This window comes from Anoplolepis gracilipes, chromosome 14 (assembly GCF_047496725.1).
Source record: "Anoplolepis gracilipes chromosome 14, ASM4749672v1, whole genome shotgun sequence".
Taxonomy (NCBI): domain Eukaryota; kingdom Metazoa; phylum Arthropoda; class Insecta; order Hymenoptera; family Formicidae; genus Anoplolepis; species Anoplolepis gracilipes.
In genome coordinates this window covers 2,905,390-2,977,478 of record NC_132983.1, presented here as the reverse complement: position 1 = coordinate 2,977,478, position 72,089 = coordinate 2,905,390, and the positions used below count along the sequence as shown (strand labels likewise).

The 72,089-nt window shown below is 27.5% G+C and overlaps 6 protein-coding genes and 1 pseudogene across 8 annotated transcripts in view; 2 read left to right on the top strand and 5 right to left on the bottom strand.

The window, feature by feature from the left end:
- Nucleotides 1–11,450, bottom strand: part of LOC140673466 (uncharacterized) — a 15,013-nt gene extending 3,563 nt beyond the window's left edge. The window contains exons 1-11 of the mRNA XM_072906448.1: nt 10,983–11,450; nt 9,506–9,686; nt 9,019–9,133; nt 7,757–7,997; nt 6,745–6,894; nt 6,363–6,590; nt 6,054–6,210; nt 3,494–3,567; nt 1,747–1,762; nt 943–1,151; nt 21–201 (exon numbers count right to left, since the gene is read on the bottom strand). Of these exons, the coding sequence (XP_072762549.1) occupies nt 21–201; nt 943–1,151; nt 1,747–1,762; nt 3,494–3,567; nt 6,054–6,210; nt 6,363–6,590; nt 6,745–6,894; nt 7,757–7,997; nt 9,019–9,133; nt 9,506–9,686; nt 10,983–11,285 (1,855 nt within the window). The 5' untranslated portion in view covers nt 11,286–11,450. The remainder of the gene's footprint in view (nt 1–20; nt 202–942; nt 1,152–1,746; nt 1,763–3,493; nt 3,568–6,053; nt 6,211–6,362; nt 6,591–6,744; nt 6,895–7,756; nt 7,998–9,018; nt 9,134–9,505; nt 9,687–10,982) is intronic.
- Nucleotides 11,451–15,301: 3,851 nt separating this feature from the next.
- On the bottom strand, nt 15,302–25,046 carry LOC140672957 (lipase 3-like). Its single transcript, XM_072905443.1, has 12 exons — nt 24,773–25,046; nt 23,537–23,717; nt 23,246–23,360; nt 22,522–22,765; nt 21,549–21,698; nt 21,335–21,406; nt 18,158–18,338; nt 17,599–17,713; nt 17,147–17,387; nt 16,180–16,329; nt 15,793–16,020; nt 15,302–15,695 (listed from the first exon to the last, which is right to left on the bottom strand). Exons 1-12 carry the CDS (start codon nt 24,941–24,943, stop codon nt 15,450–15,452), a joined length of 2,094 nt encoding a protein of 697 aa, XP_072761544.1. The 5' UTR covers nt 24,944–25,046; the 3' UTR covers nt 15,302–15,449.
- Nucleotides 25,047–27,309: 2,263 nt separating this feature from the next.
- LOC140672955 (uncharacterized) lies at nt 27,310–35,391 on the bottom strand (annotated as a pseudogene).
- A 968-nt stretch (nt 35,392–36,359) lies between these two features.
- On the bottom strand, nt 36,360–45,303 carry LOC140672956 (uncharacterized). The gene is made up of 12 exons (XM_072905442.1): nt 45,012–45,303; nt 43,986–44,166; nt 43,084–43,198; nt 42,358–42,601; nt 41,818–41,973; nt 41,479–41,706; nt 39,452–39,632; nt 39,160–39,274; nt 38,412–38,655; nt 37,464–37,613; nt 37,094–37,321; nt 36,360–36,955 (listed from the first exon to the last, which is right to left on the bottom strand). The coding sequence occupies exons 1-12, from the start codon at nt 45,171–45,173 to the stop codon at nt 36,782–36,784; spliced, it is 2,178 nt and encodes a 725-aa protein (XP_072761543.1). The 5' UTR covers nt 45,174–45,303; the 3' UTR covers nt 36,360–36,781.
- Nucleotides 45,304–47,076: 1,773 nt separating this feature from the next.
- Nucleotides 47,077–52,243, top strand: LOC140672954 (lipase 3-like). Its single transcript, XM_072905440.1, has 7 exons — nt 47,077–47,307; nt 48,666–48,846; nt 49,050–49,164; nt 49,566–49,809; nt 50,442–50,600; nt 50,739–50,966; nt 52,049–52,243. The coding sequence occupies exons 1-7, from the start codon at nt 47,155–47,157 to the stop codon at nt 52,220–52,222; spliced, it is 1,254 nt and encodes a 417-aa protein (XP_072761541.1). The 5' UTR covers nt 47,077–47,154; the 3' UTR covers nt 52,223–52,243.
- Nucleotides 52,244–53,363: 1,120 nt separating this feature from the next.
- On the top strand, nt 53,364–64,258 carry LOC140673158 (C2 domain-containing protein 5). Of its 2 annotated transcripts, XR_012048015.1 has the most exons (16): nt 53,364–53,775; nt 54,202–54,596; nt 54,681–54,821; nt 55,032–55,248; nt 55,397–55,522; nt 56,194–58,478; nt 58,720–58,872; nt 58,987–59,155; nt 59,223–60,033; nt 60,114–60,437; nt 60,594–60,792; nt 60,990–61,168; nt 61,318–61,443; nt 61,530–61,676; nt 61,913–62,097; nt 62,922–64,258. XR_012048015.1 is itself a non-coding variant. In XM_072905862.1 (15 exons), the coding sequence occupies exons 2-15, from the start codon at nt 54,230–54,232 to the stop codon at nt 61,997–61,999; spliced, it is 5,331 nt and encodes a 1,776-aa protein (XP_072761963.1). In that variant the 5' UTR covers nt 53,364–53,775; nt 54,202–54,229; the 3' UTR covers nt 62,000–62,221. The 2 variants fall into 2 exon arrangements, 1 of the variants encoding a protein (XP_072761963.1); XM_072905862.1 differs by lacking the exon at nt 62,922–64,258 and having other exon boundaries at nt 61,913–62,221.
- A 3,344-nt stretch (nt 64,259–67,602) lies between these two features.
- Nucleotides 67,603–72,089, bottom strand: part of Ms (neuropeptide receptor myosuppressin) — a 12,012-nt gene continuing 7,525 nt past the window's right edge. Inside the window, exons 1-2 of one of the 2 annotated variants that reach the window (XM_072906425.1) lie at nt 68,588–68,796; nt 67,603–68,226 (exon numbers count right to left, since the gene is read on the bottom strand). In XM_072906425.1, the coding sequence (XP_072762526.1) occupies nt 68,138–68,226; nt 68,588–68,792 (294 nt within the window). In that variant the 5' untranslated portion in view covers nt 68,793–68,796 and the 3' untranslated portion in view covers nt 67,603–68,137. Of the gene's footprint in view, nt 68,227–68,587; nt 68,800–72,089 lie in introns of those variants that run through there. The other variant, XM_072906424.1, reaches the window with a different exon arrangement.

Below are 72,089 nucleotides of genomic sequence, written 5' to 3'. Positions count from 1 at the left end.
AATTGATTCAAAGATCTTACGAAGTGCTTTGCCTTTGCCAAGAACAATCCAGTCAACAGAGCTGGATGCAAAACCATGCATTAGTAATACAGGTAGAGAGTCATTGCCACCAGGGATACGATATAATGTCAAGAAATAACCATCTTCTGTCGTTATAATGTGCACCTCTGCAGGATAACCTGCTTTCCTTATCATTTGTGCCTGAAAGAAACATAAGTAAAAAAGAAAAGGATGTAAATACTTTTTTACTGATAAAACTCATTTAAAATTGAAATAAATTTGTGTGGACAAATTTATATGCATATTCATTTTCTAAATAATGGAAGGTTTTTATATTAAATTTGAAACGTTAATATTTCATTAATATAAAGAGTAATTATAAAACAATAAATAATTATGTAAGACAAATAGATATTAGTAATTGATCTAATTGAAAGTGCATTTTTAATTTTCAGAAATTGCAGAATACGATCTTCTTGCATGATAAAATATTAAAATCAAAATTATTTTAAAGGATAATTTTGTAAGGAATTGCATACATTATTCATTTCTTTTGTATTATCACAATTTGAAGTAATTTTTAATAATAACTATTTTATAATTATCATATAATTATGTATCTATTTTTAAACACTTTAAACATACAATACAATAAATGTCATTAAAGCGACGATAGTAGCATATATATATATATATATATATATTTTATTATATGCTAATATTCTTTTCATATTTCACATATTATTGCATTTTAAAATTTGAGGTAAAGAAAATAATTATAATAGCAATTAAATGATACTAACAATTAACAATTGAATATTAAAACAATCCATGCAAAAAATGAAAAAGATATTAATATTATTGTGTTGTAATTAACGATCTTTAATTTTATAAAATACAGATTTAAACAAAAAACATTTAATCACGCATAAGTTTTTTTACAATAAGAATGATATCAGAGTTGAATTCAGTATTATTCGACTGATTCTGGCTGGCCCACAATATTTTTTCCTCTAAATCACTTGGCTCGGATGTTACATCTGCCGCATCAAAATAACTGCAAAACGACAGCAGATACACGATCACAATCAATCTCATTGCAACGATGAACGATTCAATAAACGGTAAAAAAAGGGGTGACACAAATTCTCCTAAGTATCAAAATATAAATTATTAAAAAAATAAAAAAAATAACGAAAGCGAAATGAATATATGACTGTGTGCAACTGCTTTTTACATGCTATATAATGTTGCAATAAATCATTTCAATTTTAGCATTATTAATAATGTGACATTACGAAAAATATGTGTAAGTATGAGATACATAGATTGTTAAAATTACAATATAAAATAAAGTATAATAGTTGCATGTACAACTAGTACATATGTGATAGTTCTATTATATATCTGAATTAAACTCATGTTTGATGTCCTATAAATTTGCCACTAGTCCCTCATCATGCAGAAAAATAAATAACAATTTTTATTTTCTTTCAACATTTTGCTTTTTATCTGTATTATCTTAATTTTAAAAAATTTCTGTAAATACTAAAAAGTAAATATTAATCCAACCAGACCTTGTACATATATTTATAATGAAATTTATTTTGGTTTACTTTAATTTATTATATCACTCTGATAAATCTTGCATAAACTCTGTCATCAATCAAGGTATAACCCTCATTCTCAATAATTAAAAAAATAATTTGAATATGTTACATTTTAATTATTTATTAATGCTAATACTTTGAATTATTTGCATCTGTTTACAGAATTCTCATTTAAAAAAAAACTGTATCATATTCTATCTTTTTTATCTCTTAATGGTAGTTAACAAATTTATTATCATATATTCAAAAGTCAATGAATGAATACAGTGTACCAAAATTTCAATAATGGAAAAAAAAAGAATTTATACAGATTTATACAATAGTTTCATAGAAACTTTTAAAGTTGACAAATAAGATTCGTATTGAAAACTAAAATCAAATATGTTTGAGTAATTTACACTTTTTATATCAAATGTTTTTGGAGTCAAATACTCACCTGTAGCAGAGTTCATCACATTAACTTTTCTTTTTCTTTACAGAAGTTCCTTTCTTTTGAGAGACTAACATTTTAATCATCTCTTATTATTTTATATATATCTTTTCATGATATCTTTATCATAAGCCTCATCCTTATGATAGTTCTGTAAGACTAGTTGGAACTTGCCGAGAAACATGTAAGCGGCAACTCTGTGATTGATCTTTTACATAATTTCTAATTCAATCTAATAATTTCGTTCCATCAATGCATATCGAAATTTTTTCTGTCCTCAGGTAAACAGTTCTACAGCTGATACATAATTCAACGGCTTTATTATACACATGTTCTGAAAGACAAGTTATAGTGATTAATATAGAATAAGCAGTGATTACATCATTATCTGTTCAAAATATGCATAATATATTTTATATTATTCGCAAAACTGCTACAATATTCGTTAAGAAACAAAAGCTTTAACATTTCACAATAGAATGCAGTAAAATTACGTCGAGTTTCCCGATTTCAAACAAAAATATCGAAAATCAAGTCAAGATGAAATTAAGCTTTATTATATACATATGTCAAACGTCATGCAATCGAGACAATAATTATTATAATCAACAATCTTTTACTTTCGCAGAAATTTATTCACGCGAGTTCGTTGGAGTCGTAGTTATAGGTTAGTTTGAGATACACGTGCTCGTTTAATTAAATATATTGCGGGGGATATATACTGATCCTACGTCGACGTACTCTTGAAATACAAATTCATCTTTTTGAAAAATTCCACATTGGTTGCGATTTTCGTCTTCAATGCTTCCATTTCCTCGTTATTATTCATCCTCACATCCACACGATGTATATATTTGACAGCGACAGGTCAACACAAAGTCACACACTCGAAATGTCAATTTGACATTTGTCAAACTTATGCGGTTATGTAACGAAATTCATGCATCAAAGTGCGTACAAGGTGTCCGGTAATTCCTGAAAAACCTGCTGATTCCCGGCATATTCTTTCGAGATCATTTCGACACAATTTTTCCGAAAATGTCGAGGTATCAATAATTTCCGAGTTATAATAAGTGATTGAAAAAAAGGCTCTTTTCGCAAACTAAACTTTTTAAAAAATCACCAAAACTATTATACATTCTTCAGTTAATTTCAGATAGAGTTTACTGTAATAGAATTTTAATTTAAGGTTTAATTACAAAGATATATAATGATAAAAATTGGAAATTTGCAAAAAATGATGACGTTTCTCGATATTTTCGCTGAGGAAAAATCGATTCCGAATGATCTCAAGAATCTGCCATTAACAGGTTTTTCACCAATTACCGGACCCTGTATATACCTTTGATCATTGACCGATGACGTTCGATTACTCGAATCGCAAATCAATTATTCTTTGTATATGTATGTACGCGCGTAATCAGCGACGAATAAAAGATACTTTATTTTATACGTAAATTTTTGCCCTTTGATGGTCGAGTTTGACAGTTGGTCCTTTTAAATCTTTATTACATATATCTGTACATCCTGTTTTAATTTTTTTATTATATATTAAAAATATCTAGAACATTTTGTATTTCTTTATCGTTACAATCGTAAGACATATATGTGACATATCTAAAAAAATGTTAATACGCGATAAAAATGCAGAAAAATGACAATTAAAAATATAAAATTAATGATAATATATATTTCAATATAAATGTTAACTATATATTTTGTATTGTCCTTTATGAATTTTTAATATGATACATTAATTTAAGAGTCAAATTCGTTTTTATTATGTAAAAGGTTACAAGAATTATATGATCTGTTTGAAATAAAAGTGTCATTAATTATTAAAATATATATATATATATATATATATATATATATATATATATATAAAGATTTAAAATTATAAAAATTATTACATATATTTTATATTTATATTGATAGTGATATTAACACTTACGGTACATACCTCATACGTTCCACGATACACAGCAGGAGGTCATTTGTGACCTTGATCAGTTTTTTTTGCTATAACTTAGAATTAATTTTTTTGACATTAATCATACATGAATCGAAAGTTTAGACTTTAACGAGTGTGCTCATAAAAAGTTCATTGGTGTGGGAATTGTAATTTTCATGTGAAGAAGCCTAGAAGTAAACATTCAGACTAAATGTCGCAAAAATGTCATTTTTCTCATTAAGAGTTTTATATCCTATATATAATCTTAAAGTAGAAGTTCGTACTACATGAAAACAATTATTATAACTTCGTGCATTGCAAAAAGTTGAATTATTCAGAAGAATCAAAGTGACATATTTTTGTTACTTTCTTTCTTGCGAATTACTTGGCTCTGCATATGTTTTGAAGCAAATAAATGAACAATAATTTCAGATAATAAAAATTTTTCTTTTTATTATAAAATGTGCACATTTTTATAAAAAAAAAGCGACGAATTTTTGGAAAAACTTTTTATGAACCTAAAAAAAAATTCTTAAACTTTTAGGAAAAACTTTAAAAACTTTTCAAATTTTATAAAAAAAAATTAAAAATTTTAAAAAATCTATAAACATTTAGAAAAAACTTAAAAAAATCTATAAACTATTTATATTTTGAAACAGTTAATACACATGGGGTATATGCTAAAACACACGTTTAAACACCTTTTATTCGGTAGCTAGCGACAGACTATAACTATGGGACCTGCAGACTCTTGTAGGCGCGTCTTAAGTATATTTCTGTTAGATAACGCGAAGTCTAAACTCATTTTTTTAAAATGTACAACATTAAAAAGAAAAAAATGGATCGGAATCTGTACCGTAAGTGTTAATATTGACATTATATTGCTTTTGTTATATTTTAATATAACAAAATTGTAATCACAGAAAAAAGTAAGTGTGAAATTAAAACTTATATACTCATATAAACGCGTTCATTGTTTCATATATACGCAACAATTTATAATCTTCTTAGAAAAATTTAAAAATCTTAAGTTTCAACAATATTATAATTTTATTTTAACACTCCAATTGTCATTTCAAGAATAAAATAATTATTTTAACTCTAAAAAAATTATAATCTTCGATTAGAACATGTGTTATTTTCTATCTAACATTTTTTCCTCTCCATTCAAGAAAATTGTTCTTAAGTAACAAGAATATATTTTTTTTAGATTGAACTATATAAAGTGTCTTCATTCAAGCAAATTTTCTTTATTTAACGCAATATAATATCATTTCAAGATTTACATTTTGGAATTAAAAATATTGTCAAAGTAAGAATATTCTTTTTTTCTGTGACATAAAAAAATATTGAAATAAACATACGCTTTATGTATGTACGTTTATGACTTTATATATATACATATAATTTTCGAGCTATATAATTATTTTAAAGAAAAATAATACAAATTGTTAGACTTGTATTATTGGTATTGTTATTTTTTTAAGAACTAATTACAAATAATGATAAAAAGTACTATAAGTTTCATTGAAATTAATGATTAATTACAGTTGCTATTAATCATATTTAATACAAAAAGTTTAATATACATTGTTTATATTTTGTTTTGTAATGGTCAATGTATATTATTCTAATGAGGTAAGATTTCCAGATAACAAAGGCCGGTATTTATAGTCCGTTCTTATATATAAGATCATCTTAAGACATGTTTTTAGTCGACATAAGACTACGTTCAGCCAATCAGATGGCCGAATAAAATTTTAAGACTTTACTTAAGACGAGCTTGAATATAAGAACGGACTATGAATACCGGCCAAAGTATCTATTTGACGGTTTTTTAATCATTTTTATGACAAAGCAGATGTCGTAGATGACATTTAAATGTCATAAAATTAATATACTTTCGTCTCATCTTAACGACATATATAACATCACTTTTACAATATTTTGACGTCATCTATGAATAAAACAAAATGGTAGAATGTCTTAAACGACGTCTAAATGTCGTAAAATTGACGTATTGCATATCTACTAGATTTTCCATAAAACGGTTACCTACTATTTGTCATCTTCCTTCTCAAAAGCTGGAAAATTCTTTCATATACAAGTCTTGGCGCATCCTTGGCCCAGATAAAGTCCGCATGACTAAAATTGGACCACGGCACTTCGTACATGTCCATTACATTGGGCAATGTGTGGTAGAGCCTCTTAACATTCTTAAAGAAATATTTTCATAAATTATCGCGCGAAATTTTTTTTAAACTAACTTCCCGATTACATACGATTCTACGTACAAAACTTGTACAACTACGTAATTAGCGTGATCTTTATTATGTATTTTTATGTACATCTATTTTTCGTTATTTACCACATTGTCGTCCAGCCAGTCGCCAGGGCCAAAAAATAACGCAATCGGGACCATTACATTCGCCAGATCGTAGTCCGGAGGTTCCACTGAGTTATAAATAAGTAGATTTTTCCTACGACCATAATCATATTGACGAAACTTGCCCGATTGAAAAACCTGAGTGTAATGCAGTATCGTATTAAACGAACTTCCGGCTGGGAAATGACTGAAAATGACGGGTAGCAGAGTCTAACAATAAAAAGAAAACAATCAAGAATATATATAAAATAATAAAGACATATATATAAAATTCAATCTGAAACGTGATCTTGTAAATCGAAATATGATGATCAAAGCTTCGATTTTGTACTTCGAATGTGACATTTGCGGAATTATTACTTACGTAGTTTAACTGCTCGTGATCATAACCGAACATCACAAACAATACGTTAATGCAGATCTCTCTGATGATGTACTGGTCGCAACCGTATATTAAAAAAGATCTCAGAAAATTGATTTGCAGTAATTTGTAAAAAACAAATTGCATTAATATCTGAAATTGAAGAGCTATTAATGATAATGTATTTGTAATTATTAGTTTTTAACTTTTAGCAGTAATATTATAATGAAAAAGTAAATTCTTGAGCATTTTCTTATCAAATTGAAAATAATTTATACAAGTTATAAAAGAATTTCTTTGATTTTAATTTTCTCTTCAAAAAACTTCTCGTTAAAATTGAAATCGAAAATTGAATGTGTATAGATAAAATAAATAAATAGGATATAAAACAGAAAAAAGATATTTATGTCTTTATAGATTCATTTTTTTGTAAATTTTGTAAAAAAATTTTCAGTATTTCTCATTTATATTTGAGAGATAAATTGTTTTATATTGTATAAAGTCTAACGATCTTACAATTAAACGTCTTTAAGTTGTTTTTAGACATTTTATAAGAACATGAGCTGTCTAAATTGTAACATTATTATTTAGTACACAGTTATGCAAATTTTATCTATGTATACTCTGAAAAAATAGGGAAAGGTATTTTATTTTTTGCTAACAAAGAACAAATTTAAATAGTTAGTTTTATCAATACTTTTCAATCTTATGCGTTACGATATAACAATATCAATATCAAAATTATATTAATTACACTTGAAGAATTATTCCCATTTACTTCAAAGTATATCATTTAACAATAATATTTTAAAAATATTACACTAATCTATTTATATATATATATATATATATATATATATATATATATATATATATATATATATAGTTTTATATATTGTAAAAAAATAATTGTTTTTTTCATGTTTTGCCAAAAAGATACTCGTATTTTAAATAGCCATTATACGTGATAAATTATTTTTTAATAATTATTTTTTATTCGCACATCTTACTTTACCTCATATTCTGTTAAAAAGGCCAAGTATTGTAACCAACTTTTTATATCGTTGAAAAAGACCGTTGGCGCTAGGCTGATCTTCATTTGCACCATTTGAGCAATTTTCGGACGTTCTGTTGCCATTACGTAAAAAACAGTTGAGCCCATAGAATGACCAATATATGCGTGTAATGGTTGCGATGTCATATTTGTAATAAATGTAATCATCGCAGGTAAATCATAGATTCCCAGTTCGTTGAAACTAGTAAAAAATCGATATATATCGTCATAAAAATATGTGTATATATCGCCTTATATATATATATATATATATATATATATACAATATCGGCCAAAAATATATCACCTTTAGTATTTTTGAGTATAATTTTATTTAAAGTGCATGGATATTTATAATATCATAATATATGTTTTGATAGTAAATACAACTTACCAAATAAAATATTTTTCATAAAATAATATAAAAATTTAATTTTAATAATATAAAAAATTAATTTTATAAGTAAGTAAATTAAATTAAATTTATGCTCAAAAATCCTAAAGGTGATATATTTTTGGCCGGTACTATAAATATATATATATATATATATATATATATATATATATATATATATATATAAGGCGATATATATTGTATAATGTGTAATGTGTTTGATATAAACAGAATGCAAACTAATATATACTTATTAGAAAATAAACATCTTTTTATCTTTCGCAAAATGTTTGTAACTGTAACGTTTCTGAGATATCTGTTTTATATATACAATGCATTCTGCTGTTTATTGATTCTTTATTTAAATCATTTTATGCAAAAAGTATAATAATTCTAATAGAATTCAGTAAAATTTATATACTTAATTATAAAAGAATTATAAAAAATGATCAACAAACAATCAAGACATAGCAAATACTATATTATCGAAATATTAAAAAATGAGATATCTTGAAAACGATCCATTTCCTATTATTTTGCCAAGAAGAGATATACATATATCTTATTGGCAAACAATACAATAATACTCCTAATCCTACCCATATAAATACTCTGTACATTTATATCATAGAAACAAAGAATTTCTAGATAAATATATTATAATTTGAAATAAATGTTGTGTATATATATATATATAAATAAAATATATAAGTAAACATATATAAGTCTATTAGAAAAAGTTCTTGCTTGTCTTTGATACCAAATTAAATCAATTATATTATTATGTTATTTTTCAAGAACCATTATTATTTTTATTTTATGCTAATACCTAAAATTCCAAAATTTTAATTCCGACGGCAACAAGGAAATATGTGATGTCGAGTAGGTACTGCCACGAAAATTGCCTAACCAAACATCATACCCTTGATCCGCTAATAGATAAGCTAAAGTGCAAAAAAGCAACATTTATTAATTTGTATTTTCTCATATAATATTCCCATGCATATTTCATAATATCTTTATGTGTTAATATTTTTAGTAATAGATTAAGATCGCGAGCTGATGTATAATTCACTATTATCCAATAAGTTAAATAAACAATTTTAAATGTAAAATATTGATGTATAATTATAACATATATGTGTACACACACGTGCATATTATCTGATAAAAAACTTTTCTAAAAATAAACTGTATTAGAAGTTATATTACAATTAAAAGTGCATTAGCAAATTTTTATTAACATTTAAATTCGGGAGTTTTTTTAAAACATTTTCCGATAAAAATAATCAACGAGATATATCACAAAATCGTACGTAGTGCTTTGCCTTTGCCAAGAATAGTCCAAATAACAGAGTTGCACAAAAGACCGTGTTGCAACATTACAGGTAGAGAACCATTGCTACCTGGAATACGAAATAACGTCAAAAAATATCCGTCCTCTGTCATTACAATGTGAGTTTCCACGGAATAACCCGCTCTTGTTATTATCTCCGACTGAAACAAGAATTAATAAAAATAAAGATACTCTCGAAATTGATTTGATATTATAATAAATAGGATAAAATAAATATGATATATGGTTTCGAAATAATGAAGCATTTCTATAATAATAATAATAATATAAATAACGGGTTAATTAAAACGACCTGACTAGCCAAAATCATTCAATTTATTCACACGACATTTCGACCATATGGTTGTGGTCCTTTTCAAGTGTAAACGTAAATTAAGAAAGAGAAGAAAGAATCCAATTGGACATGTTTAAAAGTAGAACTTAATTATGGAACAATTAAATATGTCACTTAGTTAAAATCAACGGTTATTAAATTTGAGATAAACACAAACAACGAGACACGTCATGTCAGCATGAGTTTTGAAACTAGTTTCGTTAATATATTCGTTAATAATATAAATGTAGAATTGTAAATTATGTAAATTTTGTAAAATAGGTAAAGATAACTTGGAACATTAAAAATATTAAAAAAGTTATGGAAGGAAAGAGAAAAAGAGGAGAGGAAAAAAAATAAAAATATAAATGACTATAATTTAATGGCTGTATGGGAAAGGTTTTAAGTAGGTATTATGAATGTGCAAGAATATTATATAAAATTATTATAATATTATAATTTTATTATATTATATTTATTATTATAGAAATTAGAATACTAAATATAACTGTAAAAATTTAAAATTTGTAAGTTGAGATTTTATTGATTATTATAGTTAGTAGAGCTAGATAAGATATAAATTATATAGAAATGAATGTAAAAATGTATGAATTTGTATAGATGGATGAGAGGATAACAAAATTTATAAGCATCAATCAAGTCCCTTCTTGGCAGAAGCTAGAGAAATTATACTAATATATAAATATAAAATATCAAAATATGTAATTAATATAAGCCATATTAATATAAATATGTTATTAATGTGAAATAATTATATATAATAATAAAGAAAGTAAATATTTATGAAGTCCAAAACAAAGTGCGTGTATTTTTAAAACAAAAGTAATTTTAATAATAATTTAATATACTAACGAGAATTTAATACTACGATACTAACAATTAAAATAATCTGTAAAAAAATATAAATCTTATTGTAGACGTAATTAACAATGATAATTTTAATTAATAATTATAATTTTGTTATAGTTTTGATTATAGTTTTGAAATTTAGATTTCAATATTAAACAAAGGAGCTGAAAGTGTGTCATAAGATTATTTTCAATCATTTTTTGACAGCATTAAGGAAAGCTAATCGAAATAATGAAAAATAAGGCACACTTACCAGGTTGAGATTTACATCGGGATTGACTTGAGTATTGTTCGGCCAAATCCAAGATATTCTCTTCACAAATGCATTTGATTTGAACATTAAATCAAAATGACTATAAACCGACACTAAATACACGATTCCGATCAATTTCACAACAATGAGTAATTTAATAAACAATGAAAAAAAACGGACAATATGAAGTTTTTCCGTATGTGGATACATATTATCGAACAAATACAACAGAACACGCGAAAGTGAAATGAACGAATCTAAGAAATGACAGGTCGGAAAGGCAGCTGTTAGATGTATAGACATCTATAAATAACATATTTCATAAGATACTAAACTCTATATCCTGTGTCAAGGTTGCTCAATCTATTATATGTAAATATATACAAATAATATGCGATCGACTTGTACGACCGGCAATTATTGGCTAGTTGTTTCTTTTGCTTTTGTTTTAAAGGAAAAACAGGAAAATTTATAAAGATGAGGAAACTTTGAAAGGATTGAGAATTACATTCGGAATTTAAGTATTGTTTGGCCAAATCCAGTTAATCCAAGATATTGTCTTCATGAATGCACTTGGCTCGAGTGTCACATTTACTGTCCCCAAATCAAGATGACTACAAAACGACACTAAATACACGATTCCGATCCATTTCACAATGAGTAATTTAATAAACAATGAAAAAGGACGGACAATGAGAGGTTTTTCCATATGTGGATATATATTATCGAACAAATACAACAGAAGACGCGAAAGTGGAAAGAACGAATCTAAGAAATGACAGGTCGGAAAGGCGGCTGTTAGATGTATATAAATTTATGGACAAAATTACTTTCATAGTTTACACAAAATTGGTAACTTGGAAATAAATAATTCCTAGTTATTTTTTATACGTCTTGATAATTACATGTCGTGGCTTCTGTTAGACGTTCAATGTTATGTTTATTCTGGTATTTCCATTTTTATTACTTTAGTTTTGTACAACGTATAATTATACTTTTTTGCATTATGCAATATGATTATGCATAATATGTCAGCAATTTTTTTCTATATACTTTTTATCTATTTGTATAATAAAAATAATTTTTTTGTTTTTTAAAGTTTGTGATTAAACAATACAATATTCTACATATTGTATATGTACATTAGTTCTATTATTTTACGCATGCTATAATTTTTTTCCAGCAATTTATCCTCTGCATATATATTTTTCAAAATTAAAATTTTATTTTGTCATATAATTGTATCCATACTTGTTTCTCTTTCGTCTTTATAATTAATGAAAGTAATCGTAAATAAAATGATAATGCATTCTAATAAGTGTATAGCAATAGTGCGCAGTTGTATTCTTGTAAAAAATACAGGTTGAAAAAAACGTATATTACAGAGCTCCAACCGATCAATTACAGATCCTTTCTAATTGTGAAGTGGTTCTTATTATTTAATTCGCGATACCACGTGCGTGCACGATTTTGAGTCGACAATCTTTTACTTTTGAGCAGAGTTATAATTTTAAACTTTTAAAGTTTTAAAGTTTCCTCATCTTTATAAATTCACCTGTTTTTCCTTTAAGAAAAAAAAGCAAAAGAAAAACTAGCCAATGATTGCTGGTCTACCGGTCGTACGAGTCAATTGTATATTAATATATATTTATAACAGATTGAGCAATCTTGATACAGGATATAGAGCTTGGTATCTTATAAAATATGTTTATTAGTTATTTGTAGATGTTTATACATCTAACAGCCGCCTTTCCGAACTGTCATTTTTTACTGACATTCGTTCATTTTATTTTCGCGTGTTCTGTTATATTTGTTCGATAATATGTATCCACATACGGAACAGTCTCACATTGTTTGTTATTTTTATCGTTTATTAAATTACTCATTATTATGAAATTGATCAGAATCATGTATTTAGTGTCGTTTTGCAGTCATTTTGATTTGGCGCTAGTAAATGTAATATACAAGCCAAATGCATTCGTGAAGAGAATATCTTAAATTTGGCCGAACAATACTCAAGTCAATCCCAATGTAAATCTCAACCTGGTAAGTGTGCCTTATTTTTCATTATTTCGATTAGCTTTCTTAATGCTGTCAAAAAATGATTGAAAATGATCTTATGCCACGCTTTCAGCTCCTTTGTTTAAAATTGAAATCTAAATTTCAAAACTATAATCAAAACTATAACAAAATTATAATTATCAATTAAAATTATCATTGTTAATTAGGTCTACAATAAGATTTGTATCTTTTTTTACAAATTATTTTAATATTTAATTGTTAATGTCGTAGTATTAAATTCTCGTTAGTACATAAAATTATTATTAAAATTACATTTTTTTTTAAATACATGCACTTTGTTTTGGACTTCATAAATATTTATTTTTTTTATTATTATATAATTATTTTATATTAATAATATATTCATATTAATAGGCTTTATATTAATTACATATTTTGATATTTTATATTTATATTATTATTATTATAGAAATGCTTTATTAATTCGAAACTATATATATTCATATTTATTTTATCGCATTTATTGTAATATTAAATCAATTTCGAAAGTATCTTCATTTTTATTGATTCTCGTTTTAGTCGGAGATAATAACAAGAATGGGTTATTTCGTGGAGACTCTCTCTCACGTTGTAATGACAGAGGACGAATATCTTTTGACATTATATTGTATTCCAGGTTCTCTCTACCTGTACTATTGCAACACGGTCTTTTGTGCAGCTCTACTGTTTTGACTATTCTTGGCAAAGACAAAGCACTACGTACGATTTTTTGACATATCTCGTTGATCATTTTTATCGAAAAATGTTTAAAAAAAAGTTGCTAATGCACTTATAATTGTAATATAACTTGTAATGCAGTTTATTTTTAGAAAAGTTTTTTAATTTATCAGATAATATGTATGTGTGTGTACATATATGTTATAATTACATATCAATATTTTACATTTAAAATTGTTTATTTAACTTATTGGATAATAGTGAATTATACATCAGTTCGCGATCTTAATCTATTACTAAAAATATGAACACATAAAGATATTGTAAAATATGCATGAGAATATTATATGAGAAAGTACAAATTAATAAATGTTGCTTTTTTGCACTTTAGCTTATCTATTAGTGGATCAAGGATATGATATGTTTGATTAGGTAATTTTCGTGACAGTACTTGCTCGAGATCACATATTTCCTTATTGCCGTTGGAATCAAATTTTTGAGATTTTAGATATTAGCATAAAATAAAAATAATAATGGTTTTTGGAAAATAACATAATAATATAATTGTCTGATTTAATTTGGTATCAAAGGCGCACGTAAAAACTTTTTTTAATTGACTGATATGTATAATTTTTCCATAAATATACAAAAATACAATATAAAAAACATGATTATTAAATTTTTTTATCTATTTAAGAAAATATGTAATTTTTCTGCATAAGCTCATATACTTATATACATTCATATTCAATCAATACTGCTCTTAGACTCAAAATTTTATAAATCAGTATTCAGAATCGAAATCAAGTGACATCGAAAACCCTCAAATACGCTGTTCTTGAGAAAATAAAAATTTTTTACCTCCGTTCCCTGCCGCAAAGTCACTTTTATAGCTCTGAATAAAATTCAAAATTTTACTCAATGTGTTTGTTATTTATACATATATATAAATTTTCAGAGTAAAACTATTTTGATGCAAAAATAGCGGCAGCATAAAGGTTAATTAAAATAAGAAGCTTTTTATTTGTAGATAAAATAATTATTTAAATTTTAATAACCGTTCTATTGATGACCCAATTGTAAGTCACTTATAATTTTATTTGTCCCAATTGCAATACAAAACAACATACCTTTTGTTTTGCAGAGAAATATAAACTTACTACATTTACGAAATACCTTTGTAGGTTTTCTTACTATTGACATTTACGCTGCGGATTAAAAAATATCGGTAGTTAAAATTCTTTTATTTATTTTTTTTGCAACATTATAGTTAAGGTAAAAATGTGATATTTTAGTAATAAATGGCGTGATTATGTTTTTAAATATATTTAGTAATTAATTATAATAAATATGTTACATAATTAATTATTTAATAAATAAAATTAAAAAGCAAAAGTGACTTACTATTGAGACTTACAACTGGGATAGTTACTTTACATGTAGTAAAAAGCAAAAAATTGGTATTATTTAAGAATATTATATAATATTTATTTAATTTTTTTGTCTTTATAATATGCTTTATATATTTGTTATATTATGCATATATCTTATGTTTTATTACAACAATCTATTACTCTTCAAAATAAATTTGCTTAAAAATATGCGTATAATACTAATTCGCTTTTGCACTAATAATAATCATTAAATTATTTATATATTTATTTAATTCGATATTATAGTATTCAAATTTTATTAAATTAACAATTATGACTATCAGTCGCATCAACGCTACCACCGACGAGTTAGTGTACAATATTCATCTTTTATTTTAATTGCCGACGATATATTCCATTGATATGACATCATTTGATTCGATGTAAGAACATTATTACTTTTTATAATCTTGAGAACTCTTTCGTACACAAGTTTTGGTGCATCCTTGGCCCATATAAAGTCCATGTGATTGAAATTCGACCACGGTACTTGGTATATGTCCACTACATTGGGTAATATGCGGTAAAGACTCTTCACATTCTTCAAAACATAATCCCGAATTATTTTACGTAATTTCATTTAAATTATTTATTTTCCCGATTTACGAACAAATTACATTTATTTTTTTGTTATTTACCACGTGGTCTTCCAGCCAGTCGCCAGGGCCATAAAATAACGCGATCGGGATCATTATATTTGCTAAATCGTATTCTGGAGGTTCCACTGAGTTATAAATAAATAGATTTTTCCTACGACCATAATCGTATTGACGAAACTTGCCCGATTGAAATACCTGAGTGTAATGCACTATTGTATTAAACGAACCTCCGGCTGGGAAATGACTGAAAATGACGGGTAGCAGAGTCTAACAATAAAAAGAAAACAATCAAGAATACAATATATACAAAACAATAAAGAAATATACACAAAATTCGATTTGAAACGTGATCTTGTAAATCGAAATGTGATGATCGAAGCTTCGATTTTGTACTTCGAATGTAACATTTACGGAATTATTACTTACGTAGTTTAACTGCTCGTGATCATGACCGAACATCACAAACAATACGTTAATGCAGATCTTTCTGATGATGTACTGGTTGCAACCGTATATTAAAAAAGATCTCAGAAAATTGATTTGCAGTAATTTGTACAAAACAAATTGCACTAATATCTGAAATTGAAGAGCTATTAATGATAGTGTATTTGTAATTATTAGTTTTTTTTAACTTTTAGCAGTAATATTATAATGAAAAAGTAAATTCTTGAGCATTTTCTTATCAAATTGAAATAATTTATACAAGTTATAAAAGAATTTCTTTGATTTTAATTTTCTCTTCAAAAAACTTCTCGTTAAAATTGAATTCGAAAATTGAATGAGTATAGATAAAATAAATAAATAGGATATAAAACAGAAAAAAGATATTTATGTTTTTATAGATTCATTTTTTTGCAAATTTTGTAAAAAAATTTTCAGTACTTCTCTATATTTGAGAGATAAATTGTTTTATATTGTACAAAGTCTAACGATCTTACAATTAAACGTTTTTAAGTTGTTTTTAGACATTTTTTAAGAACGATACGCTGTCTGAATTGTAACTATTATTTAGTAACATTTATGTAAATTTCATCTATGTATACGCTGAAAAAATAGGAAAAAGTATTTTATTTTTTGCTAACAAATAACAAATTTAAATAGTTAGTTTTATCAATACTTTTCAATCTTATGCGTTACGATATAACAATATCAATATCAAAATTATATTAATTACACTTGAAGAATTATTCCCATTCACTTCAAAGTATATCATTTAACAATAAAATTTTAAAAATATTACACTAATCTACTTATATATATATAGTTTCATATATTGTAAAAAAATAATTGTTTTTTTCATGTTTTGACAAAAAGATACTCGTATTTTAAATAGCCATTATACGTAATAAATTATTTTTTAATAATTATTTTTTATTTGCACATCTTACTTTACCTCATATTCTGCTAAAAAGGCCAAGTATTGTAACCAACTTTTTATATCGTTGAAAAAGACCGTTGGCGCTAGACTGATCTTCATTTGCACCATTTGAGCAATTTTCGGACGTTCTGTTGCCATTACGTAAAAAACAGTTGAGCCCATAGAATGACCAATATATGCGTGTAATGGTTGCGATGTCATATTTATAATAAATGTAATCATTGCAGGCAAATCGTAGATACCCAATTCGTTAAAGCTGATGAAAAATTCAATTAATATTGTATATTGTCGTAAAATTTGTGTGTATGTCAACACATATGGTATATAATGAAAAAAAAAAAATGTATACATATATACATATGTGTAAGTTCGCCAAAAAATCTTTGAATGCGTGTTTAACAAATTAAACCAGACAATTATCATTACTTCTAAACACCAACCAATTTTATTTATTTTTATATAAATACCTGAAATCCCAAAATTTTGATTCCGACGACGATAGTGAAATATGTGATCTCGAGTAGGTACTACCTCGCAAATTGCCCAACCAAACATCGTATCCCTGATCCGCTAATAGATAAGCTAGAATATAAAAAGAATTGTTTATAGCATTTATTATATAATTTGCAATTTGTATCTTTTCCTATAATATTTCTCATGTAATATTTCTGTAATTTTACACATATTTATATTAATATTTTTAACAAAAGATTAAGATTGCGAACTGATAATTCACTACATCAGATAAATTAAATATAAAAATATTCTAAATATAAAATATATGTATATATAAAATATATGTATATAAAAATGTATATCATTAAAATATATATTATTTAAATTAAAACATATTTTTAAATAAAATGTATTAGAAATTCTATTACATTTAAAAGTGCATTAGCAAGTTTTTTCAACATTTAAATACAGGAATTTCTCTTTTTGTTAAACGTTGTCTTTTCCGGTACAGGTGAGATCAACGTACAATAATCTCGGAGTATCTCTTAAGAATTAATTAGAAATTCGTACGTAGTGCTTTGCCTTTGCCAAGGATAATCCAAACAGCGGAAGTGCAAAAAAAACCGTGTTGCAGTAATACAGGCGGAGAACCATTACCACCTGGAATACGATATAACGTCAAGAGATAGCCATCCTCTGTCATTATAACGTGTGTCTCCGTGGGATAACCCGCTTTTCTTATTATCTCCGACTGAAAAAAGGATAAAAATACTATATTACTTTCAAAACTGTTTAACATTACAATAAATTTATGTGATAAAATGAGTCTAATAAATTTATTTTTGACATAATAAAGTGTTTCTATAATAATAATACAATAATATGAATATAAAATATTAATATATAATTAAATATGTGATGCTAGTTTGAAAAAATTATAGGAACAAAATCTTTTTACATAATAAAGTATAAAGCTCAATAAAAATTATTTTAAAAAGAAATTATAAAGAACTATAAAGTTGTTTATGTATCTTTTTTGTATCATAGCAATTAAAATAATTTTAATTACTTTTACCAGGCTTGCCTAATCGATTGTCTATCGCGATTGACTAGTCAATATATATATATATATATATATATATATATATATATATATATATATATATATATATGCGATTTTTATATAATAATATTTATTTTGTATTTCACATATTATTATGTATGTGTGTATACAAATTTTAAAACGATAGAAAATTTAATAATAATTTAATAATTTAATAATTAAACAATATTCGTAATTAAACATTAAAATAATTAACAAAAAGAGATTTGAATACTATTGTAGTTGTAATTAATAATGATGTGTAATTTAGATTTCAATTTTAACAATTTAAACAAAAAAGTGGTTAGCGCGGCATAAAATTATTTTCAATATCTCAATAATTTTTTGACGGCGTTGAAAAATGCTAATCAAAATAATGAAAAATATTAATTCTCATTTCAGTGAATCATAAATAAGGCACACTTACCGGATTGAGAATTACATCGGAATTTACTTGACTATTGTTTGGCCAAATCCTGTTAATCCAGGATATTGTCTTCATGAATGCACTTGGCTCGAATGTCACATCTACTGTCCCCAAATCAAGATGACTACAATACGATACTAAATACACGATTCCGATCAATTTCACAACATTAATGAATGATTCAATAAACAATAAAAAAAAACGTACAATATAAGATTCTTCCAAAGCATGAGAATACATATTATCGAAAAAATGAACAGAACATGAAATAAATGAATCGATAAGAAATGGTCGGAAAGACGACTATTAGACGTCTATAAACGTCTGTGGATGACTACCGTCTAATAGAATGTTTTCCCTATCTTTACTTTTTACTATAATACAACTACGCAGTATCGCTAGTTACAAATCATTCAATATTAAAATAAATCATCATGTTTATTCATAACTTTTTATTTGTTTTTTAATTAGGAAGAAAAACAAATTATCACGTTATTATGCAATCATAAAGCGTTTAGAAAAATATATGTATAAAATAAATTGTTAGAAATATAGCAAAAATATAGTAAAAATTAGAACTAACGATATTATACTACTTACAATAATCATGTGTATAAATCAATGTATATTATTTGAAATAAACGTATTATATTTAAAATATAAATGCAAAATGCTTATTTTGTATTTTACATTTAAAATACGTGGTTTCAAAAATTTTACCATTTTACGTTTTCATTTTAATTTTTAATGGTAATTTTAATGATTTTCATTACTCAGCATCTTTTATTTCAAATGCATTTTTCTTCCAAACTCAAAAATTGATTAATTTTTAATAATTCTAAACAGTAAATCAAGACATTTATTCAACACTGCACACTGCACTTTATTAAGATAAATCCTACATGTAAATAGATGTTTAGGAATTGGTCATTTTGTATTTTTTTTATTTTCTAAAAAATAAGAATAGAGAAATTTAATCTAATAAACAAATAGTAAGAAATATAGGTAACAAGAAAAATAAGAATTTAAATATAAATATAAATACATAAATATATAAAATTAAAAAAAAAGACATTTCAAAAATACTTATTTTTTTCTATTTGCTATTTTAAATGAACGTCCAAAAATATTTTGTGTTTTGTATTTTTAAATGAAAATGTTTCAACTATTTTGTATTTTCCATTTTAAATGGGTTCGGACAGCTATTTTGCATATCTCTGATATAAATATATAAAATTATATAGAATATTGTATTGTTTAACTGCAAGTTTAAAAAATAGAAGAAAATTATTTTTTTAATTATTTTTATTGTATGTACAAACAAATTAAAAATATCGCTAACTTATTATGTCTATCGCATAATTAAGATACGTGTAGTTGTATAGTGTAATCATTGCAAAGATAAGATAAACAAAATTATTAGACTTAACATAACATTGAACGTCCAACAAAAATTATATGTGATAGAGATATAAAAGCCACACATAGATTAAGACGTGTGAAAAATAACTGGGGGTTATCTATTTACAAGTAATTCCATCTACAAATTCTAAAATCTACAAATTATAATTTTATAGCGAATCTTATAACTATATAAGTAATTGTATTTAATAATTTGCATTTTGAACATACGTGTATTATTCTAATTTGTACTAATTACTTCTGCGCTAATTGTAAATAATATTAGAATATTCTAAGTTTATATTTATGTTTTATGCAATATTTATTTTTCAATTTAATTGATAATATATTATCTCACTAATGTACTATTGAAATTTTGCCCTTTCATAAGCTTGAGTACTCTCTCGTACACGAGTTTAGGCGCATCCTTGGCCCATATAAAATCTACATGATTAAATTTGGGCCACGGTATTTCGTACATGTCCATTACATTAGGCAATGCGCGATAGAGTCTCTGTATATCCTGAAAGAAATATTATTGTAAGTTATCGTACATGATTTTTTTTAACTACCTTCTTGAATCTACGCACAAAATTTGATCTGTAAGAAAGCAAGTTACTGCAATATATTTCCATTATATGAACATTTTTTCGTTACTTACCTCTATACTGATCAACCAGTCATTGTCGGAGTAAAATAACGCTGTTGGTACCGCAACATTCGCTAAATTGTAATCCGGAGGTTCCGCTGAATTATAGATTAACAAATTTTTTTCGCGACCGTAATCGTATTTGCGAAACTTGCCCGATTCGATTACCTGACCGAAGTGCGTAAGCGTTTTAATCGAGGTGCTAGCAGGATCGTTACTCAAAATGATGGGCAGCAAAGTCTAAATGTAAATAATAAACAATAGATGCAAAGTCATTTACATAAAGTCCAATTTGAAACGAGATCGCTCAAGTTGGAATGTGACAGTCGAAGCTTCGATCGTCGCGCAGTTATACTTTGATCGCGAAATTACACGCACTCACATTATTAAACTGCTCGCGATCGTAACCCCAGATCATAGACATCACATCGAAGCAGATCTCTCTCATGCTGTTTTGATCGCAGACATATTTTATAAAAAAATTTATAAAATCTTGATGCAATTCACCATGGAAGAACAGTTGTATCATCGTCTGCAATCGAAGATCTTTTAATTATATTGTAATTTATTTGTAATTCGTGTTTTGTTTGAGTTTTAATTTATAATTTTAATTATAAATTATTATTTAATATATAATTTTTTTAAAATAAATAAATTGTAAGAAATTTTTTTAACGCGTTAAGTTAATTTATAAAATTTTTAAGAGTTGCTTTGATCATAATTTTAATTTATTGTAAAAACATTTTTTTAATTAAAATCGAATATATACGGCATAAACAGAATGTGAAGCATGAAAAAAAGTAACTTTTTGAATGTTTAAAATTAATTTTTTTAGAAATGCATAAAATTAACTTTTCCTGCATTTGTTACTTATATTTCATTGAGAGATAAATCTTTTTATTTTTCTTTTTTGCTATTTGTTTTATTCGATTGATAGAACAAGTATTGAGATATAACATGTTAAGCGAATAACATACAAAAAAAACATAAGCAATAAGCGATAAGCAATCAATCACCGGCAAATATGTTTATGAATCAATTTTAAGATTTAAATAGTAAGTAAGTCAATCAATAATGTCGATTTGCTTACTGCTAATATCGTATTGCTTATGTTTTTCTATATGCCAGAATATTTACTTCTAGCTATTACAAACTTAATCTGTAACAAAAAAAATGTACTTCTTTTTCACTAAACAAAAATAAATTCAATAATTATATTCGTTACATATCATTACTTTTTATATTTATATGCCATAATTTCCATGCGAACAAATATATCTATGACATTAATTTTTTTTAATTAATAAATAATAAATTAATTTTTTTTAATTAATAAATAGTATATGTTACTTTACCTTAACTTCATCCTTAAAGGGAACCAAGTATTGTATAAAACTTTGCATATGATTTAAAAAGACCCCTGGTGCTAAGCTAATCATCATTTCTACCATTTGAGCGATTTCCGGATGCTCTGATGCCATTATGTAAAAACTGCCAGCACCCATTGAATAACCAATATATGTATGCAATGGTTGTGATCTCATATTTGTAATAAATGTAATCATTGCGGGTATATCGTAGATGCCCATTTCATTATAACTGAAAAAAATTCAATCAATATGCCATAAAATATTTACAATGTGACACAATGTCAAACATAATATAAATATGTATACACATATGTTTGATAATAAATAAAATATTCCATATAAGCAAGCACCAAACTTTTACAGAAAGAATTCTTTACACGAAGAATCAAGAAATAGCAAATGCATTGTATAGGCATAAATAAAATGTGAGATATCTCGAAAACGAGGCATTTACGGAAACTTTACTTAAAAAGAAAGATGCGTACTTTATTGACATGAAGTAAAATCTCTGTAATATATACTTGTCTATATTCTACCTACATGTATATATGTAGAATTTATTATTAAATGAGTATCGTTTAAAATAACTGCTGTAGAAGTAAACATCCATTTATAAATTTAAGATGATCTTGCGTTTTATATTAAATTATATCTGATTGTGAGTTATTGTAATAATTATGTCAATTTAAACGCTTTTTTGGGCAAGTACCTAAAATCCCAAAATTTCGTGTCCGATGGAGATAAGAAAATATGCGCTTTTGAATATGTATTACCACGAAAATTGCCCAACCAAACATCGTATCCCTGATCCGCTAATAGAAAAGCTAAAATTAAAAAAAAGAACATTGTATCTATCATATAACTTATAGCTTATATCTTTTATAAAATTATTCTATTATATAATATTAGATTTGAATTTTTTTAAGCTTTTTTTTACAATAGAAACATTGGATTAATAAGAGATATGGTTGAAGGAAATCTTTTGATTGAAAAGTTATACCGAGTGCTTTGCCTTTGCCAAGAATAACCCAGTCAACGGATGTGCTTAGAAAACCGTGCTGCAGCAGCACAGGTAGAGAACTATTGCCGCCTGGAATACGATGTAACGTCAAGATATAGCTGTCCTTCGTTATTATGACGTGAGCCTCCATGGGGTAACCTGCCTTTTTTATCAACTCTGGCTGAAAGACAAAAAAAAAAAACTGTGTAAGAAAAAAAAAAACTCTAAATTTAAAATAAGTTTTAGCAACAAGAGATGTATATTTTATTTATTTTCAAATAAATGAATCTACAATATAAATAATATAAATCTGACACTTTAATATTTAATAACATAAAAACATAAAGAGTTAATATAAAAAATTCTAATAATAACAATTATAATTATAAATTATAAATTTTACAACAAAATTAAGTAAACATTAGTTTTAATTAAGTGTAATTGTAGAATAATTTGCAGAAACTGCAGATTCTTTTGAATAATAAAACATAAAGCTCAATATATAAATAATTTCAAAAGCATATTTTAGATAATTTTATATTTATTTTTTATGTTTATCTTTTGAATTGAAACTCTGCACTGTTTTTGAAATTAATGACTATTTTACATAATTATAATAGATATAAACTAGATTATTTATTTTTCATTATTTTAAACAGACTACTATACAAATATTAAAGCAATAAGAAGCATGTTTAACATTGTATTAATCGAATCATGAAATTACTAACGCCACTTACGATCCACCGGCTTCTTTGATTGTTCTCGAAAATATGTTTCTGTAATTAACTCAACGCACACCGATTAATTAAGCTAAGACCCGACCGAACAAATAATAATATCCTTAATTTGCGAGTTACATATGTCACTTCTTTTCTATTTACTTATAATTTTTATTTTATTGCTAATATTGCGCTGAAGACGACTCAAAAAAGGAGTCCAAACGTCCGCACACTCTCTTCTATACACTCTATCATCATTTTTTGTTATACAATTATAATTTGTCATGTTACCTGATTTACATTTAATATAATTATGTTTATTTTTACCAATCTGTTGTTCTTTCAGTTTGTTCTTTAATTTAATTTTTATTTTTATTATATAGTTAATAATGTCAATAAGCTTTCATGGCCTTGTTTTTTCTTAAGTACCATTTATAAGCATTAATTAAATTATAAAATAAGATATATAAAATAAAAATTTTAATCGTTTTTAAAAGTGAAAAAATACATTTACCGTATTAAAAATACCATTAGGAATAAATTGGGTGTTCAACTGATTCCAGTTTGTCTCTATTATTTTCTTCATGAAAGTATTATTTGGTTCGGAAGTCACCTCTATCGGCGCCGCACCAAGACGACCGCAAAACGACAACAAATACAATATAATCCCGATTAATGGTCTCATTACGTCAATGATTCAATAAACTCTAAAAGAAAATGAACAACTTAAGTATTTCGAAGTATCGGAATTATTCCGAGAAAAGCAGAATACGCAAAGGCGAGATGAATACGACTGCGAATTGTTCTTTACTCTACGTACTATTATAGTAGAATGATTTGTCACTATATAATTAATAATTTTTCAGGTGAAAGAAAAGAAGAGGGAGAAGTATTATATTACTTTATTATAGTCAAACAATTGTAAAGCAGTTCGAAAAAAATACCGACAAAAAAGAAGCTGACAAAGGTCAAATAAATACGCTAATTGTAAGTAAAAATTCTCAACAGAACAAAAAGTAAAAGCAAATAAGATTAATATTACTGGTCAATTATAATAAATTATATTGTATTTTTTTTTTTTTACAAAGATTATTTTTTAGAAGGCTAACATTTTAACTATTTTCCAACATTCCATTTATCTTTTTTTATTCAACGATTAAAGTATCTTATTATTAGTTTTACTGGTTTTTCGTTTTAATCCTAACTTATCTGGTCGATTAGAAATTGATAGCCTATAATTTATTATAATCGACTAGATAAGTTAGGACTTTTCTTTAATTCGCGAAACAAGTTGTATAAAGAACCTTTAAAGATAAAAAAACTCTTGATATGCTCGGTGACATATACAAGGTAAATTTTCGTACTTAACAGCGTAAAATGAAAAACCAGTAAAACTAATAATAAGATACTTTAATCGTTGAATTAAACTTATTCTATAAGTTTGGTGTTAGTCTATTTCGCGTAAAAGAAATAAAAGCCAATTTTTAACTTTTTACTTTTCATCTGCTTCATCAATTTTTGGAAAGTTCTGATAAGATTAAAAAATGAACTTTAAGAAAATGTAAATGTATTTTTGAGATGCAATTTATGCTTTCTATAATATTTTAAGACAAATTTTATATACCGCAATGTAATTTTTCTAATCAATTATTACCAGATAAGTTAGGATTAAAACGAAAAACCAGTAAAACTAATAATAAGATACTTTAATCGTTGAATAAAAAAAGATAAATGGAATGTTGGAAAATAGTTAAAATGTTAGCCTTCTAAAAAATAATCTTTGTAAAAGAAAAAAAATACAATATAATTTATTATATTGTGCGTCTCGTGTATTTATCAAAAACAAAATAATTTTAGTATGCTATCTTTTAATTATTTATTCAAATTTAAAGCTGTGAATTATTTTACACTTTTTAACGTAGATTTTTTAAACAGAAATTTTTAAATTTTAAAAGAAATCGTGTATCAGATTCTTGTTTCTTCTCTTTATAAACGTGAAGCAATATATAATTACTAATCACTTAAAAATTATATTACCATTATATTATATTATAATAATAAAAAATCATAATGCAATATTATTGTAGTTTATCGAAGCGTCGATATTGTTAAAGAAAAGAAATTAAATGCATTTATTAGTTTTCTATAAATATTACAAGTCGACAAATAAAAATTATAAAAATAATTCATTGCAAAATAATATTAAAAAATTCAAATATAGAGTAGTTATACTTTTCATATAAAATTTGTAATCACAAATGTTCATACCTTCTGAATAGATGGTATCAATTGTATTTTTTCTTTTTACAAAGATTACTTTTTAGAAGGCTAACATTTTAACTATTTTCCAACATTCCATTTATCTTTTTTTATCATTATGTTACCCTGACAATAGTTCTATGCACGAATAGTTTCTAATGTAAATAAAAAGCGGTAAAATTTAAATTCTTAATTTTACACATAATTTCTTATTAAATTCAATGACTTAGGTGCATCTGTCAATGCAAAGTCTTCTTCTTTAAATAATTCAGCCTTGGTCGCTTGATAACAGCAAACTCTCCGCTTCAAATCATGCTCATCTCTACTGATCCTTGCTTGCTAGTTTATATCGTGCCTAGGATTGCATAATCATTGCTATACAATAAATATGCATATGTATAATACATATTACAAAAAACTTGGTCTTTTTCTCACAAACAACTCCACTTTTTTCGTCGTTACATTGTTTCCTGAAGAATATGAATACTTGATATAGATGCAGGTGGAAAATAATATTGATTGGTTTTCATAGATTTGGTCGAATTGTGTTAAGAAACATATAAATATAAAGACGTATGTGTTCTATATAATATTATTCTATATATATTTATATACGATTATATTCGAATAATTTTTTCTACACGAATTCGAATGATTTGTGTCATTGTTATCATAAATATACACAGATGGATCGATAAACGTAATACGTGTAATAAAAAGTAAAATATCAGTTTAAGAATATATATATATATATATATATATATATATATTCATTTAACCTTTTTTTTGCCTTTATACTTTATATATTTGTTATATTGCACATTCGATTACGATTCATTGCAATGATTATTCGCTAAAACAACGATTGCCTAAAAACATTTATACTAATTCATTAATCACACACTTTGCACTAATCGTAAATAACATTACAATATTTTGAATAATTTTAGAATTTTACGTCCTACTAAATTAATGAATGTGACTGAATCATATCAATTTTTTTAAAGATTAAATATGCAATAATTATTTATTTTAATCGATATAATATTACTTCACCGATGTCACATTATTGAAATTTTTTGTCTTTATAAACTTGAATATTCTTTCATATATAAGTTTGTCCGCATCCTTGGCCCACAAAAAATTCACATGATTAAATTTGGGCAACGGCACTTTGTACATGTCCACTACATTGGGCAATAGGTGATAAAGCCTTTTCAAATCCTTAAAAAAATGTTTGCGTAAATTATTGCAAGCGATGTTTTTAAAACTATCTTCCTGATTTTATATACAAACTTATACCTGACTTATATATAATTAGCACAAATAAATCTCTGCTATTTTTTATTTTAGTTACATACCACGATATTAACCAGCAAATCGCCAGGACCATAAAATAAGGCGATAGGTAATGTAATATTTGCTGGATTGTAATTCGGAGGTTTAGTCGAGTTGTACAGTAACAGATTTTTTTTTGCGACCATAATCATTATGGCTAAAATTGCCTGATTGAAATATCTGAGTGTAGAAGTGTCTTAGTCGAGACACCGGCTGGGTCGTGACTTAAGATGACAGGCAGTAGAGTCTAAACATGTACATAAAGTCCAATCTAAAGTGTAATCGTAAAATCACGGAATGCGATGATCCAAGGTTCCATCGGAATTGTATTTTAATTGTAAATTTATTACTCACATAGTTAAACTGCTCGCGAGCGTAACCGCAGATCATAAATATTACGTCGGTGCACATCTCCTTTATCGCATTCTGCTCGCAACCGTATTTCGAAAAAAATCTGAAGAGATCGTTCTGCGGCATGAATTCGTCGTAAAAGAAATTTCGTATCATTATCTGCAATCAAAGATCTCTAATTTGTGATGTAATAATTTTTTTCAGTAAAGGTTAAAAATTTTGTTTATTACTTTTATATATTTTTTTTTTAGTAACGTGTAATAATTTATCAGTTATAGTTTCCTACTTAATCTACGCCACATCGTGCAAACAATCGCATTAATAAAAAGCATTAAAGTCGTTTAATAAAAAATTAATAAACAATCTCGTAAAATTTGACGACTTAGTTGAAACCTTTATCATGTAATTTTCATAAACTTTTGCATATTGTATATATTATATGTGTGTGTAATGTTTTATTTTTTATTTTGACAAAGGATATTGTTGTAGTAGTTATTTCGTATTAATAAATCATTTTTATATTATTTAACGTATATTACTTTACCTCTAATTCTCTCCAGAAAGGAATGAGATATTTTAGCGGACTTTCTATATGGCTTGTAAAAGCTACTGGCGACAAGCTGATCATCATTTGCACTATTTGTGCGATTCTCAGACGCTCTGATGTCATTACATAAAAACTAGTTATGCCCATAAAATGACCAACGTACGTATGCAATGGCTGTGATCTCATATTTATGATAAATGTGATCAATGCAGGTAAATCATAGATGCCCATTTCGTTAAAGCTGATGAAAAATTTGATCCACATATTATCATAAAATGTGTATGTATATCATCTAGTTTATATATAATATAATATATAAACTAGAAATATATGTATATGTATGTAATATATAGTGTATGTACACGTGTATATAATATATAGAAGATTCTACGTAAGATACTACTATGATATTTCATTTTTTAATATGTCAGTACAGTACATTTGCTGTTTCATGATTCTTTGTGTAAAATTTTGACATATTAAAAAATAAAATATCTCGAAAACTATACATTTTCGGAAAACAAAAAAAATGCATTTTTTTTTTTACATAAAAAATTGGTTTATATCTTATTTATATACTTCATATTTATACTATATAAATAACTGCAATATTTTCAAAATATCATTATTTTTATAATATTTTATGTGAGTACCTGAAATTCCAAAATTTTAATTCCGATGGAGATAAGGAAATATGCGCTCTTATAATATGTATTACCACGAAAATTACCTAACCAAACGTCATAGCCTTGATCCGCTAATAAATAAGCTAGAATTAAGAGAAATTAATAAAAAATATAATTTACAATATATATTTTAATGTATATATATAATGTATATATATATGTATAAATAAATACAATGATATATTTTAATACAAATTATTTTTAATATTCTTAATAATAAATTAAAAGACAAAGAACTAATTTTTAATTATCATCCGAAAAATTAAATAAACATTTTTAATCATATAATTTACTTAATATATATTTATAATTATGTATATACAGTATAGTCCGCTTAAATCGATCTGTATGAATCAATTGAAATATATGTGTATGAATACATATATGTATTTTTTTACATCAATTGAAAAGGAATTTGCAAACAAGCAGTTACATACTTTTTCTTAAATATTTATTCTGTTTACATCAATTAATTTCTCTTATTATTCTATGCATGAAAATATTGAGGTAACATAATCGAAAAATAAATTGTAATAGTTATTGCAAACTTTTAGTTAATAATATATCTTAGTAACGTATCTTAGTAATAATAATATTAATATAATATTAATTTGTATACACCTTGTATATATTCATTGTATAATAAATTAAAAAAATTTTTTTAAGTATAATATACACATACATTAGAAGTTATATATTACAATTAAAAGTTTATTAGAAAATTGTTTTCGATTTCCACTATTTAAATTCGAGAGTTTCTCTTATTGTTAGACATTTTTCTGATAAGACAAAAATATTTCGGTATATCTTTTAAATATTAATTATATACAAAAAGTTATACCAAGTGCTCTGCCTTTGCCAAGAATAATCCAGTCAGCGGAACTGCATAACATACCGTGTTGCAGCAGTACAGGTAGAGAACCATTGCCACCTGGGATACGATGTAACGTTAAAAGATAGCCATCCTCCGTAGTTATAACATGAGCTTCTGCGGGATAACCTGCTCTTCTTATCATTTCCGGCTAAAAAAAAATCAGTAGGAAAAGAATATACTCTTAAAATTGATTTGAAGTTAAAATAAATTTATGCAATAAGATGTACGTGGTATTTAGTTTTTAAGTAATAGAGCATTTCTGCTATGCAGAAACATTCAGAATACATTAATTTAATATTATTTATTAATATTTAATTAATATAACGAGTAATTGTTGGAAAAGTCAAAATAAAGTTAAATAGAAATATTAATTATTTAATTAAACGTAACAGATTATTACCAGAGAAAACAGGCTTTCTTCTTCAAATGAAAAGGTGACAAAGTATGTGAATCTTGATAGAAATGATTTCAATGATAAATTTAAAGAATTGAACTTTTTCTTATATTTATCTCTTGAATTAAAATAATTTTGATGACTATATTATAATATTGTTACGGTCCTGCCGTCGATGGGCTAAAGTTGTCTTCATATGAAATTGTCTCGAAAAAATCTCCGTTGTCAAGAGAGGATTAATCAATAACGATTGCGAGATTTTCGGATAGCTGTCGACCGCGTCGGACGTGCTTTCGAACGGCTTTGTGAATCTTTCGCTTAGTGCACATAATTTATTGTTGTTTATTAAAACGTTCTTGTATTCATTTAAATAAGTGTTTTAATTATTTTGTGGCTCGCGAGTGTTGGTCTTGTTGTGTGTGTGTGTGTGTTTTGATTATTATCGAATCGGTGGCACGGACGCAACAATATTTATTGAATTTTTTTGCCTTTATATTATAATTTATATATTTGCTATATTGCATATATTTTACGTTTTATTACAACAATTCATTACTCTCCAAAATAAATTTACTTAAAAATATGCGTATTATACTAATTCGCTTTTGCACTAATAATAATCATTAAATAAATATATAAATAATATTAAAATATTCGAATTTTATTAAATTAACAATTATGATTATCAGTCACATTAACAGTACCACCGACGAGTTAGTGTACAATATTCATCTTTTATTTTAATTGCCGACGTAATATTCTTCCATTGGTATGACATCATTTGATTCGATGTAAGAACATTATTACTTTTTATAATCTTGAGAACTCTTTCGTACACAAGTTGTGGTGCATCCTTGGCCCATATAAAGTCCGCGTGATTAAAATTCGACCACGGCACTTGGTACATGTCCACTACATTGGGTAATATGCGGTAAAGTCTCTTCACATCCTTCAAAAAATAATCCTGAATTATTTTACGTAATTTCATTTAAATTATTTATTTTCCCGATTTACGAACAAATTACATTTATTTTTTTGTTATTTACCACGTGGTCTTCCAGCCAGTCGCCAGGACCATAAAATAACGCGATCGGGATCATTATATTTGCTAAATCGTATTCTGGAGGTTCCACTGAGTTATAAATAAATAGATTTTTCCTACGACCATAATCGTATTGACGAAACTTGCCCGATTGGAATACCTGAGTGTAATGCACTATCGTATTAAACGAACCTCCGGCTGGTAAATGACTGAATATGACGGGTAGCAGAGTCTAACAATAAAAAAAAACAATCAAGAATACAATATATACAAAACAATAAAGACATATACACAAAATTCGATTTGAAACGTGATCTTGTAAATCGAAATGTGATTATCGAAGCTTCGATTTTGTACTTCGAATGTAACATTTACGGAATTATTACTTACGTAGTTTAACTGTTCGTGATCATGACCGAACATCACAAACATTACGTTAATGCAGATCTCTCTGAGAATGTACTGAGTGCAGCCGTATTTAAGAAAAACTCTCATAAAATTGCTTAGCATAAATTCGTGAAAATAAAATCGTATTAATATCTGAAATTGAAGAGCTATTAATGATAGTGTATTTGTAATTATTAGTTTTTTAACTTTTAGCAGTAATATTATAATAAAAAAGTAAATTCTTAAGCATTTTTTTTTATCAAATTGAAATAATTTATGAAAGAATCATGAAAGAATTTCTACTATTTTAATTTTCTCTTTGAAAAACTCGTTAAAATTGAAATCGAAAATTAAATGTGTATAGAAGAAATAAATAGGATATAAAACAGAAAGAAGATATTTATGTCTCTATGGAATTAATTTTTTGCAAATTTTGTAAAAAAATTTTCAGTATTTCTCATTTATATTTGAGAGATAAATTGTTTTATATTGTATAAAGTCTAACGATCTTACAATTAAACGTCTTTAAGTTGTTTTTAGACATTTTATAAGAACATGCGCTGTCTAAATTGTAACATTATTATTTAGTACACAGTTATGCAAATTTTATCTATATATACTCTGAAAAAATAGGGAAAGGTATTTTATTTTTTGCTAATAAATAACAAATTTAAATAGTTAGTTTTATCAATACTTTTCAATCTTATGCGTTATAGCAATATTAATATCAAAATTATATTAATTATATTTGAAGAATCATTTGTGTTTCATTCACTTCAAAGTATATCATTTAATAATAATATTTTAAAAATATTACACTAATCTATTTATATATATATAGTTTCATATATTGTAAAAAAATAATTGTTTTTTTCATGTTTTGCCAAAAAGATACTCGTATTTTAAATAGCCATTATACGTAATAAATTATTTTTTAATAATTATTTTTTATTCGCACATCTTACTTTACCTTATATTCTGCTAAAAAGGCCAAGTATTGTAACCAACTTTGTATATGGTTTAAAAAGACCGTTGGCGCTAAGCTAATCTTCATTTGCACCATTTGAGCAATTTTCGAACGTTCTGTTGCCATTACGTAAAAAACAGTTGAGCCCATAGAATGACCAATATATGCGTGTAATGGTTGCGATGTCATATTTGTAATAAATGTAATCATTGCAGGCAAATCGTAAATACCCAATTCGTTAAAGCTGATGAAAAATTCAATTAATATTGTATATTGTCATAAAATTTGTATGTATGTCGACACATATGGTATATAATGAAAAAAAAATATGTATACATATGTGTGAGTTTGCCAAAAAATCTTTGAATGCGTGTTTAACAAATTAAACCAGACAATTATCATTACTTTCTAAACACCATTATTTTTATTTATTTTTATATAAATACCTGAAATCCCAAAATTTTGATTCCGACGACGATAGTGAAATATGTGATCTCGAGTAGGTACTACCTCGCAAATTGCCCAACCAAACATCGTATCCCTGATCCGCTAATAGATAAGCTAGAATATAAAAAGAATTGTTTATAGCATTTATTATATAATTTGCAATTTGTATCTTTTCCTATAAAATTTCTCATGTAATATTTCTGTAATTTTACACATATTTATATTAATATTTTTAACAAAAGATTAAGACTGCAAACTAATAATTCACTACATCAGATAAATTAAATATAAAAATATTCTAAATATAAAATATATGTAATTATAAAATATATATATATAAAAATGTTATATTATTAAAATATATATTATTTAAATTAAAACATATTTTTAAATAAAATGTATTAGAAATTCTATTACAATTAAAAGTGCATTAGCAAGTTTTTTCAACATTTAAATACAGGAATTTCTCTTTTTGTTAAACGTTGTCTTTTCCGGTAAAAGTGAGATCAACGTACAATAATCTCGGAATATCTCTTAAGAATTAATTAGAAAGTCGTACGTAGTGCTTTGCCTTTGCCAAGGATAATCCAAACAGCGGAACTGCAAAAAAAACCGTGTTGCAGTAATACAGGCGGAGAACCATTACCACCTGGAATACGATATAACGTCAAGAGATAGCCATCCTCTGTCATTATAACGTGTGTCTCCGTGGGATAACCCGCTTTTCTTATTATCTCCGACTGAAAAAAGAATAAAAATACTATATTACTTTCAAAACTGTTTAACATTACAATAAATTTACGTGATAAAATGAGTCTAATAAATTTATTTTTGGCATAATAAAGTGTTTCTATAATAATAATACAATAATATGAATATAAAATATTAATATATAATTAAATATGTGATGCTAGTTGGAAAAAATTATAGGAACAAAGTCTTTTTACATAATAAAGTATAAAACTCAATAAAAATTATTTTAAAAAGAAATTATAAAGAACTATAAAGTTGTTTATGTATCTTTTTTGTATCATAGCAATTAAAATAATTTTAATTACTTTTACCAGGCTTGCTTAATCGATCGTCCATCGCGATTGACTAGTCAATATATATATATGCAATTTTTATATAATAATATTTATTTTGTATTTCACATATTATTATGTATGTGTGTATACAAATTTTAAAACGATAGAAAATTTAATAATAATTTAATAATTTAATAATTAAACGATACTCGTAATTAAACATTAAAATAATTAACAAAAAGAGATTTGAATATTATTGTAGTTGTAATTAATAATGATGTGTAATTTTGTGGAGTTTAGATTTCAATTTTAACAATTTAAACAAAAAAGTGGTTAGCGCGGCATAAAATTATTTTCAATATCTCAATAATTTTTTGACGGCGTTGAAAAATGCTAATCAAAATAATGAAAAATATTAATTCTCATTTCAGTGAATCATAAATAAGGCACACTTACCGGATTGAGAATTACATCGGAATTTACTTGACTATTGTTTGGCCAAATCCTGTTAATCCAGGATATTGTCTTCATGAATGCACTTGGCTCGAGTGTCACATCTACTGTCCCCAAATCAAGATGACTACAATACGATACTAAATACACGATTCCGATCAATTTCACAACATTAATGAATGATTCAATAAACAATAAAAAAAAACGTACAATATAAGATTCTTCCAAAGCATGAGAATACATATTATCGAAAAAATGAACAGAACACGAAATAAATGAATCGATAAGAAATGGTCGGAAAGACGACTATTAGACGTCTATAAACGTCTGTGGATGACTACCGTCTAATAGAATGTTTTCCCTATCTTTACTTTTTACTATAATACAACTACGCAGTATCGCTAGTTACAAATCATTCAATATTAAAATGAATCATCATGTTTATTCATAACTTTTTATTTGTTTTTTAATTAGGAAGAAAAACAAATTATCACGTTATTATGCAATCATAAAGCGTTTAGAAAAATATATGTATAAAATAAATTGTTAGAAATATAGCAAAAATATAGTAAAAATTAGAACTAACGATATTATACTACTTACAATAATCATGTGTATAAATCAATGTATATTATTTGAAATAAACGTATTATATTTAAAATATAAATGCAAAATGCTTATTTTGTATTTTATATTTAAAATACGTGGTTTCAAAAATTTTACCATTTTACGTTTTCATTTTAATTTTTAATGGTAATTTTAATGATTTTCATTACTCAGCATCTTCTATTTCAAATGCATTTTTCTTCCAAACTCAAAAATTGATTAATTTTTAATAATTCTAAACAGTAAATCAAGACATTTATTCAACACTGCACACTGCACTTTATTAAGATAAATCCTACATGTAAATAGATGTTTAGGAATTGGTCATTTTGTATTTTTTTTATTTTCTAAAAAATAAGAATAGAGAAATTTAATCTAATAAACAAATAAGAAATATAGGTAACAAGAAAAATAAGAATTTAAATATAAATATAAATACTTAAATATATTAAATTAAAAAAAAAGACATTTCAAAAATACTTATTTTTTTCTATTTGCTATTTTAAATGAACGTCCAAAAATATTTTGTGTTTTGTATTTTTAAATGAAAATGTTTCAACTATTTTGTATTTTCCATTTTAAATGAGTTCGGACAGCTATTTTGCACATCTCTGATATAAATATATAAAATTATGTAGAATATTGTATTGTTTAACTGCAAGTTTAAAAAATAGAAGAAAATTATTTTTTTAATTATTTTTATTGTATGTACAAACAGATAAAAAATATCGCTAACTTATTATGTCTATCGCATAATTAAGATACGTGTAGTTGTATAGTGTAATCATTGCAAAGATAAGATAAACAAAATTATTAGACTTAACATAACATTGAACGTCCAACAAAAATTATATTTGATAGAGATATAAAAGCCACACATAGATTAAGACGTGTGAAAAATAACTGGGGGTTATCTATTTACAAGTTATTCCATCTACAAATTCTAAAATCTACAAATTATAATTTTATAGCGAATCTTATAACTATATAAGTAATTGTATTTAATAATTTGCATTTTGAACATACGTGTATTATTCTAATTTGTACTAATTACTTCTGCGCTAATTGTAAATAATATTAGAATATTCTAAGTTTATATTTATGTTTTATGCAATATTTATTTTTCAATTTAATTGATAATATATTATCTCATTAATGTACTATTGAAATTTTGCCCTTTCATAAGCTTGAGTACTCTCTCGTACACGAGTTTAGGCGCATCCTTGGCCCATATAAAATCTACATGATTAAATTTGGGCCACGGTATTTCGTACATGTCCACTACATTAGGCAATGCGCGATAGAGCCTCTGTATATCCTGAAAGAAATATTATTGTAAGTTATCGTACATGATTTTTTTTAACTACCTTCTTGAATCTACGCACAAAATTTGATCTGTAAGAAAGCAAGTTACTGCAATATATTTCCATTATATGAACATTTTTTCGTTACTTACCTCTATACTGATCAACCAGTCATTGTCGGAGTAAAATAACGCTGTTGGTACCGCAACATTCGCTAAATTGTAATCCGGAGGTTCCGCTGAATTATAGATTAACAAATTTTTTTCGCGACCGTAATCGTATTTGCGAAACTTGCCCGATTCGACTATCTGACCGAAGTGCGTAAGCGTTTTAATCGAGGTGCTAGCAGGATCGTTACTCAAAATGATGGGCAGCAAAGTCTGAATGTAAATAATAAACAATAGATGCAAAGTCATTTACATAAAGTCCAATTTGAAACGAGATCGCTCAAGTTGGAATGTGACAGTCGAAGCTTCGATCGTCGCGCAGTTATACTTTGATCGTGAAATTACACGCACTCACATTATTAAACTGCTCGCGATCGTAACCCCAGATCATAGACATCACATCGAAGCAGATCTCTCTCATGCTGTTTTGATCGCAGACATATTTTATAAAAAAATTTATAAAATCCTGATGCAATTCACCATGGAAGAACAGTTGTATCATCGTCTGCAATCGAAGATCTTTTAATTATATTGTAATTTATTTGTAATTCGTGTTTTGTTTAAGTTTTAATTTATAATTTTAATTATAAATTATTATTTAATATATAATTTTTTTAAAATAAATAAATTGTAAGAAATTTTTTTAACGCGTTAAGTTAATTTATAAAATTTTTAAGAGTTGCTTTGATCATAATTTTAATTTATTGTAAAAACATTTTTTTAATTAAAATCGAATATATACGGCATAAACAGAATGTGAAGCATGAAAAAAACTAACTTTGTGAATGTTTAAAATTAATTTTTTTAGAAATGTATAAAATTAACTTTTCCTGCATTTGTTACTTATATTTCATTGAGAGATAAATCTTTTTATTTTTCTTTTTCGTTATTCGTTTTATTCGATTGATAGAACAAGTATTGAGATGTAACATGTTAAGCGAATAACATACAAAAAAAACATAAGCAATAAGCGATAAGCAATCAATCACCGGCAAATATTTTTATGAATCAATTATAAGATTTAAATAGTAAGTAAGTCAATCAAAAATGTCGATTTGCTTACTGCTAATATCGTATTGCTTATGTTTTTCTATATGCCAGAATATTTACTTCTAGCTATTACAAACTTAATCTGTAACAAAAAAATGTACTTCTTTTTCACTAAACAAAAATAAATTCAATAATTATTTTTTATTACATATCATTACTTTTTAAATTTATATGCCATAATTTCCATGCAAACAAATATATCTATGACATTAATTTTTTTTAACTAATGAATAGTAAATATATGTTACTTTACCTTAACTTCATCCTTAAAAGGGACCAAGTATTGTATAAAACTTTGCATATGATTTACAAAGACTGCTGGTGCTAAGCTAATCATCATTTCTACCATTTGAGCGATTTCCGGATGCTCTGATGCCATTATGTAAAAATTGCCAGCACCCATTGAATGACCAATATATGTATGCAATGGTTGTGATCTCATATTTGTAATAAATGTAATCATTGCGGGTATATCGTAGATGCTCATTTCATTATAACTGAAAAAAATTCAATCAATATGCCATAAAATATTTACAATGTGACACAATGTCAAACATAATATAAATGTATATACATATGTATATAAATATGTATATACATATGTTTGATAATAAATAAAATATTCCATATAAGCAAGCACCAAACTTTTACAGAAAGAATTCTTTACACGAAGAATCAAGAAATAGCAAATGCATTGTATAGGCATAAATAAAATGTGAGATATCTCGAAAACGAGGCATTTACGGAAACTTTACTTAAAAAGAAAGATGCGTACTTTATTGACATGAAGTAAAATCTCTGTAATATATACTTGTCTATATTCTACCTACATGTATATATGTAGAATTTATCATTAAATGAATATCGTTTAAAATAACTGCTGTAGAAGTAAACATCCATTTATAAATTTAAGATGATCTTGCGTTTTATATTAAATTATATCTGATTGTGTGAGTTATTGTAATAATTATGTCAATTTAAATGCTTTTTTGGGCAAGTACCTAAAATCCCAAAATTTCGTGTCCGATGGAGATAAGAAAATATGCGCTTTTGAATATGTATTACCACGAAAATTGCCCAACCAAACATCGTATCCCTGATCCGCTAATAGAAAAGCTAAAATTAAAAAAAAGAACATTGTATCTATCATATAACTTATAGCTTATATCTTTTATAAAATTATTCTATTATATAATATTAAATTTGAATTTTTTTATGCTTTTTTTTTACAATAGAAACATTGGATTAATAAGAGATATGGTTGAAGGAAATCTTTTGATTGAAAAGTTATACCGAGTGCTTTGCTTTTGCCAAGAATAACCCAGTCAACGGATGTGCTTAGAAAACCGTGCTGCAGCAGCACAGGTAGAGAACTATTGCCGCCTGGAATACGATGTAACGTCAAGATATAGCCGTCCTTCGTTATTATGACGTGAGCCTCCATGGGGTAACCTGCCTTTTTTATCAACTCTGGCTGAAAGACAAAAAAAAACTGTGTAAGAAAAAGAAAAAACTCTAAACTTAAAATAAATTTCAGCGACAAGAGATGTATATTTTATTTATTTTCAAATAAATGAATATAATCTACAATATAAATAATATAAATATAAAACTTTAATATTTAATAAACATAAAGAATTAATATAAAAAATCCTAATAATAACAATAACAATTATAATTATAAATTATAAATTTTACAACAAAATTAAATAAACATTAGTTTTAATTAAGTGTAATTGTAGAATAATTTGCAGAAACTGCAGATTCTTTTGAATAATAAAATATAAAGCTCAATATAAATAATTTCAAAAGCATATTTTAGATAATTTTATATTTATTTTTTATGTTTATCTTTTGAATTGAAACTCTGCACTGTATTTGAAATTAATGACTATTTTACATAATTATAATATAATGTAAACTAGATTATTTATTTTTAATTATTTTAAACAAACTACTATACAAATATTAAAGTAATATAGTAGCATTATAAATACATACATTTCACATACTATAAAATATAAAAGATAAAAAAAGATTTAATGTTAGTTGATCAGAACTAACCATTAAATATTAAATCGGTTCTTTTAGAGCAAGAAAATATAAATAATATTTTATATGATATTAAGGACTATGTATTAATTTTGCAAAATTAAGATTTTTGGTTTTAAAAAAAGAAAAGAAAAGAATGAATGTCAATCGCGACATAAGATCATTTGTGTTTATTTTTTGACACCATTTATAAGCATTAATTAGATTATAAAATAAGATATATAAAAATAAAAATTTTAATCGTTTTTATAAGTGAAAAAATACATTTACCGTATTGAAAATACCATCAGGAATAAATTGGGTGTTTGACTGATTCCAGTTTGTCTCTATTATTTTCTTCATGAGCGTGTTTGGTTCGGAGGTCACCTCTATCGGCGCCGCACCAAGACGACCGCAAAACGACAGCAAATACAATATAATCCCGATTAATGGTCTCATTACGTCAATGATTCAATAAACTCTAAAAGAAAATGAACAACTTAAGTATTTCGGAGTATCGGGATTATTCCGAGAAAAGCAGAATACGCAAAGGCGAGATGAATACGACTGCGAATTGTTCTTTACTCTACGTACTATTATAGTAGAATGATTTGTCACTATATAATTAATAATTTTTCAGGTGAAAGAAAAGAAGAGGAAGAAGTATTATATTACTTTATTATAGTCAAACAATTGTAAAGCAGTTCGAAAAAAATACCGACAAAAAAGAAGCTGACAAAGGTCAAATAAATACGCTAATTGTAAGTAAAAAATCTCAACCTATTGCCTAAAAACATTTATACTAATTCATTAATCACACACTTTGCACTAATCGTAAATAACATTAAAATATTTTGAATAATTTTAGAACTTTACGTCCCACTAAATTAATGAATGTGACTGCCATCAATCATATCAATTTTTTTAAAGATTTAGTATGCAATAATTATTTATTTTAATCGATATAAAAAATATTACTTCACCGATATCACATTATTCAAATTTTTTGTCTTCATAAGCTTGAATATTCTTTCATATATGAGTTTGTCCGCATCCTTGGCCCACAAAAAATCCACGTGATTAAATTTGGGCCACGGCACTTTGTACATGTCCACTACATTGGGCAGTAGGTGATAAAGCCTTTTCAAGTCCTTAAAAAAGTGTTTGCGTAAATTATTGCAAGCGATTTTTTTAAAACTATCTTCCTGATTTTTTGTACAAAACTTATACCTTATTTATATATAATTAGCACAAATAAATCTCTGCTATTTTTTATTTTATTTACATACCACGATATTAACCAGCAAATCGCCAGGACCATAAAATAAGGCGATAGGTAATGTAATATTTGCTAGATTGTAATCCGGAGGTTTAGTCGAGTTGTACAGTAACAGATTTTTTTTGCGACCGTAATCATATTGGCTAAAATTGTCTGATTGAAATATCTGAGTGTAGTGAAGAAGTGTCTTAGTCGAGACACCGGCTGGGTCGTGACTTAAGATGACAGGCAGTAGAGTCTAAACATGTACATACATAAAGTCCAATCTGAAGTGTAATCTTGAAATGACGGAATGCGATGATCGAAGATTCCATCGAAATTGTATTTCAATTGTAAATTTATTACTCACGTAGTTAAACTGCTCGCGATCGTAACCGCAAATCATAAATATTACGTCAGCGCACATCTCTTTTATCGTATTCTGCTTGCAACCGTATTTCGAAAAAAATCTAAACAGATCGTTCTGCGGCATGAATTCGTCGTGGAAGAAATTTCGTATCATTATCTGCAATCAAAGATTTCTAATTTGTGATGTAATAATTTTTTTCAGTAAAGGTTAAAAATTTTGTTTATTACTTTTATATATTTTTTTTAGTAACGTGTAATAATTTATCAGTTATAGTTTCCTACTTAATCTACGCCACATCGTGCAAACAATCGCATTAATAAAAAGCATTAAAGTCGTTTAATAAAAAATTAATAAACAATCTTGTAAAATTTGACGACTTTAGTTGAAACCTTCATCATGTAATTTTCATAAACTTTTGCATATTATATATATTATATGTGTATATAATGTTTTATTTTTATTTTGACAAAGGATATTGTTCTAATAGTTATTTCGTATTAATAAATTATTTTTTATATTATTAAACGTATATGACTTTACCTTTAATTCTCTCCAGAAAGGAATGAGATATTTTAGCGGACTTTCCATATGGCTTGTAAAAGCTACTGGTGACAAGCTGATCATCATTTGCACCATTTGTGCCATTCTCGGACGCTCCGATGCCATTACATAAAAACTAGTTGTGCCCATAGAATGACCAATGTATGTATGCAATGGCTGTGATCTCATATTTGTGATAAATGTGATCATTGCAGGTAAATCATAAATGCCCATTTCGTTAAAGCTGATGAAAAATTTGATTGACATATTATCATAAAATGTGTATGTATATCATCTAGTTTATATATAATATAATATATAAATTAGAAATATATGTATATGTTTGTAATATATATATTGTAAACAACGGGTTAATTAAATACCAGCGATTTTCATCTCTAACTTATAATATATATTGTATGTACACGTGTATATAATATATAGAAGATTCTACGTAAGATACTACTATGATATTTCATTTTATAATATGTCAATACAGTACATTTGCTGTGTCATGATTCTTTGTGTAAAATTTTGACATATTAAAAAATAAGATATCTCGAAAATCATACATTTTCGGAAAACAAGAAAAATGCATATTTTTTTTTACACAAAGAATTGGTTTATATCTTATTTATATACCCTATAATACCTTTTATTTATACTATATAAATAACTGCAATATTTTCAAAATATAATTATTTTTATAATATTTTATGTGAGTACCTGAAATTCCAAAATCTTAATTCCGATGGAGATAAGGAAATATGCGCTCTTGAATATGTATTACCACGAAAATTACCTAACCAAACGTCATAGCCTTGATCCGCTAATAAATAAGCTAGAATTTAGAGAAATTAATAAAAAATATGATTTACAATACTTATTGCAAACTTTTGCATCTATTAGTATAATACGTATCTTAATAATAATAATATTAATATACTAATAATTTGTCTTATATGGTATATTTTAATACAAATTATTTTTAATATTCTTAATACTAAATTAAAAGACAAAGGACTAATTTTTAATTATTATCCGAAAAATTAAATAAACATTTTTAATCATATAATTTACTTAATATATATTTAAAATTATGTATATACAATATAGTCCGCTTAAATCGATCTGTATGAATCAATTGAAATATATGTGTATGAATACATATATGTATTTTTTTACATTAATTGAAAAGGAATTTGCAAACAAGCAGTTACATACTTTTTCTTAAATATTTATTTTGTTTATATCAATTAATTTCTCTTATTATTCTGTGCATGAAAATATTGAGGTAACATAATCAAAAAATAAATTGTAATAGTTATTGCAAACTTTTAGTTAATAATATATCTTAGTAACGTATTTTAGTAATAATAATATTAATATAATATTAATTTGTATACACCTTGTATATATTCATTGTATAATAAATTAAAAAATTTTTTTTAAGTATAATATACACATACATTAGAAGTTATATATTACAATTAAAAGTTTATTAGAAAATTGTTTTCGATTTCCACTATTTAAATTCGAGAGTTTCTCTTATTGTTAGACATTTTTCTGATAAGACAAAAATATTTCGGTATATCTTTTAAATATTAATTATATACAAAAAGTTATACCAAGTGCTCTGCCTTTGCCAAGAATAATCCAGTCAGCGGAACTGCATAACATACCGTGTTGCAGCAGTACAGGTAGAGAACCATTGCCACCTGGGATACGATGTAACGTTAAAAGATAGCCATCCTCCGTAGTTATAACATGAGCTTCTGCGGGATAACCCGCTCTTCTTATCATTTCCGGCTAAAAAAAATCAGTAGGAAAAGAATATACTCTTAAAATTGATTTGAAGTTAAAATAAATTTATGCAATAAGATGTACGTGGTATTTAGTTTTTAAGTAATAGAGCATTTCTGCTATGCAGAAACATTCAGAATACATTAATTTAATATTATTTATTAATATTTAATTAATATAATGAGTTATTGTTGGAAAAGTCAAAATAAAGTTAAATAGAAATATTAATTATTTAATTAAACGTAACAGATTATTTCCAGAGATTACAAAACGGGCTCCCTTCTTCAAATGAAAAGATGACAAAGTATGTGAAACTCGATAGAAATTATTTCAATGATAAATTTAAAAAATTGAACTTTTTCTTATATTTATCTCATGAATTAAAATAATTTTGATGACTATATCATAATATTATAATATAAATATATAGTACATGTATAAATACATATTTATTTTTTATTTTAAACAGAGACTAAAATAGATATCATCAAAGAGCAACATATTATCACACATCTGTTTCTTGTCAATGTATGTATACTTTACATGGTACATTAAAAAAAATAGAAAAGTTAATGATAATTAATCGATATTAATATTTCAGTATTATTTATTATAATATATATTTTTATTGAGACTAAATTAACTCTAAAAAAATCAAAACAAAATTACAATAATATGAATATTATTGTAAACCATAAACTAATTAACAAAAATGTAAAGGTTTAGTGAAATTTAGATTCCAGAATAGAGGCATAAAAACATTATCAAATGATTTTCCGACAGCATTGCGAAAATTGAGTTAATTGAAATAATTTTTAATCCTCGTTTTTATGAGCAAAAAATACGCTTACCGTATTGAGAATAACATCGGAATTAAATTGAACGTTGTTCAATTGCTCGTTGGCCCACGATATTCTGCTTACGAGCACGCTTGATTCAGGTGTCAAATTTGCTGGCGCTACACCAGAAAAACTGCAGAACGACAGTAGACACACGACCGCGGTTAATCTCATGGCTTCAATGAACGATTCAATAATAATGTGAAAAAAGTATCGATGCGAGTTTCTCGGAAAGTATCGAGATATATATATATATATAATATTGTTGAAAAAGAAGTAGAAAATGCGGAACAGTGAGCTGAATATGAATATGTAACCACTTTTTACAAGCTACTTCTTATTATTGTCAGAATGAATTTACTTATGATATTTTGTATCAGCTGGGAGAGAAAAAAGGTCAGGAAAAATATTATCGTATTATTAGTCATATGATCAGAGAGCAATACAAAAAATATATGCATACAATATACATGAATTATCATAATTAGAGCGTAAAGTAAACGATGATAAAATTAGTATGCACATTATAATAAATCAATATATAGTATTTTTAATCATTAAATTAAATTTGTATTTCATTTCTTACAAATGTGTCACTAATTCTTTATATCGTACAGAAATATAAGCATTCTTATTTTTTTCAACATTTTGTTGTTTATCCGTTTTTTTTTTTTTTGCAACTTTTCAAAATTGCAAAAACTGAAAAATTAATGTTAATATCAGGATCTATAAATCTATTTGTGTAAAATGCACTTTATACTTTGATTCCTATACCATCTTAACAAATGTAAACATAATGTAACTTAAGCACTAAGTATTTATTCTCAAGAGCGAAAAAAATATCTTTTAATATTTTCAGTTTCAAATTATTTACTTTTATTAACAGAATTTTGCATTTTTTTTAATAAATTGTACATCAAATTTTATTTTGTTTCTTTGTTCTATCAAAATTAAAAAATTTATATTTTACATTTAAAATTATTATGAATCAGTATTACTACTAGTACAATATATCAAATTTTGAATATTAAAAAAAAAAGAAAACACATTTATAATTTTATATAAAAATTATAAATTAATAAATATTTATATTGATAAATAATGGTGATAATATTAGTATAAAATATGTTAGAGTAGTTTATATTTTTTGTATCAAATTTTTAATGGATACTTTTAAATTGATTATTTATATTTTGTCTTTTACAGAGATTGCCTTCTAGAAAACAAATTTTTTAATCTATTAACATATCTTTTCTTATTTTTCTCATCTTTGTGCCTTGTTTTTACAATAATTCAGTATGAATAAATTCAGTGTGAATAAATCGAATGATTTTGGCTAGTCAAATCGTTTTAATTAACCCATTGTTTACAATTCAGTAATCTGTTTTAGAATTAGTTTGAATATATTGAAAAATATCGATGGTTCTACTATAGTAATTTTTTATATAATTTTTATCTAATTTGATGACTTTAGATACATCTGTCACGTGCATATAATCCATATAGTGCATATTTGAAGCATTCCTCCTCCTGAAGATAAGTTTAAAATATCTTCTTCATGAAATGATAAACTTTCGCAATAGTTTTCAATAAAATTTTGTATACTGGATACACTTATTGATTTTTCCATTTTTAATAGGTTGTATATCGCTCTCCATTTTTTTTTTGATACTGCAAATGCGTTCCGATTTGCATTGCTGCCGTAGTCTGACAATTTCAGAATGACTAGAATATGTTGATTTCAGCAGCAGTACTGTCAGTATTTTCAGTGCATTTCGGAAGACATCCATAAAAGAACAACAGTATAATTTACGCAAAATCGTACAATGTTAGTTAATGTAAATTTTATGTAAATATTTCATATCCTGACACACCAACACTTCCACGAGACGTGCTCTTCAAGTACGCGTTCACCTTCTGCTTGAATGACTTTGCTTTCTAGTCGCGTCTTCCGCTTGCCAGCCATATATACGACCGAGATCACCTTTTATTTTTTTTCTTTAATGTTTACCTTCTGATGCGTATATCCTGCTGAACCTTGTTACTACTTGTTAAAAGTAATCATTTCTTATGTATAAGAAATAGTTACTCACAGTCTCTTATATTCATCTCATCATTTTCTACGCTTCAGTTTTTTGAATCGTTCATCGACGCAATGAGATTGATCACGATCATGGGTTTATTATTATGTTATGATTATATTAGTGCGACGTCAGATATAACATCCGAATCAAATGAGCTGAAAAAAATAATGTGGACTAACTGGGAACAATCGAATAACATTAATTCCGATGTCATTTTCGATACGGTAAGCGTAAATATTCTTAATATTAGGTATATACTGATCGGCCAAAACGATTCTTGTGTGCACATTAATACTTAAACAGTCGTGTACACGAAATCCAGCCAATTTCCACTGTTATAAATCCACTTAAAATCCATTTAAAGGAAATATAATTTTATAAATTTCTTAAGAGAAATATAATTTCTTTGTATAATTTTCACTTAGCGCGATTAGATTAAATTTAATGCTATTATTTAATTTAGTTTTTGTTTAATAAAATAATATCACGTTTATAAGATATTTGTGTAGAAAGCGAGTTTATTAAAATTTATTTTAATATAAACTAGATTGTGAAAATAATTTTTTGTAGATGTAGTTTCTTATATTATTTATTACTTTAGAATATATATGCATAACATTTAAAATACATAGTTATGAAAGATTTTGAAAAAGCACAAAGACATTTTTCTTTTTGCATTTTCTATCTGTATTATGTAAAATTATTATTATATAAACAAACAAGTTAAAATGTAGCAGATGGTAACAATCTTATATATAATATTATATATAATATTATAAGAATATATAATTAATTGCTCGTAGAAAAGTAAAATATCTAAAGCTAAAAAAATTTTCTCACTCTATTTAAGTGCCTTATTTACGCACGTCTCTACGATAATTCTAAAACCGGTATTCATAGTCCATTCATATATTTAAGATCATTTTAATTGTAAATGGTGTTTCAGATCACTTTAACACTCTGTTCAAGCAGTCAGATAGCCGAATGGAATTTTAAGACCTTACTTAAATATAAGAACGGACTATGACTGGCTCAAAGTGCTAAATAAAAATAAATCATTATCATATTAATTATACTAATAAATTTGCATTTTCAACCGGTTTATCGAATCGGATTGTGCATTCCATGTTGAAATAACTACACCTCGCACTGTCGACAATATGTGTATACATACATATACATATATATATATATATATATATGTGTGTGTGTGTGTGTATGTGTGTGTGTGTGTGTGTGTGTAAAAATATTACTATGAAATAATTTTTATCAAATTTTACAATTTTTATCACTCAAAGAAACTTCTCTTTGTAGTCTTTATAAATAATTCGACACTTATAATTAAATAATTAATATCTCTATTTAACTTTATTCTTTTAATAATTTTTTTGATATTAATATAGCTATATTTGCTAATATAATATAAAGCTAATATTAAATTAATCTATTCTGCATATTTGGTGCGAAAACGCTCTATTATTTAGAAAATAAATATCTACGCATCTTATCGCATAAATTTATTTAAATTTTAGATCAATTTGGAGAGTGCTTTTTTGCTGTTTTTTATGGATTTTTCTTTTAGCCGGAAATGATAAGAAGAGAAGGTTATCCTGCAGAATCTCACGTTATAACTACAGAAGATGGCTATCTTTTGACGTTGCATCGTATTCCAGGTGGTAACGGCTCTCTACCTGTACTGTTGCAACACGCTTTTTTATGTACCTCTGCCGACTGGATTATCCTTGGCAAAGGCAAAGCACTCGGTATAACTTTTTAATCAATTGATTCTCTCAAGCACATCTCTTATTATTTGAATGTTTCTACTGTAAAAAAAAACTTTAAAAAATTTAAATTTAATATTAATAATAATAGAATAATATTAATAATAATAGAATAATTTTAAAAAAGATATAAACTATAAGTTATATGATAGATACAATGTTTTTTTTTTTTTTTTTAATTTTAGCCTATCTATTAGCGGATCAGGGATACGATGTTTGGTTGGGTAATTCTCGTGGTAATACTTATTCGAGAGCACATATTTCTTTATCGCCGTCGGAATTAAAATTTTGGGATTTCAGGTGGAATATAGATTGGTATAATCGTTCCCTTGTCAAAAAAAAAGCATTTTTCTCACTTTAGCTTTCCGGAATTGCATCATTTTCGTGATCTGTTTTTAATATGTCAAAATTATCAAAATTTTTATAGGAAAAATAAAAAAATAATAATAAATGTACATTATTAGCATAAACAATAAGATCTTTCTGAAGTAATGTATTTTCAGAAATTTTGACAAAAGATAAAATGCTTATTCTTTGACAACAATAGTATCCAAAATTTATATAAGATATATATATACATTAATTACGTGCATTATTTATATACATTATATACATAAGTATATTTTTATGATATATTTTATTATTTGCAACAATATATTTATTATATTTTCTGATAATATGTCAGTCGAATTTTTTATCAGCTTTAACGAAATGGGCATCTATGATTTACCTGCAATGATCACATTTATCACAAATATGAGATCACAGCCATTGCATACGTACATTGGCCATTCTATGGGCACAACTAGTTTTTATGTAATGGCATCAGAGCGTCCAAAAATTGCACAACTGGTACAAATGATGATCAGCCTAGCACCAGGGGTTTTCGTAAACCATTTGAAAAGTCCGATAAAATACATTACCCCTTTTTGGAGAGAGATAAAGGTCTGGTATAAAGTAATATATACATATATAATACTCTATAAAAAAATAATAATATTATCGGAATAATTGTTTAATACAATATCCTTTTATCGGAACAAAGAAAAAAAACATTTTATATTTTGTTTTTCCATTATATATATAAATACATAACAGTAACATTTTTTAAGAATCCCAGTAAACGCTAGATATTCCTGAAATACTTATAAAATATTCCTAAAATCCAAAATAAACAAGATTATTCCAAAACATTCCGGAATATTTAAAGAATGTACAGAGAATATTTAAATAAGTACAAAATGTTCTAATTTAATTTAATAAAAAACTACATTTTTAATTCTAAATGGAGCTTATTTTACTGGAATTTCATTGAAAAATCTTTAAAAATAATGTGTGAATAACATTGTGTATATCTTATATTTGTTTCTGCCAATATGTATTTTCAATCTTCAATTATAATTTTAACGAGATATTCTTCGATGAATTAAAATTAGGATTAAGATAACTCGATATTTCTTTAAATTATCTTAATCCATTTTAAAAAATTGTTTAAAAATTTATTTATTTATTCTGAAAAATATCTGTTAAAACTTAAATAAAAAAAGAAGTAAATTATATTACGGATTTAATTACAGATACTGGTGCAACAATTTTTCAACGACGAAATACTGCCTCAGAGTGATTTATTGAGATTTCTTTCGAAATACGGTTGCGAACCAAATTTCACCAATCAAAAGTTATGCGCCGATTTGATATTTTTCATCTGCGGTTACGACTACGAACAATTTAATTACGTGAGTATAGTGATTCGTGATTGAAATACAACTCCAATAGAAACTTCGATCATTACGTTGAATTATCTCAAGATTGTACGATTATGCTTCAAAATGGACTTTGAATATGTTATTTTCCTGCTTCCTATTTACAATTAGACTCTATTGTCTGTCATCCTGAGTCACGATCCGGCTGGTTCCTCGGCTAAAACGATAGCGCACTATGCCCAGGAAGTCATATCGGGCAAATTTCGCCAATACGATTATGGTCGCGACAAAAATATATTGATGTACAACTCGCCCGAACCTCCCGACTACAATCTGACGAATATTACGATACCGATCGCATTGTTCTACGGTCTTAATGACTGGCTAATTGATATCGTGGTAAATAACAAAAGAATGCATGTTCAGATAAAATACGTAGCAGAGATTAATTCGCTAATTGTGTCGTAGGCAAATAGTTATTTTAGGAAAATAGCTTCTGACTAGGCAAATGCTATCTGGCTAATCAATGGTTTTCATTCATTTATTTGTATTTAAATGCTATTTTCTTAGACAAACAGCATTTGTCTGAACACATGTGATTTAGAAAAATAGAAATAAAGATTATTTTGTAAAGCAAAAGTAGTAGAAAGATTCGACTATTTTGGTTTAATAGGATTAATAAAGTAATTAACTAAAATATACTGAAAATCAATCCAGAATTTACAAGTTTATACAAACATGCTATAGATATTATTATTAATGTGAGCTTATAGGGACAAAATGGTATATATGAGCCTAATCAATCCAGTCGCCAGTAAAGTATTTATTGTTGTGTAAATTTTAAGAAATGTCAAAATTCTGTATTTTTTAAGAGCATTCTTTCTAATCAGTTAATTGATGAAACAAAAAAAATCTTAATTCAAAAAAGCATAAAAAGAAAATTTTTGCAATAAAACATATTTATCATAAACTGTCACTCGCTCTTTAAATTCATTATTAATTTGTATTGTGAGGTTTTTATTTTTTATGTAATATATATATACATATATATATATATATATATATATATATATATTATGTATTTTAAAACAAGATTATGTGTTAGTGTATTGTTTGCGTAGGAGTAAAAAATATCAAAGTAGTATATTTTTAAACATACTAAATTTTCATTTTTAAATATCCACTATATTTTTGCTTTACAAAATAATCTTTATTTCTATTTTGCTAAATAATGTTCAGACAAATGCTGTTTGCCGAGAAAAATAGCATTCAAACACAAATAAACGAATGAAAGCCATTTAACCAGCCAGATAGCATTTATCTAATCAAAAGCTATTATCCTAAAATAACCATTTGCCTATTACATATGTATTTGCCTATTGACATATGTCAAACAATAAGTCGAACTTTGTACATAGAATTGAGAAGATAATAAATAAAAAAAATCGCATATAATAATTCACAAAAGCATTTTTTTAAAGGATGTGCAAAGGCTCTATCAACTATTGCCCAATGTAGTGGATATGTACGAAGTACCGTGGTCCAAATTTAATCATGTAGATTTTGTATGGGCCAAGGATGCGCCTAAACTTGTGTATGAAAGAATATTCAAGCTTCTGAAGGAGAAAAATCCAAACAATGTTACATCAATATAATATATTACAATCAAAATAAATGATGAATATTGCATATTATATAATACTAATATATGTTAATATTAAACTCTTAATAAAATGCAATTAATCATAGCAATCATTAATCATTATTTTAATGTAACATAAACTTATAATATGTTAATATTACGATTGGTATAAAAATGAATTAATATGTTTTTATGCTATTTTGGCGAATTGTAGAGCTTATTTCTTCTTAAAGCTCTTATTTTTGAAATCTCTAAGTTGGAAAAAATATTTATTTATTACTGCTTATGTGAAGTACAGAATAGAAGCTCAATGCAATACAATTCTTGTATAAACTAGGCCACTATAAGTGCACACTATGCACTGTTTATTTTGTTGTAATACATTTATAAATTTATATGCTAAATATTTTCTATATATTATATACTTTGCATAAATTTTAATAAATTTTGATAAAAAAGTAATGTATAGATATAATTAACAAATGTAAACCTATAAAAATCTCATGTATATACCTATATATACATGCTCTCTTGAAGAATATTATTATTGTTTCATTTAGCGCAATAAATATTTCGACAAAATACTTTTTTATATTTCTTGATAAGTTTGATATGTTTAATCTAACAATAAGAAAAATAAGAACAAAGCATTTAATTTTTTTTAACTATACAAACATTTTTTATATTATATACATATAATAACATATAATTTATTTTATTATACACTTAATAAAAAGTCATTGAAATATTATATAAAATAAGTTCTCTCTCTCTCTCTCTCTCTCTCTATTTTATTTAAAAAAGTTGTTATTACCTAAAGTTATTTTAGCAAGAAAAATTTAGTTATATATATTCCTCATCCCTTTCCCTCTTTCTTTGTTTTTTCTCTTTATCAAAAAAATCTACATTCATAGATGAAAATATTTCAATAATTATATACATATTTATAATATGAAATAAAAAAATCATGCATAGCTAAAATAAAATATAAAATTTTTGTTCTTTATTGTTCCAAATTATTGGAGATATTCAAATACTCTATTTTTTTACCTCGTCGGTATAGACACGAATAAAACGATGAATTTGTCGATAGTCGATAAAAAAACTTAACTCTGTAATTCTAATAAGATTAATGTAGATGGTGTTAACAAACGAAAGACTTGTCTTATAAGCTTTTCACAAAAAACGCCGGGTTTCTTTCTCATCTAAATTTTACGTGCGATATATATTTGCAGACGTATGCTATATTCACTATTTTATTTTCGTTCGAATTTTCGATAGTAAATCGCAATGTAATATCCCGCTGAAATAGGAAAGATTTATATGTAGTCAACATTAGAACGTCTGTAACAAACATGGTTTAATTTTGGACGATTCACTTATTTTTTGATCACGCGTGCCAGACAGAATGCGACGATAGCTAAACTCATTAGCTTATTAATATAATTGTAGTGGGGACACTTAATCCATTCAATCGTGCTGTGCCGCATTTATTGAAACTCGGTGTCATGCGTTTCGCTGAAATTGTGTTTTCATCTGTAATTTAATTATAACCTTCTATAAAAAGTAAGCTATTAATATAAGTAGTTGATTATCGTTAGGAAAGATCGAAAATATTTAATTATTTATAATATAAAGTATTCACGATTGAATTGTTCGCGAAATGTCATCGAATACGTATGCAAATGTAGGACGTGTACAGTGACATATCTCGCTAATAAAACGTGGCGATTTTTATTATCACTCCATATACTACATACTACATGATATCACAGTATTAGACTATATGACTATTTTTGAGTGTGTGATACTTTCTAAACTTTGAAAAGTTATTTAAAAATTATAATAAAATTTTCCAGAGTGTTATGTCAAGTAGGAATAAACACAAAATATCATTTATTGTGTGATATAATGAAAAATGTGTTTGACAGTATTTTCGATTTTTTTATATTGCATATTGTTGAATAGATAACAAATGTGATTTTGTTACAGATTGCTTGTAGTCTACTAAAATCACATAATGCCTGGAAAAATTAAAGTGAAAATATTGGCGGGTCGTAATTTACCAGTCATGGATCGTTCGGGTGATACAACAGATGCATATGTGGAATTAAAGTTTGGCACTATAACATACAAGACGGATGTATGTCGAAAATCGTTGAACCCACAATGGAATTCAGAATGGTATCGATTTGAAGTTGACGATGCAGAGTTGCAGGATGAACCGTTGCAAATCAGATTAATGGATCATGATACATACTCTGCAAATGATGCGATAGGCAAAGTTTATATAAACTTAAATCCATTATTACTACCTGGCATGCTGCCTCCAGTAAAAAATATTTGGACTCTAGAAGCAGCTATGAATACTAGCGCTGGTTCGCAAGGTGATACATAAGTGATATATGTTGGATTTATCGTATATTTTGTATGTTATTTAAATATTTTCTTTTCTTTGTGTTTGCTTTTAGGATCAGTTATGACTGGATGGATACCTGTATTTGATACAATGCATGGCATACGTGGCGAAGTGAATATTATTATCAAAGTAGAATTATTCTCTGATTTTAACAAATTTAGACAATCATCATGTGGGGTACAATTCTTTTACTGTAAGCATATTTTTAACTAAATTTACATGCTTTTAAAAGGAATAATTAATAATAGATTGATTTCACAATTCATTTCTTTGTTGTATAAAATATTATTTTTTTTTTTAATTTATGATTTTATATGCACGCACACACACACACACACGTATATACATACATGATATAAGAGTAATAATAATAATATTTGAGAAATTTATAAATATATTTTAGCACCAAACATACCATATGGATATCATGCACAAATGATACATGGATTTGTTGAAGAACTTGTAGTTAGCGACGATCCTGAATACAAATGGATTGATAAAATAAGAACGCCTAGAGCATCAAACGAGGCACGACAAACTCTATTTTTTAAATTAAGTGGAGAAGTCCAAAGGAAGATTGGACTGAAAGCTTTGGATCTTGGTGGAAATGCTGTGATTGGGTACATTTCTTTTTTTTTCCCCTATAATAAAATTTTCAATTCTCTAGCTACAATTTATTATTTCAATGTTGTTCAAAAAGTTTAAGGAAACTAATTTAAGATGCTTTAATTACTCATTACTTTATTCTATAGTCTAATTTTATATCAGGTATCTGCAAAATTTTGACCTGGAAGGTGAATCCGGTATCGTTGCCAGAGGCATAGGTACAGCAGTGACGCTCGTAAAATTGCACGATGTTCTCGGTTTTCCTTGCGACAATGTCAACATTGAAGAGTGAGTACTTTTATATCTTCAACATCGGATTGATCGGACTGACGGTGCCTTGTTGTCGAATACAATTACACGTTCGATCATTACGATAAATGGTAAATTATCACGCAATTGCGTCTGGCATCGGACAAGCCAATTAATCGTCGCCAACTCGTAACAGACCGATCATAAACTTGGCGCTCATGAACAAGCTATTTCGAGAATTTCGTACAAGGAAATTTAGTAGTCCCTTCTATTTTATGGCCGAGACGTTCCATCTCTCGCCGCTAAAAATAATTTCTGACAGATAGATATGGGCGACTTGAATTTATCGAACAAATTACTTAATTTATAGAGAGGACAATTTTGTAATATTATATTTCTCTACCAATTATCTTCACTTTTGCTTTCCATCATTTTTTTTTTTTTTTTTTTTTTTGATTAGTTTAGTGTCACAAACAAGCCAAGCCAAGTTACTTAATGTTCAATGATGATACTTTGTTTGAGCTCGTATTTACTGATTTAATTTCATCTTTTTTATAAGCAAAAAATATTTCCATACTCTTTAAATTATATTTTCCTGATATAAATCAATTATTCATTTCATTGTGTTGCCTCTACTTACGCTGAACTTTCCTAGAAAGAGATTAATGGATATTTTTCTCTCTTTCCTATATCCGCATGCGTTTACGTAGGATCGCATTCGCGCTCTCCTCATGCACTAAAGCGCAAACGGGACGTTTAGATGCCGATGACAGTGGGCCGTTCATTCCCATTTCTATTCCCGTCTCGTATCCCGTACGCATACCCATGAATAAGAGTCTTCCATCTTACGCGAGGTCCTTATCATCACTAACGCGCCTAGAACGCGCAACAAGGGTAGCCGAGACTCCTGGGTGTACCGGAACGCGAAGGAAACGTGGCAAGCGCATTCCGTTTCTCCGATGCAACACTTTGAGCACCTTGAATCTAAGGATAGCTGTTTCCTCTACGGAACTTAATCGGAATTTCATCGACGAGACGACAAGATCCATACGCAAAACGCTGACGGAGGAAAACGTCACCGTCAGGAAGGAACCGTCGAGAGATAGACTCTCCAAGCAAATCAAGCATCTACGCAGTAAATTTGACTCGGTTGGTGAAGAGACTCACTCTGCCGTGCAGTCCCATTCGGACGCGGATCCGACTCGATTGTTTACTATAAATTTTAAGAGACAGAAAAACCGCAATGAAATCAAATCTAGCACGATGGCTAGCTTACTGATTGGTTCTATACGAAACATGCCTTTGGAGAATATAGAAAATGATAATCTTACCTCAATCTCACCCAGTGACGAACAGTTAATAACGAAGAACAACGATGAAGCAAGTGAAGCATATTGTAAAGAGAAGTCTCAGAAGAATACGATGTCAATCTCAGAAGATGTCAAGAGTGAAGAACAGCAACAGGAGAATGCATCGATTGACGAGACGGAGATGTCTTCTTTCGATGACGACGGTAACTCCTCGGGCGATGAATCGACGAACGACACCACCAGTTACAATATCTTGGATTCAAGATACTCTCTTGATAGCAGAGCGGCAGACTCGTCCAGCCTTCAGGAGACGATTCCCATTACCGTCCGTTCTAGCGCGGAAAGCTGCACGGATTCTACCCTGCAAATAGATTCGGATGTAGCAACGACTTGTCAATTGTCGTCGAATCTGGATTTAGCGAGCACGGAAGATATCGAAGTACGAAACGACACGATCCCTACAATTACCGTAGTTCACGAGAGCGCAGACTCGGATACGTCGATCGGACTTTCGAACGATGAAAGTTGTAATATTACAACTTTAACAATGACCGAAGATATCTTTGTTCCGGATGAGCGAGAAATCGATGACGCGAGATGTAAAGTTGATACTTCCGAAGAATTGGAGTCGCAGGAAATTGATAATTCGTTACGTGAAGCATGTCGGGTCGTTCATCTAACGAAACACGAACGAGATCTACGTCGACCGTATCCCAATGGGCAATCGGCGCAACTTGAATCCCCGTCTCCCACTGAAACGGAAGATCATATAAGCACAGATAGAGAGAGAAATAATCAGGCGATCGACTTATCTCCGGCGACCGATTTACCGCACACGACGACGAGGCGTGCTAGCGTATTGAAGGAAGAACTTCGCGCGAAGATTGTCGCCGAGAGACGGAGATGCATGCACAATCTGATCGAGCTGATCGATACAAAGATGATGGTATCCACGCGTGCGATCCGTCACGGTAAGAAAGTCGTATCCCTGAAGAGTAAGAAAAAAAAGCGCGAGAGGAAGATGCGTAAAAGAATTGCAAATACGTCGGAGAATTCGCTTGAGAAGATTCCTTCGCGCGGAGGAACACCCACGAGAAGACACACGACGTTGCGCAAACGACATCGCGGAGAGGACGTTCCTCTTCGCGTTCCTCGCGTCCGTTCGATCCCCGATTATCTCTCTTCGGACCAACAGCCGAACATCTCGATCTTCCATACTATTTCCCGTTCCTGTGGTTCCTCCCTCGTCAGTTTAACCCATGTCAGGCGCGTATCACGCGGTTCCAAACGAGCCGCTTTGCTTTCTCCAGCAGTTCCCACGTTCCACGATGCGCCCGAGATCTCTAAACAATTGTCGAAAAGCAGCCACGGCAAATCCGATACGGTATCTGTCAACGTTGGCACTCGCAAACGCACTAGCACAATCTGTAATTTAGAAAAAGCGTCATGTCACATTGATCGCATTAAGCCCACTAACACAGCTAATATAACTCACAACTCGTGTGTGTCCCGTCCTTCTCCCGATCTTAGGCAGCAAGACGAAGCGTCCATCAGTCCGTCTTATCCACTTCCGGCTGTCTCCTCGATGACCGTGAAAATGTCCCAGTCGCCGGCAACCAGGACCCTTGCCAACGTACCGCTTCATCGAAGATCGAGCGATTCCGATCTGAGTGTTACTCCCAAAGGTGAGCTCTTCTTCCAAGTAAAGAATAAGAAAATGATCTCTATTACTTTCTGATAAAAATTATATAAAACACGATTAGATCATTATTTTTGTTTGAATTTTTAGTTTTTATATACAAGAAAATTTTTATAACAATTTTTTATTCTAATACTATTGATAAACTTACTGGGATCTAGCTTTTCTTCAGTTCATCATTGAAAAAAGAAATAAAAACAGGTTGAAAAGATCACGTTGCGCTTCAGGTAACTCTCTCGGCAGCAGTGACAGATCGATGGCGGGACCCTTAAGGACACCGGCTGCGATGGTTAGATCTATGAATCAAGATACGTTGGAAATGTTAGAGTATCCGTTCATCACGATGCAACATTATCCATCAGGCTTCATATTACATATAGGTAATTAAACTTACTTATTATGCATGCTTTCAGCATCACACAATTAATCTAAAGTGCGTTCAGTTTTTTTAACATTATATATAAAATATAAATGAAAATATATGATGGAAATAGGTGGCCTAGTGAGCTCTAGATCCGTGAAATTAATCGAGAGGATAAGTAATTTAGAGGAACCGGAAGGTCGTGATGCATGGTGGACCGAAATCAGGATGGAAGTTAGATCACACGCGAGAGCGTTAGCTTGCAACGTTGTTATAGGCTACAAAGAAGAAACTAGTATATGGTAAGTCCTTTCGTTTCTAACACGTGGACAAATTTCTTACATTATCAACATGCGATTCTTTCCACAGTGACGATGTGTGCGTACTGAGTGCTTCTGGTACAGCGGCGGTCATAAATTTTCATAATTCCGGTCAGGATCCGGACGGCATCATTCTGAATAAACTCCAGCAAAGTGTACCCGCGGCTGATTCAGACCAGAAGAGTCAACAAAAGTCAACGATGGTTACGAAGGCGACGGAGAAGGTCGACAGCGACACGATTGCCGTGACTCATTCGGAACGGCCAAATGGAAAGCTGCACCGACATTCTTCCGAGAGCAACGAACACGAGAGCTCGTGCGGTCAATCACAATTACGATGCAATCTGTGCCATCTTCCTTACAGCGAGAGTAGCGTGCCATTTAGAGTTAACGTATCAAAGTGTGCCATATGCAAGCGGGCCAAAGTTCCAGATGTGATGTTCACCACTATAGAAGTGCCCGCGAATATGCCGACGACTGGAAGAGGTTGCTTCATACAGGCTACCGTGTGCAAGAGCAAGAAGGATCTGCGGGGCGAATTGAACGCGAAGGAGATATCTGATTGTCTGCCTTTCCTGGAATACGAGCTCCACAGTTTACTGTTGAATAAACTCAAGATTAAAGGCATGAACGCAATCTTCGGCCTCAAGTTGCAGGTTTCTGTAGGAGAAAGGTTTATAATCGGCATGGCGGTAGGCACTGCGATTTATCTTACAGCTTTACCGCCGCCTACCATTCCGCAAATAGCGTCTGGTAATTCATGGCACAACGAGGAGCAATTGGCGAAAATGCAAAAGTCTATTGTAGAGACGGTGAAGAAGAATAGAGAGTTTTATCATCTGAAACCAATTGGAGTCAACGTATGTGGGACTTAACCCCGTTTTCATATCAAAGAATACTAGAAATTCTTTCGTTAATTATAATCGTCGCGCGATTGTAGGAAGTGGAAAATGGAGGCGTTCCGAGTACTTCCGATACAGACGAATCAGACGAGGATTTACCGAAACTTGACCTTGGATTGGGTGGTACTCGCGACGCGTGTCTCTTGGAAGTGGACGACATCGAGGATATGGATCGGATATCGTTATTGATAGACAACAGACCGCCTGATGATTTTCACGTCGTTAATACGCAGACGATACCTGGCCTGGAAGATTTAGAAATCGTTAGAAATCTACAAATGTTTACACAGGTCTCGAGAGCTAAGATTCCTACAGGACAATTCGCGTCAATGCCATCGAAATATTTCGCAAGGTTACTTCAGGTATGATCCCTTGTCTCCAAATTTTTCATAAGAATAGTATTTTTTTTACTCTGCACAGTTGCATATATACATTTACTTGTAGTTGATAATATATTTTACAAAAAGAAATCATAAAATATTTTTTATTTAAAATGTTTCTTATATGCTTTATTCCAGTCTTTGTATTTTAAATTAAGGAGGATGGTTCCCTGCGCTCTGTGTGATATGCAGTTTAAAGTAGCATTACCTGAGCAAGACGAAATACAATTGACTGTTGTTGGTATGGCACTTGGACTGGGAGAGCCTATGAATACGAATAAATATAAAAGGAAAATTGTATGTCGTTCCCAGAGTAAAGATCAAGTCAAAAAGTCAGGTACTTTTTGGAACAATTCTTTTTGCAAATATAAACATTTTTATCTGTAATTATTATTATGATACATACATATAATTACTGCTTTTTATTGTCTAAATATCTAATGTTATTTAATTAAAATTTTTTTGAAAATTAAATTCTCTCTAAAGAGCACATTTCAAATTCGTAATTTCGTTATTTTCTCCTTATTCTGCCAGATGACAGTGATATGATATTCAGTCTAGACGAGGATCATCAAGAAAACAATGCAACATTCGACAATGCAACACGCACTTGTATAATAAATCCCACAATCTTGAATACTGCTTCTATACAAAAACCAAGACCACGCTCACCTTTACGTTTAAAATCATTTACTACTCATAGACGTAAACATGTAAGAACATTTTTTTCTTTAGAATATTTCACATATATATCCGAATTTAATAAAGAAGTTAATTATTTTGATACTTGCAATATTTGCTTTCTTAACGAAATTACTTGCTAAGCATTAATAATACAAAAATTAACATTAATTTATTACAGGTGCCTTTGAAAGGAAGATATGGAGTAGATATAACACCTTTATCTTACCTGCCAGGTGGAAGGATAGAGAGATACCAAGGCAATCTAAATTTTTTCTTCATTCGTGAAAGTACATCGATACGAGAGGTGAGTTTTATGAAGAATCATGATTTTCAGTCCCATTAGAATATTGTAAATACAACTGTTATGAGTCTGACGACAATGTTTTACAGAATGGTGGACTGAGTGGTTTTACTCACAGTTTTGTGATGGAAGTTTTAGCGATTGTTCGTGCGCACATTACGGCATTGGGAGGTAATGCTATGGTAGCGTTCTTTATGACTCAATGCGTACTTCTTCACAGCCCTCACAAAAATCAAGTTAGTACAAATATTATTTGGCTTTAATATATATCATGAAATGCTAAAGAAGTACTGTTGTATTGATAACTCACTCTCTTCCTAAAATAACAATATTATTAATTAATAATAACCAGATCAATTTGTATATTTAAAAAAGATATGATTAATATTACTATTAAATCGAACGCATCTTTCACGATTGATACGCACGCTTATCGTATATTTTGTAAAAAAAAAAAAAAATTTTTTTTCAGGGTCAATGCTTGATTAACGTAGGTGGCGATGTTGTAACAGTATCGTATTACGCGGATGAGAAGCATAGCACTACTTCAAATTGCTGACCCCAACCCCCACATTCAGCGCCGCCGTAAATGATTATACATTTGATATTTATTTGGCAATTACTTAATTATAAATGCCAATATCAACATTATTATAGGTAAGCTAATTCATTACCGAATCTTTTCCGATTCATTAAGACTTTTAATACACTGTGCAATACTTAGTTTCGTAATAGTCTTTCACTCTGCAATCAATTATTATTTATTTATTTTACCAAGCTATGGAGATAATATATATATATATATATATATATATATATATATATATATATGTATCTTATTCTCTTCTTCGTGAGTAAAGATAATACAATATAATGAAATGTGCCAAAGGCATATTAATTTCTATTATTATAGATTTTGTAATCTATAATATTGAAATTCTTTAATAATTAATTAAATACAATTTTATCGTTTCTTGTTAATCTCGTTCTCTCTTTATCTCGCATAACATGTTATAAATATATACAATATATATATCTTGTAATATATTATATGTGATATATATATCACATGAGCAATTTTTCCAGTTATACAAAACATCTTCAAAGTTTTTTAGTAATAATTCAATAAATATTCGATTATATTAAAGTGGTTTATTATTGATGATACAATCAGAAATATTTCTATATTAAATTAAACTAATAATTTTAGTTATATTTAATATCTATAAAATTTATAGAAATATATAACAAAATTACTTGTTTTTGCTGATTGAATTATAAATAACAAACTACTTAATAATTTGTATATTAATCTGTAGAAGATACTATTATTATCCTCTATTCAAAACAAACTTTTACACAACACAATAGATTTATATTTAGTTTTTATTTTTAAATAGTAATACTATGCTACAACCAATTGGATCTATAGGATATACAAAACAATTTATCTATTTTCTAAATCTAGTTTTGATCACTAGGTGCCTTTAAAATGATCCAGAACAATTTCCAGTAATTGAATAGGATATTCTTCTGCTTTGTGCAAGATATAGATCGCATTCCTCCAATTTAGAATCAATTCCAAATTTGTAAATTTAATTAAAAAATATTGTTTTAAACAGTTAAAAAATATATAAGATAATTCATTAAAAAACAAGCTACCTTAATGCGTCTGATGCTGAAAGCATGATATAAAATAAGTATTAACAAAAATTGATAATTAAAAAAAATCGGTATATACATTTGACAAGAAATATATTAACGACTTTTATAATCTCTTCAAACAACTAATCAATAATATAATGATGACGTAATGATAATGCTCAATTTGTGCGTTTTTGTTTCTTTCAATTATTACCGATATTTAATTCTGTGAAAACTTATTATATGTACATAATAAGCATGTTTTGTAAATAAGCATGTAATTAACGAGAGCATGTAGAAGAATGATAATTAAGAAATTATTTTGATGTTTGTTTAACATTAGATTCTTATAGCATAAATCGTATTTATTAAAGTTTAAAAATTGTATTTATTAAAATTATTAGGCTCGAATAAACAATGCGTTCGTCGTAATATTGATACAGTAAGACATGTCACGTTGCAACAAAATCTTGTATTTTACGTCTCGTATATCGAGATAAAAGTTTTTATCTAATCTAAATATACAAATTGTACTTTATATTTATCTCATGCTTAGTCGATGAAAAACTGATTTATAAGTCACACGAGTCGAGTGTCAAACGAAAAAATGTACATGGATGATTAATCTCTAGTCAAAGTCGTTATTTGTTTCCTCCTGTTATTAATATTAAATTATTGACAAGTTTTGTTGTTAATTATTATAAGAATTTTTATTATCCAAGAACGGTCGCGTTTTTAAAACGCGTATATTATTTTCATTCTTTATTTCATGAATTTCACAAATTTTTTAATTGTGTAATTAATTGTAGAACAATTAATTACAATAAACAAATAAATTATTTTAAGGCGGTCACGCAGTGCTCTATTCGCCTTTAATGCGTGTATTTTTGTTTCTTTGTTATTTTTGTATAAATTCCTATTGCAACATCGTACTACGATATATTTTATATGTAAAACATATTATATGAAATGAAAGAAAAGGTGAAACATGATTGTTTCGATTCATCCAGCGACCGTTCTTAGATTAAATTTTAGTCGGGATAAGTGGAAGATATTGTATGATACGCGTCACATTGAGTGAACTGTATTAGCACTAAATATAAGTAAATTGTTTTTATTTATACAAAGAATGTTCTCTTTTAATAAAGATGAGTTGTGTGAAATATTCTTTTGTTTTAATCTCTTACATCGTGTCAAAGTAGTGATATTAGAAATGTATCTCATCGTCAGCCATTCCACATTTAATAAATATTCAATCTATTATGAAAATAAGAGCAGATTGAAAAAAAAACATATGAAAATTAATATATTCCAAAAAATGTACAGTAAAATAAAAATATATTCACACACATATATATATATATATATATATATATATATATAGGATGGAACGTTCAATTTTATATCCAAGCTATTTTATTATACTTATTTCAAAGAGGCATAGATAATTGCGTGAATATATTTTTATTTTATTGTACATTTATATATATATATTCCTATAATTTTCTTTATAAAAATTTATATGTATACCTACCTAAAAATAAAGTTATAAGTATTAAATATCAAATATAAATGTATATTTAAATATTCACAGATAAAATAAATCTTTGATTTTTCGAGATATATTAACAGTAAGATATAAATTGTATAAAATATGAAATATTTACATACATTTAAATGGAATAAATGTTTTATTTTGTGTCATTTTCGTTTTTTAAGATATTCTTTTAGTTTCTCATTAATACATTTTTTTAGATTGTAAATTTTGATATGGCGTTTCAAGGTCCTATTGCGACGTCGCATGTACATAGGAATAATATATATTTCACGATGTTTGTCCACTGCGTTTGCCTCATCGCGCGGATAAAACGAGATAAATTACCCACGGCGGGAATAAAATACCCATGCGGGAGATGCACGTGGGCTAAATTAAAGAACGTGAGATACAGGATCTTTTCTTTCGTTCTGTACATACAATAAAGACTACTTAGAATGCAAGATAGTTGACCGGAGAAAAACAAATATTGCCGCACAGATAATTGCTAAGACGATAGCGACGAGAGACATCAATCTCCGGACTCTGCACGCCATGGTTGACCTTCAAAATTTTACCTTTTCTTTCTTGTAATGGATGTATTAAATATTCGATATATTAAACTTCGATATATTAAATATTTGTAAGAAAAAAAGAAGAAGATAATAAACCAATAATTCTTAGATGTATGTATATGTGACATATCGCGCGAATCAAATAACTTCACTAAAATATAATAAATCGCAGAGGGCAAGTACTACTATCTCGTCTACTTTGTAATAATGATCTCAATTTATAAATTTTTTTTTTACCTTTCGATCTCTCGCACAGTTAGCTTTTATTGATACTCTTGATATTTTCGTTCTTTTTCATTCGCTCGCGAACAGAGCTCGATTTCCGCAAGCTTGGGCCATCGATCGCTGTCGGAAATCGAGTCTCGTTGGGAATTAATCTCGCTCGAAGCGTTCTTCTTTTCCTTCTTTATGTTCTTCGATTTTGTAACAAACTGTTGAAACATTTCGCATATAAATCATGTCATCAGCAATTAAAAAAGTTCGACTTATTATACATAAAAATATCAATACAATATTCATATCTATCTTTTTAAAAATTGCCCGATAAAATTCTAAGTCTTGTTGCATTAACTGTCCATGTTAAATGAATCATATCTATCTTTTTAAAAATTGCTCGATAAAGTTCTAGGTCATGTTAATGCAACTTTATCGGGCAATTTTTAAAAAGACAGATATGATTCATGTAACATAGACTGCGTTCCGATATTCACTGCCAGTACTGAAAATCTATAGTGTACGTGACATAAATTACAGATTTTCAGTACTGGCAATGAATATCGGAACGCAGCCATGGACAGTGCATATTTTTTATGCAAGAAACATTTTTAATTTTACAAAAGATTTTGTTTTTTTATTTTAATATTTTAATTTAGGACATTAAAAAAAAATATCTTTTATTACGCGCGCTAAGAACAGCCCTAAAGTCGCGCAACAGATGGGAAGAGGGATGGTATAATCATATACTTATAGTAACCAACAAGTATTCTGAGAGAATTACTTTATATATATGTGTTATATGTTATAATAATTATATATGTGTTATCTGTTATAATAATTATACTATTTACCTCACATGTAATTAGCATGTATCACGTGGATCATATCTTCGTACTTTTGTCCGTTTCATAGTAATATACATATAATTATGCGAATTTAATGACTAAGAACAGAGCCATTGAAAATAGTATATATAAATCTCTTAAGACAGGTCGAAGCTTCGGCACATATGTATTTTTGAATTCAAGTAAGACTGTAAGTGTTAATCAATTGACGATAAAGATTGAATCAAACGTACTGTTTCAATTTCAGGACATATAAATATAAGGTATTTCTACTTATATACTTTCATTCACTATTTAATCTTTATTTATTTAAATAGTTGTGTACACTTGTTCATATTTCTTCTATCTTTTTTTGCAATAAATACCGTTTTGTAATAAATACCATCTCTTTAAATAATGGTGATAAGTGAATGCATAGCTTTATTAAATTTAAAGAGGATTTTTGTTAACGAAAATAATTTTTATTTTCAATCAGAAAATTAAATATGAAATATTTTTCGTCTTTCAATTTACAGTAAGATTTATTTTAATAAAAATTTTTACTCTTGAGACTTGATGTACCAAACAAAAGGTTAAAAAGTTTTAAAAAGTTACAAAAAGTCATTTTTTAAAAATATTTTTTACTAAGGAAAGTTTTAATTTCTCAATTTTTTTTTAATAATGCTATGTGTGAACTTTTTACATCTTGTAAAAAGATAACTAAAAGCAAATTGATTAAATAAATAAAATAAAATTAAATAGCAAATGAGTGCATTTGTTGAGTGTGTGAATTTAAAATATTGCTTGATTTGCATCCCGAGATTAACTCAATTTAATGTATGCCTAATTTAATTACCCCGCCTTCAAACTAATTGTCTACTAGTGTCACTGATCGTGTTACGAAGCGTGGTATAATTGATTTATAAAATAAATAGCGTGTGAACTTTATACAACACCCTTTACTCTACACGAGTAGAGAGTCATTATCCCACAAGCGGCGAAGATGAGAGTGATTAATTGGAAATAGTAGTCGCGCACAAAAATCGATACAACGGCATAACGTTCTTACATTCTTAAAAATCGAAGCAACGGCACAACGTTTCTATAATGTTAATGTAATTATAAGGTCTAGTTAAAATAAAAACATGGAATTAAAGACGAGTAAATTTGAAATATTCACGATACAGTGTCAATTAAAATGATATACTTGTTGTTTAATGCAGTTAGGTTTTCTATTCGTGAGCAAGATAATATAGATTATGAAAATAGCATTCGATTTATAAGAATAAGAATATATTGTTAACACGTAAAATTAATTAAAATTTACGAAAGAATATCATGAATTTGTTTATCTAATTTTATGAAAAAAATAAAAATTTTTGAGCGCGTTACACATGAGTATTTTATAAATATTGAAAAAGTGTATTTTCAAAAGAAGAGATTATTTTTATACTATAAAACTTAATTATCTTCTATATACAATAAATATTTTGTTCTAAAAATAGAACGTTGGCCGTTAATAAATATATTAAAATATAAAATATTTAATTAAGATTCCTTTATACATGCACCGCTTTTTACTAAACAAAGAGAAGGCATGAAATTGCATTAAAATTCTTAAAATCCAAAACATACTTACTTTTACGATGACTTGACATAAAAACGCAGAGATTCCCTTAATGTTGTTTACATAAATGAAAATTATCAAAGAGACTGCTAACGTTAATAATGGGATCAGGTAATTTCGTCTTTTGACGCGTACGCGGTGTCTGTATTTTTTTCTTTTTTTTTTTTTTACATTCTTATGATAAATGTTCTACGAATCAATGACGGGGCGATCTAATAACCAAAAGAGAACTTGAGATCGTTTATCGCTTGTGCGAATACAGAGCAGGTCGTCGTTTTTAACGTCGTTTTCCGAAGCGCAAGAAAACATGATCGACGTCTTGCCTCTTGACACTGCTGTCATAACGGGGCAAGTTCTCTCGATATTCTGAAAACAATTCAACGCAAGTCGAATGGTTATTCATCGTTGTAATCTATCCTTTCAACTTGAAAATACTAAAATATAAATTAATATGCAAACGAATAAAAAAAAATTGTGCATATAAATTATATATGTGCAGGTGTTTTTTATTCTCTTCAAAAAAAAAAAAATAATATTGAATCAACAACGTCATCGTAATTAAAGTTTATTTTTATTAATTCAATAACATTATTAATCAAATCAATACGTCAATATTGGACTAATAACGTCATTGGATTAATAGAATTTTAATTCATTGTGTAAAGAAATATTTGCGTCACAAAAATATGCGCACAAAATCAATGATTTAATTCGATCGATCGATCACCTCTGTCGTCGACGAAATCGTTTATCTCTCTGGCATCCCATATTCTGGAGATTGTCGCGATAATGACACAGATTTTACGTAGTCTGGGTGGAAGCTCCTCGAGAAATCCTGAGTTGCACTGAGCGGGCAACGCGGCGAGAGTTTCGCCAGACAAAATTGCCATGGTCGTCACAGATACGAAAATCATCAACGTCGAGCTCATCATTTTTAGGCTGTAAAAAAAATATACATGTCGTTTTCAATTAATAAAGAATCCTTTTAAGCTTCTTCCTACACTTAAATATAATTGAAAAAAATATATAAATATTATATATTGTCCTAAATTATTTTATCATATTTTAATTATTGGATCACTTTATTATTTCATTGCGTTGAAATAAGTAGTTCTTTATAAAAAATATTTATTTATAAAAAATTGTCGTATATTTAATAGAAATAAAATGCAATATTAGATACTCTCAAATCATTGAATTAATGTACAGTTCGCATGTTTAAACTGACACAATGCCCGGAGGAAATGAGATATCAAGTTATAAATCGTGAATTATACATTTTATGAGTCTTGTTTTATATGCTTTATATGCATATTACAATGTACATAGATATAGAATATAGTATACACATATACTTGCACACATCGACCCGTGAATATCGATTTCCTCAAATGATAAGAGCCTATTGATTATCACACGTTAGATGTCCACGTAACAATACCCACGTGTTCTAAACGGAAAGCGAATATCACTTGATATTCGCTTCGGTGTATAAGTCTCTGCACTAATACACGATGAACACAATTACCATACAAATACTATGTACATTGATCTCTATGCAAACGTTATATTGTACGAATTATTAGAACAAATATTTTGATTGATATATATATAATAATGTAACAGTTTGATTAATTAACATTTGCCACTGTATAAAATATCTTTTCTTAAATTTTCTTTTGTTACTCTCCGTGAATTTTAATTTTCTATACGTTTAAGTTTCTATACGTTCGTAAATGTCAATACTGTCTGGCAAATGTCATGTCGCAGCTCCTTTACACATATCTTGTGTCATCTGTGGAAACTAGATCATATATCACTGTATTGTAAATATATGTATTCCGCAAGAATGTGTATAAGATGAATAGTTTGAATAGACGAGAGAGAAAATGATAGAGAAACAAGAGTCGACTAAGAAAAATAGTGCACGCGAATGCATCGCGTTACAGAAGAGCCTGATCTGAAAGAGCATCGGATAAATAAAAGTTATTCACAGCAAAATACGATCTTACGAGCAAATTCAAAGCGAAAGGAGAAATCACTTTACGGATGCTCGTGCTTGGACTGTCCAATATAGTTTTTATTTCGTTTGCATTGGAAAGCATCGCAGAGGGTGAAAGAAACAGAAACTTACATTATAGTTAAAGGACAAAAAAATTTGGTATTTCTTCGCCTTTGTAAGACATGAAACAAATATACGAAAAACCGAGTCTATACAACTGCATCGTCAAAACAAATATCTCGCACGTGCAATTAAATTTCGTACAGTTTTATGCAAGCTCTTGATGCTAAAAAAAGTAATAAAAGTCGTTTTTTTCTTTCTTTATGGCGAGCTTTGGCTTCTTCAGAACTTAATTATACGCCAATTGGTGAAGATTGTTTATTAGCAAAATGAAAATAGTATTAGGAGACGTAAAATGTCCCCTTTTTATAGCTGATTTTTGTAGCCCTTTTTAGCCGATTGTTTTTTCTTCAGTTGATATTAATGCAATAAAATTTATTGAAGGCCTATTAGCCATGGTAATAATTTGTAGCCTAGGTCTACTAAGCCCGTACTTACAGAAATGTGAGCCCCTGAGGGGAGATAAAAGTGGTTCACACAATGTCCAAAAGTAATTTTTGAGAAATTTTTGATCCACGAAAAGAAGAAAATTGTTCGAATAAAATACGAAATATGTTTCACACTTTCACATATCTTTTAATTACGTTATAAAGAATATTATTCATTATTTATTCTTGCAGCAGACATTTAATGAGACGTTTAATGAAAAAATAATTAAATAATAAAATAAAAAGCAGGGGTAGATTAACACGAACGAATTTCGGTTATTTCTTCAAGACTTTTTTTTATATAAATGCCAAATATATTCTTCGAATTATATTTCACAGGGATGGATGTATGCTACGAACATGAGTCTACAATTGTGGTACGCGAAGCAGAACAAATAGGCAACCTGTTGCTGATTCGCTGTCACTTGTTTGATAGACTCAAATCACGTTTTATTTTATTCAAGTACCTATATATACATAAACTTGAGTCACGATATTAAATAAATAAAATTTGTTTAAATAAAAGATTTAAATAAAAGAAAACAAATTTAAAAAAAGAAAATACTCTCAGCTTTTTGTAGTGTATACGTTATATTTGTATAGAAGAAACTTTTAATTTCGTCACATGCACTTAAGTTTTTAGAATGTTTGCAAATATTTAAATAGATTTCTATGGAAAAAAGGGGAAGTAAATAAAGATCTCGAATATCATATTGAATTTCAAAATTATATTTTTCTCAATCTTGAATAAATGAAAATTACTGATTAAAGTAAGATGTCAAGATTTAATCGAAAATCAATGGCTACTATCTCCAGAAAGAACTCACATTTTATTCTTCCATGTAATATTATCACTAACTGTTTCTTTTTAGTGTTTGTAGTTCTATATTGTAACAACTGCTTATATCACAACAATATAGCACACTGATTCCATTTAAGAAAGTAAAACTTAAAGAAATCTATAATATATAAAAAAAATCATAAAGAAATCTATAATTATATAAAAAATCATAACACATAAAAATTTAAATATTTTTAAAAATAAATAGAGACTCAGTGTTCGCGGAAAGAATTAAAGTGATCTCTATGTACTATGTCATGATTGTATGATACATACCATTGTCAAACAGGGTTTAAATTAAATTAATTTTTGACACCTTGAAAACATACACTCATATTTTAGTTGAAGGCTAAATTGAAATGCAAAGGGTAGCGGCAATATATAACATTGTTTACATTTGCATATCGCCAATGACGACTGCACGTACGTAAATATTGATGATGCAGGGAGTAGATAATGCAACTCAATACTAAAAACGTGAGTTTTCATATATTCTGTGTCGATATGTGTAATTACTATCTTTGTATCATGTCGATACATTTTGAAGTTATGTTGCAATTGTAACTGTAAAAGGTATGCAAAGAAATAATTAAAATGACAATATACGGATAAGAAAAAAGATAAAAATTTCCGAATAGTAGACAACTTGACACATCGGACTCAAGGAAGATAATGGTTGAAGATAATTACAAAACTTTTAGTTCTGACACATTTTTAAGAGTGATTAGAAAAGAATCAATATCGCCATCAAAACGATGATATAAGGTTTGATCATACTTTTATAAACTTTTATAAAATATAATATACTATTTATATATGTATGTATGATAGAATACAC

Excerpts from the sequence above, each read along its gene's own strand:
- LOC140672957 (XM_072905443.1), bottom strand. The coding sequence starts at position 24,943 with ATGAGACCATTAATCGGGATTATATTGTATTTGTTGTCGTTTTGCGGT. Across the intron at positions 22,766-23,245 it reads ACGAAATTTTGGGATTTTAG|TTATAATGAAATGGGCATCT; the intron begins GTACTTGCCCAA and ends AATTTTTTTCAG. Across the intron at positions 17,714-18,157 it reads TGGCAAAGGCAAAGCACTAC|CTTATCTATTAGCGGATCAG; the intron begins GTACGAATTTCT and ends TTTATATTCTAG.
- LOC140672956 (XM_072905442.1), bottom strand. The coding sequence starts at position 45,173 with ATGAGATTAACCGCGGTCGTGTGTCTACTGTCGTTCTGCAGTTTTTCT. Across the intron at positions 42,602-43,083 it reads TTAAGATTTTGGAATTTCAG|CTTTAACGAAATGGGCATTT; the intron begins GTACTCACATAA and ends ATTTTTCATCAG. Across the intron at positions 39,633-41,478 it reads ATTTGCTGGTTAATATCGTG|CCAGAGTTGATAAAAAAGGC; the intron begins GTATGTAAATAA and ends TTTGTCTTTCAG.
- LOC140673158 (XM_072905862.1), top strand. The coding sequence starts at position 54,230 with ATGCCTGGAAAAATTAAAGTGAAAATATTGGCGGGTCGTAATTTACCA. Across the intron at positions 60,438-60,593 it reads ATTTCGCAAGGTTACTTCAG|TCTTTGTATTTTAAATTAAG; the intron begins GTATGATCCCTT and ends GCTTTATTCCAG. Across the intron at positions 61,677-61,912 it reads ACAGCCCTCACAAAAATCAA|GGTCAATGCTTGATTAACGT; the intron begins GTTAGTACAAAT and ends ATTTTTTTTCAG.
- LOC140672954 (XM_072905440.1), top strand. The coding sequence starts at position 47,155 with ATGAGATTGATCACGATCATGGGTTTATTATTATGTTATGATTATATT. Across the intron at positions 47,308-48,665 it reads CCGATGTCATTTTCGATACG|CCGGAAATGATAAGAAGAGA; the intron begins GTAAGCGTAAAT and ends TTTTTCTTTTAG. Across the intron at positions 50,967-52,048 it reads ACTGGCTAATTGATATCGTG|GATGTGCAAAGGCTCTATCA; the intron begins GTAAATAACAAA and ends ATTTTTTTAAAG.